The sequence below is a fragment of the Vanacampus margaritifer genome, chromosome 8 (assembly GCF_051991255.1).
Source record: "Vanacampus margaritifer isolate UIUO_Vmar chromosome 8, RoL_Vmar_1.0, whole genome shotgun sequence".
NCBI lineage: Eukaryota > Metazoa > Chordata > Actinopteri > Syngnathiformes > Syngnathidae > Vanacampus > Vanacampus margaritifer.
In genome coordinates this window covers 2,507,238-2,565,495 of record NC_135439.1, presented here as the reverse complement: position 1 = coordinate 2,565,495, position 58,258 = coordinate 2,507,238, and the positions used below count along the sequence as shown (strand labels likewise).

The following is a 58,258-nucleotide window of genomic DNA, read 5'->3' as shown; positions in this document are numbered from 1 at the left end:
CTGTATGTACTGACTCTTGTGCTTTCCTGTTTGCGTGTAGCACTGCAAAGCTAGCTGCATTGCAGCTCCAGCAATAATAATACGTGTTTAGGCCATCCGACATGATGGACGAGACCGTCCACCTCGTAGGATATTGCCATTTTTCCTCGGTGGCTCCCTCCGTGCTGCTGTCTCTCAGGCCGGCGCTTATAAACACTATAAACACGCTATAAACACAGAAGAGAGTGACACCCCCTTTAACGTTTGCTCAATTTGAACACTTGTCCTGTGACAGCAAATGGTGCTGCCCCCACCATTCCTCCTGCAAAGACTGCCATTTTTGCATTCCAGCTGCTTTTTAAGACAGGGACACATCCATCATGGGGGTAAAGTGGGGGGCGAAAAAAAATGCAACTCAGTGAGGAGGCGCGGTTATTTCAGCATTGTTTATTTTGCTTTGCTAGAGCGTACGCCATTTATTATTAGCAACATATTCTAGATGATCATTTTAAAGCACTGCACTAACTCTACTCTCAGTGCATGTGTGTGAAGTAACCTGGCAAATTGGCCTATGTTTAATTTTAGAAAGGTCAACAAGATGCCGCTAACATTAGCCACCACTTAGCTCGCTCCACACATGGCTCGGCTGGCAGCCTATGTTTCGCCATGACGGATGCTGGCTATTGAATTTCATGCGGATAGCAATTTGCGTGGTTCGATATCCATCATTTTCCAAAACAAATTGAAATTTGCACTCATCAGACCACAGCTCACTTTTCAACTTGTGTGTCAGTCCTCACAAAACTCAAGCCGAGCAAAGAATGAATGAATGAAGGAAGGAATGGTTCTTTAGCCGGCAGCTAGTGATGGACAAATGAAGCCTCATGAAGCACTTGTGATATTTTTGGGCTCCTCTAGAGGGCACTTTTGGTTTAAAGATGCAATGGAAATACAATCAATTTCTATTGCAAATTACAAATGAGAATATTAAAAATATATATATAAATAAGATGAACATTATATATCTAGTCTTTGTAGATTACAAATTTGATTTGAAATCATTTAATTGTTTTTATTTGCATCTTACAACCAACATAATTGGAATTAGGGTTTGAATTTTATATATATAAAATATTATGTAAAAAAAAAAAAGAGAAAGATTTCTGGGATTTTCCAATATTCACAAAATAATTACTCATTGACATTTTTGGTTTTATATAATTTTTAATTTTTTTTTAAGAACATGCAGTGGGCCATTTGACCCGTGAACTATTTCTGGTATAGCAAAGAAACAATCACAACGGAGGGGTATGCAACAGTACATTAAAAGCAACACAATTTACTGCAACACAGCAACACTTTTGTTTTACACACTTTATGTTAGCATGGAACATGTGGTTAAAACCTCTGCCACAGTCAAAAGCTTTTGTGTACGAATACACGTTGAAACATTTTTCGGGGGTCGCGAACACCATTCCCAAGTTTTGGATTTTCAGATTACAGTTTGACCCTTATTTGTTTTATTATATTAGCATAACCCTAAATTTGCAAATAGCCAAGGGTTCACCGACGCTTAGAATTTAAATAAAGACCACTCGATGGTAAAGTTAAACTGTATGGAAGCGGATTAGGGTCAGTGAAGAGGGAAAAAAAAAGGTTGGCAGGATTCTGACTTTAATCTCAGAATTCATAGATAGCTCTATGTCACAAAGTCCGAATTCTGAGAATAAAGTGAGAACTTTGACTTTAAAGTCCGAATTCTGACTTGTGAAAGTCCGAATTCTGAGAATCCTGCCAACCCGTGTTTTTTTTTTTTCATCCACTGGCCCTAATCCTCTTCCGTAGAACTGGAATGTAAATCTAGTCTAGGTTAAGATCTTCGAAGTTCAAGAGGTTGTTGGCTTCGGACCAAGCTGGGTGCTGAGCCCCGTCCATCACGGTCGCGACCGTATTTCCGCTGGCGAGCGTATGGTTGCCCCCGCCGATCATGGCGTCGCAATCGGTGCAGCGTCGGGCCTCCATAGCCCCGCCGCACTCAGTAATGACGTAGACGTGACGGTTGGGGCACTGAAACCAGTGGCCGGACCCGATCTTCATGGCTGAAACGATCATCTTTCTCTCCTCGTCGCTGATTCCCAAACCTTTGCTGGGCACCTTTCGCTTCATGGCCTCCAAAGCCTCGTTCCCTCTTTGCTCGTCGTCCTCGGTGAATTGACCGACCTTTCTCAACACCTCCTCCACAATTTCTTTCTTGGTTTCAATATCAATATCATTACTTTTTCCAAGTGTCTCCGCCGCCTTGGAAAGGATGATGAATTCCGCCCAGAGCGTGAGCCTCTGCAGCTCCCTTTGCAAATCAAATAGCTGCTGCTGGGTGAAATTCTGGTTATTGACCCACGATTGGAAGGTGTCCATCGTCTTCCTGAACTTGTTGACTTTAGCGAGTGTCGTGCCCTTAACGGCCGTACGTAGTTTGTCCATCCTTGTCAGGAAGTTGAGCCTATTTTCCAGGACCCATATATCATTGGCCGAGATGTGTTTGCTTGTCAGGATACGTGTCATATGCATGTATTGCACATCCTCAAGCACACCAACGGTTTTAAGTCTCTCCAACACAATCAAAAGCTCCTCACTGTGCATTTTCAGATCAACTTGATCCCCACAAATCTTTTCCTTCACCAACTCTATGGCTGCCAGACTTCTGTTGATGTGCGATCCGTAGCGTAGGTTCTTACGGATGGGAGTTCGACACTTTGGGCATTCTTTCAGTTTAATGGCCACCTGCCCTTCTTCGTTGGCCTGCCGCTCCTCATCCATGCTCATGTACGTATCCATCGACGTGTGTTCGATGATGTGGCCGCAGTCTTCCAGCTGGATGAAGCGAGCTTCGGGGTCATCCTCCATGCCAAAGAAAATTTCCGTGACCTCGTCTTCATGACAGATGCGACATTTACTCGGACATTTGTCCCCGCACAGGCCGATGCACGGGTGGCCGCAGCTCAGGGTGCCGGCGCAGGGCTGGCTGCACGCCGGCCGATCGCAAGGCTCATGGCACAGCTTGCTGCAGCTTTGGTGAGGGCACTGACTGGCGCAGGGCTCGTTGCATGGCGTGCAGGGTTTTCCGCACTCCTTCTTGCACTTGCTGTGGACGCAGCAGTTCTCGCAAGGTTTCTGGCAGGGGGGGCAGTCGCGGATGCAGGGAACGGCGCACTTGTGGGAACATATCAGTAGGCGGTCGCAACGATGAAAACAGGCAGAGTGGAAGCGACCGTTGTAACACTGGCCGCAAGTTCCGCGACAGGCGTGGCCGCATTGAAGCAGCTGCTCGCATCGGGTCGTGCACGGAGGTTCGTCGTAATCGCCGTCGTCATTTTCTTCTGTTTGGTAGAAACAAGCGCCCTCCTGGCTGTGGCCGCACCGTAGTTGGAGCATGACGTTGGCTTTGCACTTGCTGGTGCACGCTAACCCGCACCACGTGCTACAGCGATGACCACACTGGAGCGTTCTCTCGCAAGGCATTTTGCAGATGAGGGTGTCCGGGTCCTGGTGACACGGAACCATCTGTTTGTGCTGACACTTGGGTATGATCTTTTCAATCATGATCGGACAGTCTTGCGGACATTCGGCATGGCAGACGAGTGAGCACTTGTGTCCCAAATGGCATAGAATTTTTGTACAGTCCTTGACGCACTTGTAGTTTTTGTGCTCCATATCGTAGGGGTGGCAGACACTTGCGCACACGTGGCCGCAGTCCAAACGGAACTCACAGGGTTGGGTGCAGCCTCCCTCGGGGGCTTGCGTGAAATCGTTGGCACAAGACACTTGGACCTGCCGTTCCGGGTGATTCTGACAGCACAACGTCAGAGATTTCCCGATCTGACCCTTCTCGCTCAAGGTGCTGAAAATGTCGCTCCACAGCTTGACCCGGCCCAGCATCTCGCTGTTGCCGATGCAGTACAGACCTTTCTTGGCCCGAGACAAGGCCACGCAAACGCGATTGGAGATGTTCAAGAAGCCGACTTTACCCTGCATGTTGCTACGCACCAATGACAACAAGACAATGTCGTTCTCTTCTCCTTGGTATTTGTCCACGACATGGACTCTGACGCCTTTGAATTGGCTGGCCGGCATGAGTCGGCGCAAACATCGGAGCTGGGCCGTGTAGGTGGTTAGGATGGTTATCTGCTCGGGTTTGTACTCTTGGAGGAGAAGATAACGGCAAAGAGCGACTACAAACGTGGCCTCGTGTGGGTTCTGATGGCTTCTCCCCTCCTTGAATTGTTTTTCGAGTTGGTTGTGCGCCAAAAAGAACAAATTGGTTTTCAGGCCCTGTAAGAGAATTTAAATATAAATCAGTTATTGTGTGCTCAAAAGAGCACCAACATTTTTGAAAATATAGCCCAAATATAATATGGATGCAGATATAAAGTGTTAGATTAAGCCTCTTAATGATTAGACAGGTGACTTAAGTTTGGCCGTTATTTCGCTGTGAGCTGTCCTGGCTTAGCGTCTTCTTATCTATCTGTACTCTGGCGCACTTATCCAGTTGAAACCACTTAAGACCATTAGGTCACATTTTCATATGAACTAGCCTGAGCCGAGCACCCCCCCCCCCCCCCCACACACACACACACACACCCCGTGTGGCTGGGCGGCCATGACAGTATAAGAGTAAAGATCATATTGAATAGATTAGACCTGCTTCCGCATTCAGCAGAAAAGGCTCCACAGCTGTGTACTCGATCTTTCTGGCATCTATTTAATAGTTCAACTGAGAATATGCTGGCTGTTATAATTAGTATAGCGAGCATTCACGATAAACGAACCGGTGAAAGTTCCCATCTGAGCTTTACAACGGAAACACAATACAGACCTTAATGTTGTCAAAGTTCAAGACGGAGGGATGGTTTTCCAGCTCTTTGTAAATGTGTGGCGTCAGAAGGCAGGCAATTTCTGGCCTCATGCGATGCTGAAATGTGAGCAGGTAATAAATAAGCTCTCGCTTGAAATATAGCAATTTAGTTACACCATACAGCACGCTCGTTAAAATCAATTCCAACCTGTTGGTCGAGTCTGACAAAAGGAAGTCCCATGTTGACCAGCCTCTCAAACATGGACACCCCCATTTGGTAGTTCTTCTCCAGGTCATACTCTGTGGAGCTGGGGCGCAGCTGTGGAAATATTGAAACATGTTCAATATTATTGGAGGACATTTTAAGGGTTGCATAGTGACCTTGTCTTTAGCAGGTCTGCGTCGTGTAGTGAGCTGGGCCTTCCTCACACATTCCAAAAACATGAATGGTAGATCGATGTATGTGCCCTGTGATGGGTGTACACCTCTTCTCTCATCAAAATCAGCTGGGTAAGCCCCAGCATACTTTATGGAAAATAGATGGTTTGCAGATTGTTTCAGATAGGGACTATTTGATCTGCAAAAATTCAGATAGTCCATTGACTTAAAATTGAGTATGGGCACTCCAGTGACTGGTTGATTTTAAACCTTTTTTTTTTCTGGCTGATCGGCAAGCTAGTTGACATTGAATCACCAACGCCATCTTCTGGTTTCTGCACTCCATTACATTAATAAACAACATGCTTTTAAAAACCTACAATGAAAAAAAAGAGGATTTATTTGGATTTAAAATCATGTTTCCCTAACCAAGTCATCCAGTGCATTTTTTTCTTCTTTTTTACAAAAAAATTAAAAATAAAATAACACAATAAATAAATAATGTCCCTAGGCATGATTGTAAGTGTGAATGGTTGTTCGTCTATGTGTGCCCTGCAATTGGCTGGCAACCAGTTCAGGGTGTACCCCGCCTACTGCCAAAAAAGACAGCTCGGATAGGCACAAACACCCCTGCGACCCTGCGATGAGGAATAAGCAGTTCCGGAAAATGGTTGGATGGATGGAAATAAGTACAAGTAAAATAAAACGGATATAAAAAATATAAATAAATACCAAAAATAAAAATAAATAAATGGAAAACAAACTATACATGTAAATATATAAAATATATAAAAGTACAATTGAATGCCAAATAAAAAGCACAGGATTAAAAAAAAATAAAAAGATAAGACAAACTTAAGACCGCCTCCTCATTTGAATAACATTTCCTTGCACATTTGAAGCTGACATTGTCTGCAGCATGAAAAAAAAAATATATATATATATATATATATATATATATATATGAGAACAGAGAATTTTCATGTATTTGTATTTATTTCCAAATCTATTTTTAGATTTTTGTTGTTTTCATTTGCATTTATATAAAAAAAATGTATTTATTTGATATGATAATTTTTACATTTGTTTTTATTTCACTTTATTTATTCATCTATTTATTTATTTTTTGGCAGTTTTGGTCCTCCATAGACTTAATCATGTTTCCCCCCCCCACTGTCAACACCTTTCTCAAATGTGAAATTATTTACTTAATACATTTACTTTATAGTACAAAACCGAGCCCAACCATGAAAAAATAAAATAAAACAATAAAATAAAATTATTATAGTTGCCTAAATTAATGGCTCAAGCTACGAAAGTATCCCAAATGATAATTCTAACTTATTTTACAACAAACATTAAAAATAAATTTCTTACCTATTATTTCATTAAAAAATATATATTTTTATTTTGTTTTAATAAAACCATACTCTGTATAGTAACTAGTCAGTCTAAACTTGTTGGTCCCTCAGATGAAATGCATCACTTGAACATTGACTCAAATATACTTGTAGGGCTTTGGCGCACTCTTGTGCCATCGTTGGGCATTACAATACAACAAGAGCAAAAAAAAAAAAATTAATAAAATTAACCAATAGGCGCAGGTTGAATGTATTGACTGACTGTGAGGCCTCTTACCTGCTGGTGATCTCCAATGAGAATGAGGTGCTGACATGCTTGACTCAGAGTGGTAACAATGTGGGCCTCGAGAACCTCTGCCGCCTCTTCTACAATCACCAACTGCGGGCGCACCTCCTGCAGGACCTTACGGAACTTGGCCGCCCCTGTTGTTGTCATGCCGATGACCTGATGGCAGCAGCAAGGGGCAAACAAGATTGTTTGGATCAAAGATGTCAGGGACATTCGCTTAATATGTAGGACCAAAACAAATAAATAAATAAATTAATTAATTAATTAATAGAAGTAAAATAAAAAACGAATAAAAGGTTTGTGAACCTCTTGAGCAATTTGGATTTTATGAATGTTTCAACCTCATTTTGTTGTTCAATCTGAACCATTACATTTTATATGAAATAACAGGTGTAGGTTTAGCATTTCAGTGCATTGCTCTTTATATTATTTATTTTTAATTTCGGCAGTTTTGGTCCTCCGCTATTACGACATATATAGAAACATCTGTTTCAGGTGAAATCTACGACTGTTTTTGTTTTTATTTGTATTTTCTTAACGCACACGGTTGAATAAGCAAACAGCTGTTTTGTAGACGGTGCCTCAAAAGTAACGTTTGGCGTATTCCATTTCGAGAAGCCACTTGCTCAATGCTCATTTTGCGAGTCCTTCTCGTGTGTACCTTGGCCATCCGGAGGATGCAGAGAGTCTCGTCACGTTTGATTTCAGCGTATCGTTCCGCTGCCTGCTGGTATTCCTCTTCGTAGACAAGCGCTTTGGTACGGAGGTCAGCTCTGAAGCGTACCATCCACAACCTGCAGGTGCGCAAGAAGGCCATTCGTGAACACACAAGCATCACCCACGGCAGAATTCATTCGATACAAATGACGTGAAACCGTCATCCTTGGTGAGCAAAATTTGGGCATACATCCAGGAATGTTTTTTTTTTTTTTTTGCCCAAGCAGATCTGTACTGAAATAAAATGTCAGTCTCATCTGCTCACCTCCGTCAGAATCAACAGTGCTGACCAACATAACTTAAATGATTAGCAAATGACCAATGAGATTTAACGTTTGCCTCACAATAACTTTTCCCATCGTCTGATTGGTGGGTCATAGCAAAACTTGTTTGATAAGCAAAATAGGACTGTACACATGTAATACAGTTGATACTAAACATCTCTGTTGAGTTTGATTTGATTTTTTTCATGTTTTGTCATGTAACATTTAAAAGCACAGTGTGTAAAATTTAACACCGTCTAGTGGTCAACTAGTAATTTATTCATTTAAAAAAAAAAAAGACATTGATTTCAATAATATGCAAATAAATACTGTATAGCTTAAAAAATCTATACTAATCGTCAGTCCACACGCTGGGTGTTATTTTTACAAATTACTGAGCGATTTAAAGTGTTGATAATGACTTGTTCTCCTTGATGATGTAATATTAATTAATTTGCTTCCAAAAACGTATTTATACGTTTTTTATGCTAGAGCATACAGAAGGCTTCGATGCAGCTTCTGAACTGAAGAGAATGCTTGAAGCAATGGTCGTTATTACAAAAATGGTCAGCAGGTGGCAGCAGAGTATAAGAGGTCAACCAGGGTCATGTTCCAAAAAGCTCTTTCCCCACTGTTTTGTGAAGAAAATAAAACAGATTTGTGATTAATGATGAAACTTAGCTATATTTTAATGCTAATTGCTGCAAAGCGGAAACAGATAGAAATATACCTTTTTCCTGATAAAAGAAGGGACGTTTGGTAGTAGACTAATTGTGCTTTTGGTAGGCTCCATGTTTTTCTAGCAATAGAACACAATATTCTGTGGGCCTTGCAAAATCCGTCAAAATCCAGTAAAACAGCCGGGAGCAAAGGGGGTGGCTTCAGTGAAAATGGCTGGGAGTAATTGAGTTAATGGTTGGACAAATGTTTTGGGGGTCTCCTGAAAAGTGACCATTTTGGAAGTATATCACATCAATGTACATTTTTGGAAACATAAACAAAAGTCTAGAGCAACTGTATCAAATTACCAGTTTTACAAAAAGAATAATAATCAGATCTGAGTAGCTGTAGTTAGTAGTTGATCAAGAAAACTGCGACAAAAATATGCAGCTTAGGCAAATGATTAGAAAACGGTGCAGTTCTACAACTACAACCACCACGGCCAAGTGTGTGTGCGTGTGTGTGTGTGTGTGTATGAAGACTGACCGATAGAGTCTCCATCGGTCTTCCATGCTGAGGGCCCAAACATCCAGGATTCCTCGTTCCTCTGCTTCACTCATTGTTGTCTTCTTGGCCAGCTTCTTCTTGACTTTATACTTCATCTTCCTCTTCTGTTCCCGTTGAACCTGAAAAGAGAAAGTAGGCAGTGCACACAAATGTGAATCTTTAACGGTACTTATCACTCATCACTGGTTTTCAAGCGATTGGGAAAGAGAGTATACCTGCCATTGTTCCTGGGTCTGCTCAGTTTTTTGGGGGTCCTGATCCATGCCCATGGCCATCATAGATTTCTGCAGTATTTCGAGGGCCGCTGCCTCCCTGCGACGTTCTTCTTTGTCATCTTTGCCGCGTCGCGTGTCAACGTTGTCCTCGATGATGCGTTCGTCTTGGATCAGAGCGGCCTCCTCTGCCACTTCAATGAGGTCCTCCTCCTGTAACTCTGTTGCAGCCTCCGCTGCGGAATCGCAAATGGAATTTCCAACACATATTAAATAATTATAATGATAATACATTTATTTATATCTCACCTTTCAAGCAATAAATAAATAAAAATACATACACATAAAAGCATAGAAAAGATTCATATAAATATAAAATCAGTAAAAGCAAGCCTAAAAAATAAAAAAAATTAAAAAGAGTCTTTAAAAGCGACTTAAAAGATGTTAAAGACTCTGCATTGCCAAAAGGCCAAATGCGGAATGTTTGCCTTTTACGGATGCACTGAGATTGACTACATTTTGGATTTGTCAAGACTGATTATATACTCAACAAAATTATAAACAAAGGATGTCAAAATCATCGTGTTAATATCGCGTTAACGGCACAATTTTTTTTGAGCGCTCGTTTAACAACCGCCCCTTATTTGGAAAGCCTCTACTAAGGGAATTCCAGTCGCAACGCAGCAGAAACGTCCATGTGAAAATTACCCAATAGAAATGTAGTGGAGGAGCCATTTGGACTGTGTAGCACTTCCACCAGTTCCGTGCTTTGACAGAACGCATTCAGTTAGCCGTTAGCAACGAGCTAGGTTGCTCCAGCAAGAGGTGTCCGCGGCACTCTCAAACCCTGTGAGAGCCAAGAGCCGAATGGACGCCGTCATGTCAGTTGGAGTGACCCCAAGCCACTTGGTCTTTAGATGTGAGGCGTATTTTATTCAGCAACTCCAGAAAATAGCTCGTTAAGTGTAACACATAGTCAAAACAAAAACTAACAAAATAAAAGCTTTCAACGTCGTTCAAAGAAGTCACTTGAACACAATTTAGCAGTAATAAATTTAATAATAATGCATACATTTGCGGGGACTGGCTTCAAGTTATATTTTACAATTTTAAAAATGTGCAGAATTTCACAAGTTACTTCATGTTAAAAATTAGTCAGCTCTTAGTATGAAAATAAAAATGCACTGAGCTGTCACCATTGTCTTACAAATGCAATTGTGCCATGTAGTGACAGAAAAATGACCAACACAAATCAATGTCACGCTTGTTTTGTTTTTTTACAGTCCATGTTTTTATTTTAATTTATGAATTGTTATGAAATTACTGATTTAATGACTAAAAAATGCAACGACATTTCTATTAGGGTAACATTTCTTCCCACTTTAATGTTAACAAGAGAATGAAAAATTTGAAAAAAATATTGTACACTTTATTATAAATTTAGATATAAATTGAGATATACAATGTGCAATTAATCGTGAGTTAATTATTGAAGTCATGCGATTAACAAGATTAAAACATTTAATCAACTGAGACCTATACGCAACATTTTTTGTTTTTATTCTCATATTTATGAGATGAACTCAAAAGATCTAAAACTTCTTCCACATACACAATATCACCATTTCTCTCAAATATTGTTCACAAATCAGTCGAAATCTGCGATAGTGAGTGCAGTTTGGTTTTATTGGGGGGGAAGGGGGGGGGGGCAGAAATGAGGTCTGTTCTATGAAATCTAGGTTGTTTTCAATTTACTACACACCCATCTTTGTTACGATGCATTATTGAATAAGTATAAGTCAAGCCACTAGTGTGATGATATATTATTTTTAGCTATCTACGACCAAGCGGCATATCCATGTCTCATTATCACTCACCTTCATCCACATTTGTGGCGTCTGTCTCCATCAGCAGGATACCTAACCACTCCATTATTAAGCTGGAATTGACGTCCCATATACCGAGATCCTGCATGGCATACATTTTATTAACAAGTTCATCATCAGTGTGTGTGGAAAACACTTTATCCAAACATTTAACTTAAAAAAAAATAAAAAAAAATACTACTGTATGCCCTGGTGACCGTTAATTGCTCTTGGGGGCCCCAGGTGCAATAGTTCACTTGCACCTTGGGCCGGTTGTGTGCATACTGTACAAGACACAAATGTGTGTGTTTTTGCAATACACTCACAAGTGGTTGGTGCAGACTGCCCCAGTGCTGTTCCATCATGTAGTTTTCAAGGATGTTCTCACGTAGGATACTGGTTAGAGAACAATGACGTTTGCATTTGTAGTTTTCAATGCTATTCTCCAAATCATTCAACTCCGACATAATCTGTTCAAGACATACAGGAAAGGCATGAGTCATCTTCAGACTTTAAGATCGATTGAACTTGAACTTGATTTTGTAGAGAAACGTAACCGTCAACTTTAGTGAGTTGCGTGCTTCTAAAATACATTAGTTTTGGTGCCATTTTTTAGATATTTACAACCTGGAAGTATTTTTTATTGTATCATCATAATCATGACTTAATTACTGCGTAGGCTAGAGATAGACACGTACCGACTTATGGAGAAACAGAACTTAATAAAATTACAGACCCCCCCGTATTTAGTAGAACCTTCAAAGTTGAACAGCCCATAACATAGTAACATTTGGAGTTCTATTTAAATTTTCTAGGACAATGGACCTCACAAGACAACCACAAATTTGGAATTTCACACCATTAAAAGGGTGAGTGGCTATACTTTATTTTGGTTTGTTTTAGTTAGTTTTGTGATTAAATATATTTTTATTCCTCTGTATTTTTTCCTTCAACTACTTCTACATTCACTTCAACAGGTTCCAAAAATTCATGCTTCGCAGGTTATAATTTTTCCTCATTCCTAACTTTCCCCCACAATTCAATAATTTTCACCCTAAAAATCCCCATTTATTTTAAATGACACATTCAAAAATTCACTTCCATTTGAAATTCAAACTGTTCAGCTCATTCAATTCACCTCCATTCATTTAGATTGGTGGTAGGTAACCCTGGTTTTTGACAAGTCACTTAGCATAATTGCAATGGATACATTTGCAATGTACAGTCGGAGGTAGGATTTGAACCCGTGACCTCCTGGTTAATGGACAATGCATTCTACCAAGTACGCCACTGAGCAGTATCAGACAGCTTGTAATGATGATCAGTTGTGTGTATGGAAGTGGGCGTGAAAAGTGGGACTTTGAAAATGAATGGGGAAAAGTTGATGTTTAACGTTAAATTGTGCCAATACTGTAAGTAATGTGGAATGAGATGATAAATACCCCGGAAGGCGTGAATTTTGGAAGCAAGTTGAAATTTAAACGGTGTAAATCGGAAGTATTATGTGGGAGTCGTTTCTCGGCAAGAAATTGAGGAGAATAAAAATTCCAACAACATATGTAAAACAGATTCAAATAGTTCCCGCTTGAAATTTAAATCATTCTACTCATTTACTTCACCTTGTGAACATTTTTCAACATGCAAAGATTTTGCACATACCACAAAGTCCACATTTTTCACTCACATATTTGCACATTTTAACCAATATCATTTCACATAATTCCATAAAATTAAATATCATTCCACATCATTCAATGCAGGCATTTCACCACTACCATTCAAGACCATTCCGTTATCGATCAATATCAATTAATATCGGTTCAAATCATTCAATACCATTCTACATACCGTAATTCCTTTCTTTCAACATTCCACCTGATTCAATATGATTCCACGTTTCAGCGTTCTCAAGCAATTTCTCTGGAAATTGCTTCACCTAGTTTAATTATGTAATGATAGACTTCTCACTATACTGTTCATGCATAACAGCTAAAAATGTGGTAAAGAGCTCATGAGAACCATTGAAAACGAAACATCAACACGCTGACAATCTCACCTCATGGAATGCGTTGCGTAAGTAAGATGGCTGTTTCTGTCTGAACACTTTTGAAGCCGCCAGCTCTCTCAGATTGAGAGGCTCCAGGACCTTACTGTTGCTGCGGCCCCCCACTCGCACGATGCCCTTGGGCATGAACTTATAGATTCCTTTCATGGACAAGTAAATAGAAGTAAGTATGTTATTGTTGATATGGAATTTTATTTCATTTCATTTTTTCATGTTGCAGTAGAAATTTTAATTGGACCATATGCCGAGAATATAAACATTAATAAGGAAGTGAAATAATGTATACACAGTTGTGTGTTACAGATCAAAACACAAGGTGGGCAAAGGCCCATTTTTAATTTTTGCTACTCAATGAATGATTGAATGTTTCGGCTGTGCATTCGGTCGTTGAGCATTAAAGCTTGACCCTCACATCTTACCCTCAAGGAACTGATCCAACGCATGATTAGTGTAACACACGACCAGCATTGGAGAATTTCTCTCTGGATACTCCCAAAGATTATGATTATTCAGAAGAGCCTGAGCGATCTTTAATCCCACGTAGGTTTTTCCTAAAGAAAATCAAACAAGGGAATGAAATTTTCATCTTTGTAACTCCCAAACATTTATGAATTGAAAAATGTCGATGAAAGGAATATATCTGACCGGTGCCGGGGGGTCCCTGTATGATGGCCAGCTCCTTGGTGAGAGCCAGTCGGAGAGCTCTCATCTGAGACTCATCCAAGCTCAGCATCTCCTTCTTGGGCCAACCATTTTCATTCAGGCTGTGAAAGGGTTTGATGCACTTCTTGTCCTTCGCTTCAGCAATGGATGACAGGTCATACATGTCATTTCCTGGAAGATATGCTGGCGGGTACATATCTGTGCTACACTCCACTATATACCTGGAAGTGTGAGAGACATGACATCATTTACCAGTTCTGCGGATAAAGTACAGCTAGCTACTAGGGATGGGTAGCGAAAACGGCACTTTTTGTGGTATGTACGTGAAAATCAAACGGTGCCATGTTTCGGTTCTGAAGCACGTCTTTCGAAGTTGTGCGGGAGTGGAAGAGTTGACGATTTTCCATGGCGCACCTGAACGCAACATTATACGTGCACCAGCGTACCGACGTGACCCGCTCACGCAGGACTTCACGCGCTAAAATACATTTCCAGGCTTTGGAAACAAGCAAGGTTTTTGAGGCCCCAAACCAAAGAAATATCGTTTGTGAAATATGCCGGGTGCAGGCTGACAATGTACGCCTGAGAGGGAGGTGTCGGCGGCGTCCTCGCTGTATGAGGAACCCGCGCACGTCTTTCCCCACCGATCCAATCATGCGCTGGAAGGCACACGGCTTCACCATCGTTAAGGTATATAGACATTGTATTTTGGATATACTACTGGTGACCATATTTAAAATAGCAAAAGATTGTGGCCAAAATGTAGCGACCATTACAGACCACATCGGGTACATTCAAATGATTAATTTGAACCCAATTATTCTCTTTGTTCATGTTCTCTTCCAGCTTTTTTTTAATATTTGAGTTCAATGTGGGTTCAAACTTCGAGCTCATAGCGCAGCAGGCTTTATGTTCTTGAAAAACAACTGCACAAGGAACCAACATAACATCAATTATTATTAATTAATAATTATTAATTAATTTTTTTAAATAATTTATGTTTATTAATTATACTTCAGTAATTGTAAAATGTTAAATCTTTATTTTTACTATTCCTCTCTGGCTCATTTCAATGAAATTGTATTTTATTTTTTATTTGACAAGTTATACATACTGAAAGGTAATTGTTAATTTATTTATTTATTTTTTAAGATTTTACTATTCAACAATGATGAACATTTGCTATCGGCAAAATTAATAAATAAAATTTAACAAATGAAAAAAAAAGCGAGAGAAAAGTAAAGCTTTGTATAAAACACACACTTTTGTATGGTTGCCTACCTCTGAAAGGGCATGTCATCCTCGTCTTGTTCTTGCAGGCCTTCTAGAACATACCGATAGGCCTCAAAGTAGGCGGGGGTCTCAACCATCAAAAAGTCCTGCTCTTGCTGAAGGATTAAAAATAATTAGTCTCACCAGACATCACTTGCCTGCTGGATACTAGTCAACACTGCATATTGCACTCCTAGTAATTACTGTACTTTGTGTTGGTGCTGGTGTTATCATTTACAAAACCAGTGTTCCCCTACCTCCATTCTGGCCAGCTTGAGTTTGCTGTCGTCCTTAAACGTAAGGGTGATCTTTCCCTTAATAAGCTGCTTGGGGTCTCGATCTGCCACTGTGGCATACAGGAAGCTCTCGAAATTATCACAAGAGAGGCAGACCAAGGAACCATAGAGCAATCTCTTGGAGTTCTCCCAGGGTACAAACTGAAAAAGGACAATTGAGGGGAGGGAGGGTGATTATTGATTAATCAGTGATATTTCAAATGTCCTTCTCATTTCAAGTTAACGTCTCACAAAAAGTTAGGGATATTTGGGCTTTGGGGTTTGATGCACGGTAGCTTTTTATAGCTGAACCAAATTTGTCCTCTAAACTTTAGAATGCAAATGTCCAACTCTTCAATATCTCAGTACTTTTTGCAAAAGCTAGCTGCTTTCCAACAAGCAGATGTTTGATCCACCAACCAATAAATTTCCAAGGACTCTTCCAGTTCCTTTGTATTTCTGTTGCAATCTACTGATGACACTCTGACACTCGAAACCATACGTCTCAAACTCCGGTCCTCAAGGGCCACAGTCGAGCATGTTTTAGAGGTTTCCCTCCTCCAACACAAGTGATTCAAAGGATCAGCTCATCAGCAAGCTCTGCAGAAACCAGAAGTTTAAGTTCACCTGTAAAGGTTATAGTGAATTTTAGGTGTCTCCTGAAATTTCAAACAAAAGCCCAATATGCCAAACATTTTGTGAGTAAGTAGGGCATGTCCAAGCTAACCTTGAGTGGCTGGACATCAAACTGGACAACATAGGCAAGACTACTGCGCATGCACTTGGGCTCCCCCAGTTTCACATCAAAATACACAAGGATGTCGTCAAGGTGTTTTGTCTTCAGCTCCGTATTGTTTTCCTCCATTTGCATCTGACGCAACTGCTGGATCCCTTCACGGAGTCGCCGCACCAAGTCCTCCCTCATCAGCCTGAAGTGTGTGTCCAGGTAGATGAAGGAGTTTGTGTATCGCTGTGAAGTGATGTTTGGTCTAAGGAAGGGTCTGTGGTCCTCTGCAAACTCCTCGGGAGTAGGGTAGATGGACATGGTCCTGAAAACTGGGTGCTCGTGCTCTTCACCTGGGTTCGGAGCAGAGGAACTTGTAAGTCGTTTTCATAACTAGCAAAACCTCGAAGACTAGGTGCCCAAACTGTAGAGACATCACATTCAGAACCAAACAAACGGTTATGCTCAGTAAATGTTGTTTAGTTATTAGTCATTAGCGGTTAGCTTCATGCTCAGTGAATGTGTAGCTGTGTATTGCTGCTTCAAGTTGTGCCTCAGAGCGTTTACTACAACGGTGCTCATTTGCAACCCAATAAGGTCAAGACTCACAGAGGAGCACATTGACATCCTTGTCTATATTGTAAAAAATCTTTCAACAGCAAAGAAAATTCAGACCAGTGATACGACAAGCTTAGACAGTCATCATAGAATAAAGTACAATTTCTAAACCCTTGTATGCCTTAATAGATATTTTACATTTTAAATTTTAGAATTTAAAAATGTAGCTGAGTGAGAAGAGAATGCAGCATTTGATGTTAATTTTTACTGATTTTTTTTTTTTTTTTTTTGTATATTTACTACCTCAAAATATAGTTGTCTTAGGCTACGTTCACACTACAGGCAAATGCGACCCAGATTTTTTGGGCCAAATGCGACTTGTATCTGACTTTTTTATGTCAGTCTGAACGGCTCAATTCCGATTTTTTCATATGCGACCTGGGTCACTTTTAGATGTGGTCCTAGGTCGGATACGTATCCGAATTTTTGCAATGCGGCCGCAGTCTGAACGTCCAGGTCGCATATATCCCACCTTGACGTCATCAAAAGTCCAATATGCGCTTCGCGCGGGCGGGGGCGTTAAGCCGGATTTATGCTTGACGCATCCGCGAGGTCCGCACGGCTCGGCAGACGTCACGTACGTGAATCGTATTTGACTTTAATTTAATACCACTTGAAACTTGAAGGATAAAGATGACATTTGTGGTGGTAATATTAGTAATTTAGCCACGCAGACGGCTCATTTATTACGTGCGGCAATGACGTGACGTCATCGTCAGGGGAGAAAAAATAAAGAGGTCTCCATGTGATGATGAGCTCATTTTCGCAAAATATTATTTCTACCTCCTCTCGCATCACTCCACTGTAGATATGAGATGGGAAAAATATGAGCCCCGACGACGGACTTATAAAAGTCCGTGGCCCTGACACGCTGGACCATACGTATTTACTTCCGCAAACACAGCGTTGTGAGGGACGTATCTTCTTCTGCGCATGCGGGTCACTTTGAGGACGCATTACGTCCACACAGCAGACAGACTGAGGTCACAGTTAATAGGTAATGTGAACGCTTACTACCCCAAAAAAAATCTGATTTCACAAAAAAAAAATCGCAATTGAGCATTAAGACATGCAGTGTAAACGTAGCCTTAGTACTTGTCAGAGGTGTCAGTACCATGGACTGGATTAAGAGCAGCATCTCCATTACCTGACATGTCAAGCTGAAGGAGGCCATAGGTGTCCCTGCTTGGGTGGAGAGTTCCTTCCCTAGACTTCTCCTGGAGGTGCTTGACTAGACCCTCAAGCCGTGCCAACTTCTCCACCACCTCAGCTGGTACGTCAACTCCTGCTGTCCTCAGTCTGTCCATGGAGGGTGGGAGCAGCGTCAGTAGCAAGCAGACACCTTCGACAGAGCTAGCGGGGAAGTTGGTGAGGACCTAATGATCAAGTGTGGAAAACGGTTCGTCAGTGAGGATATTTCAGTTGGTTAGCAGAATGAGCTGAAAACGACAGACTTGTCAAGCAAGTTTGCGGAGGGAGAAGTCAAGGTCAAGGTGTCGATCGATGAAGCTATTTGGGCCAGAACGCTGCACCCCAGAATCAAAACAACATTCTGTCCATCTCTAGTATTTTGGGTCATTCTTCATCAACCAGCAAGTAGCAAGTGCACTGACAAACAGGAGATCCACTATCATTATTTCAGAGCTCTGTGCACGATTAATTTCTATTCTCTTAGTTTTTCCATAACAACAAACATATCATATATGACAATAAGATTGTAAATACAGGAAACTCCTTACCTGCATAAGAATCAGCACAATGTTTTCCAGGTGACGCGGAAATTGTTCTCTGCGGCCTGGCTTGCACTCTAAGCTCATGCCTGCCAGGTAGTGGGGCAGAGTGGTGCGAAAGAAGACGGAGTCTTTTAAGATGCTAGCCAGGCGCTGCAGGGTGACTCGGTTTGAGCGAGACTTGAAGGCTTTGCTGAGCACCAGGCAGAGGAGCTCCACAAGGTCCCGCCTCATGTCGGTCTCCAGCAGCACATCCGGCAGGGCTGGGTGCGAGCAGAGCGTGAAGGCGATGGCAGACGGCTCCTTTTCGGAAAGCTCCAGGAGGGATTTGAAGCCCAGCCGGGGACCCTGCGGTGCAGCGTCTCTGCTTGCTGAGTTTCTTCCGCCCTGACTCTGAGTATCACCGGTGCCATTTCTTCTTCCATCACCCCATGGACGACGTCCTTGCCTTTCTCTGCCCCCTTGACGTCCTCTCCCGTCAGTACTTTGAGAAACGTGCGGCGAACTGTCTCTGCTCGTGGAACTCTTTCTGTTACGACTATGACTATTACCTGTGCCATCTCTTCTTACATCTCCCCACATATGTGGTCCTGTCCAGCTGGCACCTTGAAACTCCTGTGGCGTGGAACCCAATCTCCCTCTGTCACAATTCTGACTGTCACCAGTGTCATCTCTTCCTCTTCCGGCACCCCTACGACATCCTTGCCTCTCGCTACCCCTTTGACGTCCTCTCTCAGCTCCTCTGTCCCTCAAATTAAATCTGCCCCTCCCGCCGAGCTCTGCTGTTTCCCATAGCCACAGATCCCCTTCTTTCTTCTCCGCCTCACTTTGTTTAAGTGCTGCACTGAGTCCTCCTCTCCCCTCTGCCTTATCTCGTTGACCGACACTGATCCCACGATTCATACTGCTCCTGTCCTGTGCACTTCCGTGTTCATTCCCTCGTCTTCCACCAAGACGTTGTCCAATACCTGCATGTGTCGGGGGAATACCACATGTGAGAAAACCTTTAAAGTAAAAGGAGAGTATTTATAGTGAGGCATTGATTTGTCCCTCCCCTTTAAAAACAAAAATATTTCTTACTTCTGTACATGTGGCTTTTTTGTCCTCTAAAAGTTGTCAAGGTCCAAGTTGCTGAGTTGTGGATTGCTACAAATGGGAAAGAAAAAACACATTTGAGCAGGGCTGGGCATGCATTTTAGAGACAGTCGCTTGAAGTAAGAAGGGAAAACAGGAGACGATGTGAACATTATGAGTCTCTTTGGTGTTGCTTGCTCTTTTTTGTGTGTGTGTGTGTGTCTCAGGGGCCGGCTCATAAGTTGTCTCTCTCCCCCACGTTCTCCAGCAACGTGCAGTGTTAATGACGTATAAGTGGACAAAATGTGACAACAACACACAAACTCGGAACAACAGGCGGCTTCAGTGCTGACATTTGTTATAGCTTTTGGTTTTAAAGACATCGCGGTCAGGGACTTGGAACCTCAAGTCTTGGACTTGACTTGGACTTGTGCGTCAAAGACTTGAAACTTGACTTAGATTTGGCCTTAGCGAGTGTGCACATGAAATGTAATGTGATAATGTGCGGAAAAAAAGAGTGTTATGGTGTGTGTTCAAATACCGTAATATTCAATGCACCACATCAAACCATTTTTTAGTGAAGCTGTTGTTGACCAACATTGAATTTATGTGTTTGTGTATTTATTTATTTAGAGGACTCATGTTATGGCAATGCCATGAATTACGGTACAAGGGAAAGGTTTGCAGACAAATTTGTCATTCAGTAGCACCAGAGGCGATTCTAAAATCAGAGGTTTAGGGATGATGCGATTAAGACGTTTAGGGGGGCTTTGTTGCTACAAAGAGCGTGGTTGGGGGAGGGGGGAATTAGATGCGGTTTTGGGGTACTTCCTGCTCCAAAAATGACTTGGAAAGTCAGTAAGTAAACTAAATCTAATCAACGTTATGCACGTTATGGGCTGTAATAGTAAAATATAAACACATCCTAACTCTAATTTATGGGGAAGGGTACTCTTTTTGATACAACAGCTCCTCTACATAGGCACTGGCAGTATGCATGTTCCTGGAGTAAATGCTCCCCATAGTTTACAGTGAGAACAAAAATAAATCTTGGACTTGTTTTGTTTTCTGACTAATTATTGCATGTCTGTACTATGTTCTAAAAATAATATATACATTAACATACACATAAAACAAAAAAAAAAAAAAAAAGAAATGCGCTTGAATCTGCAAAATAATATTTATTGCATGTACAAGTCTGTGTATGGGTGAAGTGCAGACGCTGTTGACGATGGTTTCCATCCCTCCCGAGCCAACACAGCTGAGGATCGTTATCAGGCTTCATGCAGAGCTTGCTGATTAGCTAATCGTTAAGGTTTGAAACACCTGTGTTGCTTGTGAGAGACATGGACAACAGGCTGTATAGGGTTACTCGAGGACCTCGGTTGAGAACCACTGATATAAAAACATTTTAACAAAACAAATTGATTTTAGCACTGTTTGTCTCTCCCTTTTTCATCTTGTCTTTAATACAAATATATAAATAAAAATACACCTCAAGATGGAGCTTTTGTTTGCTAAAAAACAATCTTATGTCCATGAGGCGACTTTTTTTGGGGGGGTCCAGATACACACATGCAAGCACGCCACACACGTTAGCAGCACAATTGAGACATTAATATTAACACTTGTTTCCCTCATTCCACTCAAAAATGGGGATAAGCCTTCAGTCTGACCACCTGCTAGCTTTGGGGGAAACGTCAGCTAACGACCTACCCTACCAAGTAGCATGACTACAACAGCAAAGGAAAAAACAAAACAAAACGGCAGACTAGTAATGAAAATAATGTGTTTGGTATTGAGTGGTAAACCTTTCACATATCCTGGTGAAAGTGAGGAACTTACAATTTCACTCGAGGGAGGTACCTGGAGGAAGATTAGCACTCTGCTTGTACGCAACGTCGCAACAGCGGGAGGTGCGTGGTAGTGATGGCAAAATCGAAAGTGCGTTTTGGTACGTACCGGAACCAAGGCAGAACTTGTGATTCGAATCGCGTTCCTAAATCAGTCTCAAAATTAAATTAATTAAAAATTAAAAACAAGTCAAGTATCAGCAACTAAAAGCTAATTTGTACTTATATACTTATTTTGACGGAGTGGGGGTTATTCAGTTTTTGTTTCTCATGATATTATTTATCTCTCTTGTGGCGTCCATTACAGTTATAGCCCGATTGCCAGTTGTGTAAATTAGGTGATGACAGACAGCCAATAGTTAGTTCCCTTACTGGGGAGCTGGCAACATTGATCGACTGTTTGATTGTAATGTTTTACACTTGGCCACCAGATGTCGCTGTGGGAAGATGTTTCGAACGTTCCAAAAGAGCGATTCTTTTTGTGAATCAATCGTTTCGTATAAATTGAGAGCAAGTCATAGTTTTCTTTCTGATAAAAATAAATAAATCTGATGTTGTTTTTAATGTTATCTAAAAATAAAAATAAACGGACATATAATTCCATAAATGTAAAGATGTTCCTATAATGTTTTTACTGCTTTGCATCAACACAAAGAGAAAACACCACTTTATTGTTCATTCATTCATTCTCCAAACCGCTTACCCTGAATTCATATTAAATATGCTATGATTTTAATGGTCTGGCCCACTTGACATCTACATATGAACTACACTGACTTTGTATTGTATTACGCCTGATATGCTGTGGAATAATTTCTAGCTTTCCTGCAGTTTCACTTTCGATTAGCACTCGTGCGCCCTCTGCAGGCTGAAAGCGATATCAGTTTCTGTTCTTCAGAAAGCGGATGGGCGGATGAAAAATTGAAAACAACTATTTTATTAGGAAAACACTTCTGTTTCTCATCGACTCATTCAACAACACAATTATTTACACGTATAATCCGATTCAACCCTTTCTACTCCACCGTGACATACATTTAGTGTGAATTCAGTGCTGTATACAGGCAACACGAATTTAACCTGTTAACCGTCATTAACGTAATTTTATAGCCCAGAAATGGCCGATAAATGTAAAGCTACAATTATTTTGCAAGCATCACTGCCATGTAGGTCTTTGAGCCACTTACTGCGCAGTCAACTAAGTCAAGTGTGTATTAATGGGAAGGAAAAAAAATGAAATACATACATGGGATGAGATCCGTCCGCCTGGTAGCTCTGCGGCGCGAAACTGTGAACCCTCGCTCGCCTCCGTGCGAAATTTATAAGCGAGCTGAGTTGCGTTTCCGCTTGACTTTCGTTTTCCCAACATCAGAAGATCTCACGCACGCACGCACACGCACTTTTTGTTAAAGAGTCAACGTCCGCTTGCATGCAATTCTATTGGAGAGTAAGGTCATTTCGAAAATGGTGAATGATAACATTTCGTTTGAATACAACTAAAACGAAACTTGTAACAGTGCCCCAAGTTTTGTGGGTTATAATAAATCAATACCAAATGGGGGAAAAAATGATATTATGCGTCTTTTTCTGACATGACAAAGTTGAGTTGTCTTGGGTGAACTCAACAGCTGCAAACATGAAAAAAAAATATGTATGAAAAATAGAAGAGAGGACTTACCCATAGTAAGAACAATTACTGTACCTCAAAGTCATTTCTGCTGAGTCATGTCACTATAGTTTGCAAAACCAGGTTTAGTGACAGGGCTGCGTGCGTATATATGTTGAGAGACACAATTTCAAGCGGGAGCTTCTTCTATATGTGAAACGGTTGGCTAGAAACAAGGTAACATGAACTTTTTTTGTGCCAGGCTTCAAAAAGCTGCTGTACAGGCAATGTTTTAGTCTTGCCTGCCATAAAAGTAAAAAGCAAAGTTAACCAAATTATTGAATAAAATTAAATTAAAGTAACATTTCTTGTCATTCACGTATTAATGGAAAGGAACTGGGCAAGATATGCAGAGCGCAACATCACAGAATTTACAGTACATTCACTTAAATTTAGAATGATATTAATAGACTACATAATATGTTTAAGGAACATTTTTCAAGGCAGGAGATTCTCTACATGTGGCAGATTTTATTGAAACTCCCAGAGAGCAGCATAGACTGAAAACTATCTTAGAAATATTATATAGGGCAACTTTGTAATCTTTTAATTTGTGGATGTAAGCTATTTTTGTAGGGCATGCCAAAGAAACGTTGACTTTCTGTGTAATTAATGTAATGTCACGTTATATGAGTCAGAAATAATAGTTATTTTCACACCTAGTAACAATAATTGCTTATCCTTGGAAGATCACGTTATTATGAAAACAAAAACGTGTACCCAAACACACTTCTTAGTTTAATTTATTTCACTACAAAACTTCCTAACCGCACTTAAAAATATAAATAAATTTACATTTATAAAGTAGTTGATGGTACCACACGCCTGAAATTTATTTTGAATTAAATATTTAAAAAATATTTGCCTTGTATTTTTTTCTGTACTACAATTTGACTTCTGACACCTCACAATAGGTGTGGCTGTTTTTAGGTGACTCAGCCACAAGATACGCAGCCTGGTACGATTCTGCTCACCAATGTTGTTAGTCACACTCTCGTCTCGACTCGCACCTTTTTATATGCTGTCCAATTGTACTTCTATATGAAACTCACCCATTGTAAGGAGACAGAATGAGACATAAAAGATACAAATGTTCCGGAGTGATTCAATAGGTAAGCTCTCCAAAATGCTGATTTGAGTCGGGAAAGTTTTAAATTAAGTAAAAATACTTTGTTTCTGCACTTAAATAGAGGTTGTTGTTGTTGTTGTTTTTAATAATCTCTATACTTTCCTTGAGTATTTATTTTTCTGACATTTAACTCCCTACCTACATTTGAGTACAAATAAATACAGGAAGGAAAATCAACCGTTCCGTTCCGTCTTCAATTCCGCTTATCCGGGGTCGGGTCACGGGGGCAGCAGCTTTAGCAGGGAAGCCCAGACTTCCCCTTCCCCAGCCACTTCAGACAGCTCCTCTGACGGGATCCCAAGGCGTTCCCAGGACAGCCGTGAGACGTAGTCTCTCCAGCGTGTCCTGGGTCGTCCCCGGGGCCTCCCGCCGGTAGGACATGCCCGGAACACCTCCCCAGGAAGGCGTCCAGGAGGCATCCGAACCAGATGCCCGAGCCACCTCAACTGGTTCCTCTCAATGTGGAGGAGTAGCGGCTCGACAGCACTGACATAAAGAAATGTTAACCAAGGAGCATTAACGATAACGCAATTGATGATGAAATACATTCAGAGAAGCAAGATATTCCCCATCCATGGCCTTGGAGAATTGTTTGATTCCAGCATTCAAAATTCTCTGTCTATTCTGGGGGGGAGGAAACACACACACACACATAAAGACAAGAAACACACTTAAAGACAAGGTGTATTTTTTCCACTTGTTATCATTAACAAATACAAATAAAAAAATCATATATATATATATATATATATATATATATATATATATACACATATATATAATTAGTATTGCATTGAAAGAAAGAGAAAAAAAAACAATGTTCACCTTTGTAATTAAGTACATTTCCGAGTAAGATAAGACACACCTTTATTGGAGAAATTCACAGCGTTACCAGCAGCACTACACATCACAAATCATATATAAATATGTATCACAAAAAAATACTTATACTGTATACTATTTGAACATAATCATTTGTTCTACTACTTCTACCAGACAGTCTTGTTGGTCCATTATTGTTTAAATAAGGTTGTTTTGTTTTTAACGCCGCCTAACTGCGCATGCGCGAAGCTAGCTTTTCATTGTGACGTATCAATCCGCCGCCGGTCCCCCTCGCCCCCAAAACAAACATGTAACGTCACCGGTTTTAGCACGCAACTAACCGCTCAACTGTCCGACTATGATGGCCACGTTGGGAGTGACGTTCACGTCGGAGGCGCCGCGGCGAAGCGTAGGGTAGCGTAGCGGAGTGGCTAACGACGACCCGGGGCGGGCCGTGCTAGCCTAATAGGCTTGCCCTGCTAACAGATCTGATGGGAACCGCGGAAGATTAAGTTCAGCACTTGGCCTCTAAAGTCAACGTGGACAGATATGTCAGTCTGAAGGGGGGAAAAAGGTGGGGAACACTTACAACAAGCGGAGCTAACATGAAGACATCCAGAATTGGCACCGCGTCGTCACTGCTAAATGGGAACCAAAATGACGGTAAAGACCCTGTGCCCATTAGGTGATGTTCATCGTGGGCAACGCTGTTTTCTTTTTCATTGGTAACGTCAAAGGCTCAAGGTAGTACCTGGTTGCTAACTGCGCATGTGCGAGGGGAGACAAGCTGCTCATTTTTATTGCTCCGATCACGATCAAGTGACTGTGTATGTGACGTGCGTGACGTCATCATCGTGCGCTGTCACACAGAAAGCACAAGATAACAATGGAAATAGAAAGGCAATCACCCCCAGCATTTACAGTCTCACCTATTTGCATTTATATCCTAAAAATTTTGCTGATTGCAATTGTTTTTGTTCTTTTTCAAACGCGCCGCTAAAGCCCTGTCAAAGGATCGTAGTACATTATTTAAGGAAGTGTGTACGTATATCTGACTGAGAGACGCACGTAAAGATGACATGCCTCACTTTTATGACTTTCACCGAGCATCTGCTATTGGAGGTCGCTGTGTTGAAATGAGCAGCCTGGACAGAGGCACATGTGGCCATGAGTTCATTTTTTGTCTTCATGCTTATCATCATACTTCTCCTTGTTGTCATCACTCTTCTGTGGTTATGTTACAGAAACAAAAGACAAAGAAAAAGCCAAACAGGCATGATGGCAGTTGGGCCTCAGATTACATTCCTAATCCAAAGTGTTTTTGCTGAAAAGAAAACCGTGTCCGTGTAGGTAATTTTATGCCGTGTTTTATCAGATCGGCGGCAGAGGAAGATGGCCGACATCGCTCAGGCCCTGCAGACGAGTCCGGCAGACGTGGCGGCCCTCAGGAGGATGGCCATCAGCGAGGGTGGCCTGCTAACGGATGAGATTCGCTGTCAGGTGTGGCCGCGGCTCCTCAACGTCCCACCCAATATCTTGGAGCAGGAGCCAGGTAATGTCCTCCATTACACTACAGAGCTCCGGACATCAAGTGAACAACCAATCACGGCTCCGCTTCAGAAAACGGGAGCTACGTTGGGTTGTTTCCTGAGCACTGAGCAGCTGTGATGTCATTTTCAGTTGACAGCAAGTAGCAAAATGGCTGCCACCTGAAATGGCCCAGCTGGATTTGACTGCTTAATTTATATTCCGCAAGCGCCGTATTCAATAATCAATAATAATAATAATCAATACTGTGTTTAGACTAATGGAGCTGCATGTAACATTTTAATTACATTTTTTTTGTGAAGAGTGGGAAAAAAAACTTGGCGGTGTCGCTGTATCGGGAGGAGTCTTGCTGTATGTTTAACATAGTAGATACTACTATCCTGTTGCTGACGCACGTAGGGCCACCATCTTACGTGTGTCAGGCGCCAATAAATTCATTAGAGCTCTTTCATTTATTTAGCCATTTTGACGCGGATTGTTTTGTCACAAACATAACACATGTAGCGATGCTAAACCCTAAGAAGCATCTTAGTTAGTAGTGGTGAATGCCGTTTGAAGTCCGTCAGCAATAAGTGTCCGTGCGGAAACACAAAATATTGGTTCCGGCCCTTAGGCAACTTCAAGGTGCAAATAGGTTTTTAAAAATTATTAAAATAGCTTTGACGCATGCATTTTTGCGGCGGACCCAACCAACTTGGTTGACTTTTTTTCCCAGCTCTAAATAATATGTTCTATGCAGCCCCACTAGTCTAAATATGGCATTCTGGTTCATGTTACGTTAGTGGAATATGAGTTATGAAACAAAATCCAGCCGTTTTTAACTATCGAAGGGGGCGGCCATTTTGCGACTTGCTGTCGACTGAAGATGACGTCAATGTTGCTCAGGTCTCAGGTGACAACCAATTACAGTGCAGCTTCAGAAAACAGGTGAGCTGTGATTGGTTGATGCCTCAGCCCTGAGTGACTGTGACGTCATCTTCAGTCGACAGCAAGTGGCAAAATGGCTGGATTTTGCTTCATAACTCATATTCCACACATGTAATATCAATCGGAATCCCATGTTTAGACTGGTGAGGTCACATATAACATATTATTGTCAAGAAATGGTTGACTTCCACTTTAATAGTGGGAACTTTAGTCACAGTCATCACTCACTTATTCCGTGCAGAGACGGTGGAGCGAGACAACAACAAAGATTATAACCAGGTGCTACTGGATGTTCAACGCTCACTCCGAAGGTTCCCTCCTGGCGAGTACACCCCAAACACAAATCACTTAGTGATGATCGCAAGGTTAACCGGGATGGCGGTTGGCTTCGTGTCCAGGTATGCCGGATGAGCAACGGGAGGGTCTCCAGGAGGAGCTGATTGACATCATCCTGCGCGTGCTGAAGCGTAATCCTCAGTTGCACTACTACCAAGGTTACCACGATATTGTCGTCACCTTCCTCCTGGTCGTGGGAGAGCGCTTGGCGACGGCCCTCGTGGAAAAGCTCTCCACGCATCACCTCAGGTGCGGCGTCAACAAATCATTTCGACAACTGTTTCTCTCTTTTTTTTTTTTTTTAAGGCGCTCTGCTTTGTGTTCTTGTCCAGGGACTTCATGGATCCCACCATGGACAACACCAAACACATCCTCAACTACCTGATGCCCATCATCGAGAGGGTCAACCCCGAGGTGCATGATTTCATGCAACAGTAAGGGAAGCCTCATACTTTGCAATGTTTCAACCACCCAAATTGTCCACACGGTAGCGGTGTGAGTCAGGACATTTGCGTTTGGTGGTAAGCCCGCCACATACACTCAAGTGTGTTTTTTAAATGCATTATTGACTGAAAATTGAAAGAAAAAGTTCAACTCCACCAGTAGTTATTCAACATTCTTCTTCCTCGACGTAGCAACGACATTTACATAACAAACATTCAACCTCTCACTTAGTAGTCCTTTTTTTTTTTTTTTCCTCCCCAGGAGAGCTCAGTATTGTTCATTCGATTTGACATCATCATTGCTCTCCTTTTTTAAAAAAAAAACAAATAAATTAAAAAAATTTAATAAATGTTTTTTTTTATTATTATTATTTTTTTAAAATATATATACATATATATACATATACACACATATATATATATATATATATTTTTTTTTTTTGTATGTGGGTGAGTATGTGTATGTGCGTGTGTGTGTATTCATCAGTTCACCTAAAGCCCATTAAAAAAAATCCCATACTAATAATATAATATAATAATAAATTGCCAAATGCAGAAACATCAATGTAAGTTATCACGATGTAGTGGCTCTCGCTAACAGACAGAATTAAGTAACCAGAATTGGGTTAAAAAATTCTATATACGTAGACCATGTTTCTATAAATTTTGATATTTGGTTTTTATTTGAGGCAGATATTTTTTCCATTAAAATGTGATTTATGAGGAGGTTAGACCCTTGGTCGATATTCAGAGTTTGTTTATTTTTCCAGTTAACAAGAATTGTTTTTTTAGCGATAGTAAGGGCTACAAGTGTAGATTGAAATTGTTTATGTGGTAAGTCAGTTGTTGTTAGGTCACCTAGCAAACACAAGTTTGGAGATAAAGGTATCCTACAGTCCAAAATAGCGGAAAGTTTTTCTAAGACTTTAGTCCAGAAATACATAACCGGAGTACATAACCATAACTCACTTAGTAGTCCTAAAGTAGAGGTCCCCAACCCTGGTCCCCAGGGACGGGTATCCAGCCTGTTTTTCATGTCTCCCACAGCCAACACAGGTGGAGATCATTATCAGCCTTCTCCAGAGATTTCTGATTAGCTGATGATATGAATCACCTGTGTTGGCTGTGGGAGGCATGGAAAACAGGCTGGATAGCGGTCCCTGAGGACCAGGCTTGGGGACCTCTGTCCTAAAGGACACTTGAAGGACGCATATTGTTGCGATTGCCAGGGCGGAGGTGGGCACCGTCTTCGCTCTCAGCTGGCTGATCACCTGGTTCGGCCACGTCCTGTCAGATTTCCGCCACGTGGTTCGGTTGTATGACTTCTTCCTCGCCTGCCATCCGTTGATGCCCATCTACTTTGCAGCCGTGGTGAGTTTTGCCGCCATTTCCTCTTCAACTCCAACCAGTACTTCTTCAAACCTGCATTGAGAGAGTTGGGAATTTCAAACGTATATTTGTATCTGTTTCCGTTTTGCAGCAATTAGCATTAGAATATAGCTAAATTTCATCATTATTCACAAATTTGTTGAAAACGGTGGAGGAAAGAGGTTGTTGCAACATGACCTTGGTTGATCTCTTAAACTCTGCTGCCACCTGCTGGCCGTTTTTGTAATAACTACCATTGCTTCAAGCATTCTTTTCAGTTCAGAGACTGCATCAAAGCCTTCTGTATGCTCTAGCATAAAAAAAAAACATTAGAAGCGTATAAATACGTCTTTGGGAGCATGGTAATATTTACAATTTGACGTATTCATACGTTTTGGGGAGTAAATAAGTTTTAAAAAAGTGATTACTCGATTATTAAAATAGTTGTCGATTACTTTGATGATCGATTAATCAATTAATGTTTACAGCTCTAGTATCATTACAGTACAATCTAAGGAGAGCCAAACTATTAATGTTTAAAATATTACAAAAAATATCTCATAACAGGAAAAATATTGGATAAAAACATAACAGAATAAAATCTAAAGTAAAAATACAAACAATTGAAGGAATGCTGATTATTAGACAAAAGCTATGAGAACAGAATACCAACTAAATATTAGCTAAAAAAAAAAAAAATCCAATCCAAAAAGGATCTTGTTATCTCGGGTTCTTGGTTATGTCAGGAATGGCATTCATCGTTGCTAACATGCGAGTTTGTGCTGCAGATCGTACTTCACAGGGAAGAGGAGGTGCTGGAGTGCGAGTGTGACATGGCGATGGTCCATCACCTGCTGTCTCAGATTCCTCAGGATCTGCCCTACGAGACCCTCATCAGCCGAGCGGGAGACTTATTTGTCCAGTTCCCTCCGTCCGAACTGGCCAGAGAGGCCGCCTCGCACGATTGGTACGTCGCCGTCGGCCATTTTTTGAAGGCAAAGAAGTCAAATGTTTACGCAATAGGTATCCAGACCTCAGGCTGTAAAGGATTTGTATTAAAAAGTGCGACATGATAAATGAATCCAATTTTCTCCCTCTCAACTCTCAAGCATGGCGACCACCACCTTTAAGGACTTTGACTTGGCCTCGACGCAACAGCGGCCCGACTCGGTGCTCCATCGCCGGCGGAGGCAACTACAGCAGCAGCAGCAGCAGCAGCAGGAGGCGCTGGAGCGCTCGGCGGTGGCACGGCCGTCCGTGACGCGCCGCTTCGTTCGCCTGGCGGTGATGGGCCTGACGGTGGCTTTAGGGGCGGCGGCGCTCGCTGTGGTCAACACCGCCTTGGAGTGGGCCCCCAAGTTGGACCTTTTTCCATGAACTCCAGGGAGTCACCAGAGGACCACTCTCCTCTGAACCTCCCACCCACAAATGAAGGAGAACATTACAGTACCCCCCCCCCATGTTGGAGGGGGATCGGGACCGAGTCCTTTCAACATTTGTGAGTCGTTGGTAACCCCCTTAAAAAGGTTTCTAATGGCGTTTCTATGCCACAAGATGGCGGCACAGCACTGTTTGTGGATATGAAACTCCTTCTCTTCAACACACTCTAAAAACAGTTGGGTCAAAAAAGTAACCCAATTATGGATCGGAAATGGACCGATCCACTGTATGAGTCCATTTGACCAACTTTCTGGGTTGTTTTAAACAAAATGACCCCATTTTTTTTTGCCCCAAGTAAAGGATTTGAACAATATTTATGAGTTGTTTTACACTGAAAGACACATTTCTTGACTCAAAGTTGGGTCCAAGTAGAGGATCGGTCCATTAACCCATAGTTGGGCTATTTATATATATATATATATATATATATATATATATATATATATATATATATATACCCAACTGTTTTTAGAGTGCATGGTTGGCAAAGCATTACATTTGTCAAAATGAAACTGGACCTCTTTGTCGCCATTTTGTGGCCACTTAAGAGTTTTCAGCAAGAACACAAAAAAAAAAACATGTCTAGGTTAGGTTTCAGGTGATAGGTTCCACAGAAAAGTTTTGTTTTCTGTGGTACATTTAAGTACATTGAAAATAGGTTCATTTGTGAATTGTTAAGCACAAATATGCGAGGGATTACTGTACACCAGAAGTGACAATTTCTTACTCTACTTATTGTGGGTTAGGATGAATGAGTTATTCTAACAGAAATGTATAATTGTTCCTATAATTAACATTTATAAGGTATTTGATACAAGGACAAAGACCAAATGAAGAATTGTTAGAATCACCAATTTCTCATAATAGGCTGTAAAGAAATGGCAATCAGATGTATCATTTCACTCAAATTTCCACTACTTCACCGTCCGCCGCTTCCTTACAGCTCTACTTTTTACATTCCTGCAGCTCTCGGTGACTAGCTCATTTGCTTTTAATTAGCCGAGATAGTTTTGGTCAAAGCTGAATAAGTTACCAAGCTACCGGCAACATCTAACGAACGCAGCGCCTCAAAGAAGAAAAGACTGACTTAATCCAGCATTTAAAATGCAATCGCAGTATTGGCTAAATCTCCACGGTGAAATTTCAAGGAAGTACCATTAAAAGAAAATGATTTGTAGGACATCTGGTGTTTCAGCATTCAAATGTTTTTTATTTTGTTTATAAAAAAAAAAGCACTTTTGTCACCACTGATGGAAGGAACGCACGTTATTAGCCGAAAAGTAAACTGGTGCTGACCTTCACTAGTTTTGCACGTCAAGTGCAAAGTTGTACTGTACTTTGTTGTCATCATAAGTGAGTAGCTCGTGGGAATCGTTTCCACAGTTTTCTTTTTCAACACTGGACAGCCCGGCAGCCGACTCACTGAAAACGAAGGGAGGAATTATTTGTCATGATGTTCTTTCCCAGGTTGCTCTGAGGTGTTTGCTGTCTTCTTTGACGTTGCACTAGGTTTTGTTCTTGTTGCTGTTTTTCATTTGAGCAAATATATCCTACTAATGTAAAGTTTTACTGTACAAAAGAATGTTAATAAACCATTAAAAGAGGCAAAGTAAGCATTTTCTTCACAATTCACAGTTCCTAGATAAAGCAAAAAAGCAAAATAACCAAAGGTTCAAGAATAATAGCACAATGCCAACAATTATAATGCAAGTAACAGTACATAAGACGCCAAGTGCAAAATGTTCGGCTCAGACCATTTCAGAAATTGACAGATAAGACAGATGCAAAAGCAAATGTGTGAACTTGCTGACAGGGTGGACATTATTGGCTGATCACATTTTATGAGCAGTTAGCAGTTAGCAAACGGCCTGTAGTGTTTTAACACATTTATTCTGAATCCATGAAATGTTTTAACATCAATTGACATCCCATGACAGAGTGGACATTTTAAGCTTGACAAGACAGGATGAAAATTATAAATGTAAATAATCTGCAACTATCCACTGTTTCAATAGCTGTTGTAGAAAGACAAAATGCTGTTTGATATGTCACTAAAAACATCAGAAGGGGAGTTAGTGATTTATGAAAGTGATTTTGATCCTAATAATAGGCCTATATAACATTCACTTTTCTTTTTTACATCTAAAAAGTAGTGATGATTTTCATAAGAATCGCGATTCTCATTTAATACTATTCAGAACAAATTTTAAATGTCCCCAAATCGATTTTATTTAAGTTATTTTATACTGTCTTGCCCTTGTTTGTGTGTGCCTTTATTGGGGCGCTGATCTCATTGTACAAGATTTGGCCACTTAGGGGCAGTGTGGTTTCACAGTGTGGTTATGAATTCTGATACACTGTTAAGTTGTAGCCACATTAGAGAGTAGAAGAAAAAAGTCACGGTCAAGTTAGGCCAGTAAAAGTTGCTGTTTTTTGCAGTGTAGGTAGAGATGCTTCTCTGTATACATTCCTGAAGCGTTTTGTAAGAATAGCCGTTCATTTGAGTGATAAAAGTGCCGCGAGTAGCACGCTAATTAACATTAGCGAGTCAGACTGGAGTAGATCATGACGATTCTTTGTTCATCTACAAATTGAAGCAGAAATCATTGTCAATCAAATCATTTTGAATCAAAAATCGTTCCGATTCGAAAATCGATTCTGAATTGAATCGCAGACCCCAAAATCGGAATCGAATCGCGAGACAGATTCCCACCCTCTACTTAGAAGGCACTATTGGTTTAAAGATGATCTTTTAATAAAGAACACCATCTATAGGAGTTTAAAAATAATAATCTCAAGTACTTCATGAAGCTTAATTTTCCTATCACTACTAATAAGTACGCTGACACTGACAGCTAAAAGCTAAGCTAAAATAATTTGAATCCAGACTCAGATCCAAAATGGCAACAGCAGAGTGCTTCACTTCCCTCCAACGTTCCCAAAGTTCATCAGACCCGTTGCGATGTCTCGGATGGACTCGCTTCATATCGCGCTGCCAAGGACAGGACACCTCATCGTTGCTCAAGTTCACAAACCCCCACCAAACATTCCCTGAAAGAGATGACGCCAACGTTGGAAAGGGGTGACGGGATGCTTTGCAGAGGCTCCGTCCTCGGTCTGACCTGCATAAGGTGTGCAGGCACACCCTGAGCTCCAAACCCTCGCCAGGCTCCAGGTGAGACAAGCAAACGGGACACATGGCCTCTGATGTAGAAGGAACGATGCTCAGGTTGTCGATCTGCAGCAAATTTAAATTGTTGATCTGTTGCTCCGCCTGCTGAGCCTTAAAAAAAAAAAGAAGAGGATATCAACCAAAAAATTAGCAACATCTGGAACGGGCCAAATTGACCCTAAAAAGGCGGCTTCAAACCAAAATGGCCTCTTGAGATGTTTTTGTTGCAAAGTGAAACTGGCTGCGGATTGCACGCGGCTCACCTGTTGGAAAAGCAACGTGGCCAACTTTTCCCGCTTAATCCGCCAAGCCTCGTCTCCGACCGGTTTATAACCTTCAGGGACCCGGTAATCCTTTGGCCTCTCCTGATCGCACATCTCACACCCGGGACGAGTTGGTTGGTTGTTGAATGTACATTTAGGGCACGCCCAGCCCGGCTGAGAAAGGCAACAACGCACGTGCTCAATTTTGTGCGTCCAAGAGTTGCTCATGTGTGGGACGAAATGCTGACCTCAGGCCTACGACGTGAAAGTCTGGGAGGAGGAGGAGGAGGGATTGTTGCTATTGGCTTGTTCATGCCTGAGAAGAGATTGCAATCACTTGTAGGGCTGGCCCTCGTAACATCATTTTTTTTTTTACAAAACATACGTGAAATGAACCCTAATTTGGCCCACTATTGGAAGTTTGATAGCCAAGTCATTTCTGAATATTTTCTCAAAAAACTCTCCACTCAAAATGTTCAGTGGCATTAGACCTATCCATACATATATAGTTTTTATTCGTTTAAATTTTAAACTGTTCAGCTCATTTACATTTTTTTAAGGACAGTAAGATACTTTTAGTTTATGTTGATTATGGTTAACTTCCACATTTCTTGACCGATTCCAGTCATTTAAATTTTAAACTGTTCAGCTCATTTACATTTTTTTAAAATAAATTTTCAAAAAAAACACATTATTATAATTATTTTTATTTTTTTATTTTTGTATTAAATGGAATGGACTATTATTTAAATACTGCTTTTTTACAAGTGCTACTACTATACTACTACTACTATTGTTGTTGCGTCTTTCCACCTTGCAAGAGTCAGCAGTCCCATTCAAAATTTCCGCGGGAATTTTTCTAGTTTATTTTGTTTTTGATGCCCTCTATGAACAATAAAAGCAATATCGTCCTAAGAGCATCATCTGTATATATATATATAAAAAAAAAACAACACACACATTCAAACCTGGACCTGAATTTGCATATTTCCATATTTGTGACTTATTTCCACATACGGTCTTATGCTCTTATGATATCCGCAATACTCGCCTTCAAGTGGATTCTGCTGTTTGTTACGATGAGCGGCGTGTGCAGACATGATAAACAGGAAGGCCCTGTCGCCGTCGGCGCGAATGCCGTGACTGTAGAGCGTCTCGTGGTCACGTGCCAGACGCTTCCCGATCACCCAGCGCTGAAGCGCCGGAGGAAAGTCAAAATTCTGGTTGATCTGGTACGCACAATAAATCACATGATGACACATTCAGTATCACAACAAGTATTTGTGTCTTGCTATGTGAGGAGAAGTTTTAAGCAGAATAAGTTATGATGAAGTCCTTGTTTTTGTTGCTACCTGCAGCAGGCCGAGATCCCTTGATTACTGTACCTCATTTTTAAGTTGGGCGATGGTCATTCCGCACGAAACCTGAACAGTCAATTGCGTGGCACCGTCAGACTGTGCGTGCTCCACACCCACGACTAACCTGCAAAACACAGTAAGAGGGGTTAGTCAGAGTTGGAGAATTCAGGTCCAGAAAGTCAAGCGCTTGTACTCAACCGAGTTTTGAGTTTTTGCTTTCTGGACCTGAATTCTCCCCTCTGACAATCTGTTCAAAGAAAACGAATACATTTAGTCGCACTTAATGGAGTCGTGAGGGTAGGCCAGCCTGCCGACGGTGACGGACACTGGCAGGGAGAGTCGGCTCAAGGTCCGGCTCAGTGTGACGGCCTCTTCTTCATTCCCAAAGCTCAGAGCGTCGGTCAGACGTCTCGCCAGCTCCTCCGCTGCAAGCACAAATATCAAGTGGGGAGAATTAACATGGCAAAGGACATTCAGTGGTGCAAGCGACCCGTGCTTGTGGCGGCAGGGAATGCAAAAGTAGTTATTGTTTTGTTTACAACTAGCATAGGCCTATTGCGAAATCAAGTAGCATAAAAGTGCACCATATAGCAAGTTGAGCACTCCTGAAATCCATATAGGCTATTTGAACCCCCCCACCCCCCAACCCCATTTTTTTTAAACTACTATTCTGTAGTCACCCTGTAAAAGAAAAGTTAATTTTATCATATTAAAAATCAGTGTCTAAAAAAAATGTTGATACCAAATTAAAGCCAGGTTAAAATCGAAATAAATAAAAACTACAAACCCGTTCGTAAAGCAGCATTCGATGTTCCTTTAGCAGCCATTGTTGCATCCAAAACACACACACAAAACTTTGATGCGTTCAGGGGTCAAGTCGAGTAATTAAAAAAAAAAAAGAACACAATTCAAAACAACAAGGTAATAATTAAGCAATCGAACCGATTAGATGTCTTCCACTGACGCATTTAGCCATGTCTCAAGAAACAAATGAAAATGAAAGTGGTTTGACTCCCGGAAGAGAAGACGTAATGTTGCATGTTCTAAAATTAGCTGGCCAATGATGGGGCATTGTGATTTCAATTGAAAATGTAAACACTGGAGAAAAACACTATAGTAGCTGTACTCCTGTTTTAGTCCACCAGGTGGCCATGTTCGCCAAACGTTGTCACACGGGGTTTCAAAGCGTCAGTGAACGCATCGCTAAGGGAAGCGAGCTGTCCTTTCTATAATTGTATACAGCCTGGTCGTTGCGAATACTTTTATTCAGTTTCAGCTAGGCCGAATGCACAACCGAAATCACCCTGGTCTGCATCACTATCCCATTGTGATAGTTTAAGGTCCAAATGGATCAATTTTATCGCGGTGAGCATACAACCTGTTGTTTTTCCAATGGTCTCACAAAATAAATGCAAAGCGTAGTTTGTAGCTCGAGTATCGGCAGAAATTAGCTTGACAGTTATAAATTAGCTTGACAGTCATTTGTCAACTACTATTTGGGTTGTTTGCATGGCTGGGCTTACTGGATTGCCCATTTTACGTACTGTCATTGAATCCATCGTTGCCCTCAGCCTTTTAATTCTTATTTACATTTTTTTAAATTCATATTTATCGTAGGTTATCATAATTATAGTTTATACCATTCTTTTTATTTTATTTTATTTTTTACAAAATATAAAATACATGCATTTAAAATGCTAAATGCAAATATTTTGCTCCCAACTCAAACCAGCCAATCGTAGCGTCTCCAGCAGGGGCCGCTTGCCTTTAAAAGTTGCATCTCACTGGCACACCTGACACAAAACCTCCCAGCATCGCCCGCATCCGCAGCCTCCAGATAACGCGGAGATTCTTCCTTTACAGAGCAAAGCATGTTGGCGTGCACGGAGATGATCACCATGTGTCTGCAGTCGGCCAAGCGCAAACATGTTCGGGCTCAACACCTGCAGCAGAATCAGCAGCACAGCAGCGGACGAGGGCTCGGCATCCTTCATGATGTGAGTGCTGCATCGATCACATTTCTTACTTTTTATGGTCGTTTTGGGTGGAAGACAAGATGATTGCTTATGTTGTATTTGTGTGGCGGTAGACGCGTTGCTGTGGTAGATTTGCTTTTCTCATATGCAGTAAAAGGTGATGGAGGACAGTTTGTGTGTGTGTGTGTGTGTGCTGTCACTGTTGTGCGGTGTATGTGTGTTGTGCTTTGGCACTCGAGAATAGGTGAGCGACTGACACTCAAGAGTTATCGATCTGTTTTTGATTGTGTGTACAATGTTCCCTCGCTATCACGCGGTTCACGTTTCGCGGCCTCACTGTTAAGCAAATTTTTGTGTGTGAGCAATTTTGCATGCATTCTTTTTACAGTAATGGAACTATTTTATACAATTTATGAAGGTTTGAACAGTGAGAATGTTTAGACAAGAGAGAAATGTGAGAAAATGTAAACGCCTCGATGAGAAAAGTGTATAAACAGTGGTGAGCGGTTTTATAATAAATGTAAAACATAAAGCCAACTACTTTGCAGATTTCATTTATTGCGGGTTATTATTTGGAACCCAACCCCAGCGGAAAACAAGGGATTGCTTTACTTTTGTCTTGTATTTGTGTAAAACTGCAATAGATAGCTGTTTGTAATACATTTTGTCCCTCTTTTGTAGTAAATAAGCCAAAGAGAAAATTCCGTGAACCTCTGCCTATATTCCAATGCCCTTTTCTCAAATTCACTAAATAACTCGGCTTTTCACGTTTTTGTGCTCTCTCTATTATGCACTGAAATGCCACAAGATGGCACCAAAGCCCTTCTGAAATAGGAAAGTAGTACATTGTTACCAAGGAAGTACTTTGAAGTGATACGTTTTGACTGACAAACTAACAGTCGAGATGTATTTACTACTTTTCCATTAGAAAGTTCTTTGTTGCCATCTTGTCACATCTCAATGCTGTCGGTGTATTCATGGAGAGTGAAGCGAGGGTTTTTAATCAAGGCGTGCGGTGTCCATAGCAACTGAATGCTGAAACAAAACCTTTCCATATAAATGTTTTTACATGTCAAACACATCCATGCTACGCACCCGCTGACTTGACATCTGCCGCCATGACACGAGAGGGCATGCAGCACTCTGGGATGCAGCGCTGACCTTTTCGCATCCTGCTGTAAAACGCTGCATTCTAATCCTCAGACACAGGCGGCCATGAGCCCAATGTGCTTTCTCTTCCTGCATCGGCTGAAAAGGAGAGAAAAAGGTAGATTCTCGGTACTGCGCAGCCTCAAAAGGAGAGTTTCACTGGTGACGTCACCTGGCTTGTGAGCAAAGTTGTCCAAAATCACCTTGGCAAGACGACGAGAGTGCAAAAGTGTCAACCTTGACATTGTTGACACAGAAAATGAAAGCAACATCCTGTGTTGTTAATTTGCTGATGGCCCTGACATCTCCCAAAGAGACGAAACCGACGTTTTGAATCGGAATGAGTCACGTTGCCTTCCAAGGCTCGTTTGTGTCCGTGCAAGTCTGTAGTTGAAAGAAAATCATTTTGATTTTTAGGATTATTTAAAAATAAAATGAAATAAAAAGGGCTTTGACGTGCACAACCGGAATAATATTATAATATTGACTGATATATTCGGATTTGTTATGTCCTCTATTTCCCACTTGGTCACACAAAATGTTCTCCTACGCTGATAGTTTTGGTTATTCACAAAAAAAAAAAAAACTACTTTAGTTGAATAAAGTGTTAATTGATGTAGTAATTCTTGTATTTTTCATTATTTTGCCCCTGTCAAAGTTCAGAGTTGTGCACTTGTTGAGAAGAACTTAGCAAAATGTCATTTGTGTAAGTAACACATGACACAGCATGTTTGCTGAGAAGGGAATTTAAAAAGCTAAACTGCTTATATATGCGGACAGAGAAACAATAAATATCCTATAACTTATAAGGTATCAATTATTGCCTAAAAGCTTGAGGCTCAGAAGAAGAACAGATTGTGTGAATGTCACACACGTGACAGAACGGCCAATAAATAGTAACAATGATTCATAGCAATCTAATGAGATGGATACTTTAATAGTAGTTCATTAGATATGGTTTTGGAAAGCTGGTTTTACTTCGACTTCTTATAACATTCCTCATCAGTACTCTCCAAAAAAGAACAAAATGATCAAGGACCGTTATACGCTAAAGAGCTAGTCTTAGCCTTACCAAACACAAATAGTTGGCTCTCTGGTGTGAAATGGCCGAGCGAGTGTAATGAGATGAGATGTTTACTTTGGTTTCAGTTTCTCGCCAGCAAGTCATTAAAAGCTCTGCAGCTAATTTAAAACCCTCCGAGTACTGCATAGAACGAGGGCGAAAAGAAATCAGACTTCTCCAGGCCCCTGTAGTTTGTCACCGAGGGACTCGCATGAAGAGTTTTGTTGACAAATGGATAGAAAATCATTGTCAATGAATTGCAGGAAGGTTGTACCTACAAATGCTGTATTTCAGAAAGTGTTGTTGCTATGTTAATGCTAATCTGTGCTATGTATGCTATGTAAATGTTGCTAAAAGATGTTACCATTTTATGCTAGCTAGCTGACCTGAATTTTGCTAACTACGCTAACTGTGTCTATTTCTTCATATTTTGGGACTGGTGTATGCTAATGTAGCTACAAAACAATGTTAAACATTTTCAACATTGTAATGTACTGTATTTCTATTCTTGTTTATTCCAATTTTCCGAGCTGTATAGAACAGTCACACATCTAGTGAGGACAGAGCAAACCGCCGTTTAAAAAATGATCAATGTATCTGCATTTGTTGTTTGCACCAAAAATTCAGGCAGCTTAATTGACTCTAATGTTCATCTTATGTTTAATATTGGTGGCCATTTATTGGTTGAGTTAAAATTGAAGTTGAATCTTGCAACCTCCAAGTGGGTCATTTCATATTTCCCAGCAGTCTCAAATGCAATACGAGCGTCCAATCTGATGACTCTGATGTCATCTGTGCCAGCAGCCCTTGAATGGAGCCGATCATGTTGCTATGATGTGTTATCGTTCATTATCAATTCAACCATTCGACTTTTACAAGCATGCAAAATGTGATTTGGTGGGGAGTGCGAGTACGCGTTTGAGTAGGAGTCACTGAAAGCAACAATATTTATTTTCATATGAGTCACTGCTGTACGTCGAGGTCAAAGATTTTTTTTCCCTTCAAAAAGCCTGAAACTGATCAGACCTTTCTCATGAAGACATTCTCCTCTTTTTCTTCCCTTTCTCCGGAGAAAAGTAACATTTCATCACTGCTCACAACCAACAAATGCATGCATTTGTCATTTAGTAATGTCATGCAACCATCGATTTGAAAAACAAAAACAAAGAACAGTTTTTTATTCTTTACAATAACATGCATCAATTGAATGGTTTGCTGATGTTTTGTTTTGATTAATTCGGTCTTCTCTCTCGCTTTTAGATTTTCCGTCGGGCGGACAAAAATGGTGAGTGAACATTTGTTGAATGATGAACATTTTGTCCTGACAATTGTGTGTCCTTCACACACATCCCTGCTTTATTATTATGATTTTAAACTTCTGAGGGTGAAAAATAAAGTGAGCTTCTTTGTGCTCTGTTCTGCGAGTTTTAATACCCACTCTCACCGGTTGCAATTCACTTTTTAAACTCCGTGTAAAGTGAAAATAAATAAAGTATGTCTTGTAAATTTAACACACCACTGAGAAGTGTGTTGTTTACAAAATTTCTACAGTATAAAACAAGTATTCAGAATTGTGATAACACAGCTACAGTAAATTGTCACTGCCCTCTTTCCATGTCGTGACCAGAGGTGCTAGCCACCAGCTAGCTTACGCGCTAACAGACTTGGGTTTCGTGATAATAGTTCATCGCGAGAGGTGTCCTTGCTGGTCCATAAATTTAACAAACCACTGAAGAAGGTGTTGCTTACTTGTTGCTGGGTGAAGTTCATAGGGCTCCATCGTAACTTCCACATAGCTCAATGAAAGAAACTGACAAACTCTCTTCTAAAGTACTCAAACAGTGAGGCTAATTCCTTTGTTTGCTGTTCATCAAAAGAGGAACCGTTATAGTGTTTTTATTCTGTTATTTATGGCTTTTGATTTCCTCGGTCTACCGTTTGGACATCTGTTACTTGTACATCAGTGGTTTATTTGTGTTTAAGTGTCATTCAAAATGGCTGCTTTGGCTATTTTATTTATAAAGCACTTTAAGATAACCATCACTGCATACAAAGTGTTGTACATACAGTAAAACACAATCAAGCAATAAAAGACCGGAAAACAAAATACCGCAAAATGAATGAATAAATATAAGTAGGTAAATAAATAAAAAATACCACGAGAAATAGGTAAGAAATAAAGTAAATATCAGTAAACAAAGAGTGGCCTCATTGAGGACATAAATCATCTTTATAGCAGTTTTCTTAAGATGAAACCCAGGGCCAGCAAATACAATGAAAACAGCAAGGGCCCTAAAACAGAACCTTGTGGAACAGCGGGGCAGTGGGGGATTCAATTCTAACACGGGAAGTTCTGTCAGCCATAGATAAGAGGATCGAAACCACTCAAGAGAACCACCACTAATGCTCACCTGGTGCTGCGAAGGAGCTAACAGAATATAAAAAAATTAATATTATTTATTGTGAAAGGAAAAGAAGAAGAAGTTTGAAGCGTGTTTCAATTTAACTTGGTAGTGCTAGAATACCTTTGGATGGTAGAGTTAGAGTTTACCAGAGACCTCATCTTCAAGGGAATTATTTATTTGAATGAAAAACAGCATTGTGAGGATTGTAATTAATTTTGCATTTGAGTTTATTGCTCAGTTTAAAAAATATATAAAATACATACAATAGTGGACAAAAAAACTGCTGCTGGATCTTGGGGAGTAAATAATTAAATGAGATTCTGCATGTATAATTAAATGATATGAACGACATCCACAAGGCTGCCAACAACCCAGTTTAGTGTCACCCTCATCCATAACATAGTGTCCAAAATAATCCTCCAGAAATGTAATAACCGGAAAAGACCTGCTTTCCTCTGCCTCTTGCGCCGGCTGCACACGCCCCGCTCTATTTATTTTCTGTCTGGCTGAAATAAGGTGCCAAAACAAATCAAGATGCAGCAGGCGTCGACAGGGACATTGTTACATTTACAGGCCATGTCGTCGGTGTGCTTCAAAAAGTGCAAATACTGCCACCGTGAGTCGAAGGAATCGTTAGGAGGGAGAGTTTCCGGTCGATTGTGCATTCGTGAAGATGTTTTTATTATAATGAAGTCGGCTGGGTGGACTGTCACGACAACCTCTGATGGATTATGGTATATGGAAAAGGCGTATTCGAACCATAACAGCAATCTTTATTCATGTGTTGTATAGCGATAGAGCAATTAAATGTTAAATGCTCTTCAGCAGGTTGACAGAAGTTGTAATTCACCGCTCGCGGCCTCCCTGGCTACTGGCTCTGAAACCAAAAAAAAAAGCCACTCTATCTCTAATATATGTAAATATACACACAAACACATTTTGTGACACATTTGTTTGGTAATGGGGGGGGGGTCATTTATTACTAATGAGAACAATTTGGCACAATACGGCTTGGAAAACAAAAGTTGTGGTAAAAGACGGAAGTGCAGGAAAGTAGGCATAATCTCAAATAATTTCCCAAAAGAACAGAAAGACAAACGAGGTGTATAGAATTATATAAATACTAAATGAACTGAGCCAACCGAGTCAATCCACCCCTCCTCCCCCCTCCTCTCAATCACGACTCTTGTTTGTATTGATCCCTTGCAAACTTTGTGAACTTTTTCCTTTTAGCGTAATGGAGAAGAAGAAGAAGAGTTATGGCGCTGCCTTCATCCAGTCAGCGCAGGCGCTTTTCTCATGCATGATTCATTTTCAGACTTGGAATAGATTACAGGCAATAGCAAAGAGAACGTTGCCTTTTTGGGGGGCATTTGCTGTTGGTGTTGTTTTTCTTTTTCTTTTTTCGGATTACCACTGGGATGGTTGGCACCAAATCCTCTCTCAGCATTCTGAGCGAGCTCGAGCCATTTGTCTTGCTGAAATGAAAGCCATAATGAGCACTGCAGAGCTGTGAAATGAAATAGATAAACATTGCATCAAATTTAGCATCTCGCTGTCCCTCACCAAGAAAGCCTCTGAAAATCCCGCAAACAAACGCACGCGTTGACGCAGCGTTGAAGTGCGCGTCAGCCGCTAACAAACAAGCTAATCCTCCACCTGCCGATGCATCTGAATTTCGCCTCTGCTTGCTTTGCCGTCTTTTGATACCATCTGGCCGAGTCCGTCAGAAGATCCGGTGGGATTAAGCGCGTCCTTTGCTGCATAAAAAACGTGTTATTAATTCCAATGTTGCATCGAATGCAGCGGTTCTTAACCTTGTTGGAGGGCCTACGCGCATCCGCGGAACGCTTCTTTTTTGAAAAATCAAATGTGATTATTATTATTATTTTTTTTTAATTCAAATTCATAGACAACTCAACTCTATATTTATAGAGCACTTTAAAACAACTGCCGCTGTTTTCTTAACTCATTCCCTCCCAGCCATTTTCACTGAAGAAACCCCCTTCGCTCCTGGCTGTTTTACTGGATTTTGACTGATTTTGCAAGGCCCACAGAACATTGTGTTCTATTGCTATGAAAACATGGAACCCACTAAAAACTAAAAAAAATGGATTTCTATCTGTTTACGTTTTGCAGCAATTAGCATTAGAATATAGCTCAGTTTCATCCGTATTCACAAATATACTCTGTTGCTGTTTTTTGTAATAACTACCATTGGTTTAAGTGTCCTCTTCATGTCAGAGGCTGCATCTAAGCCTTTTGTGTGCTCTAGCATAAAAAACAAAACATATAAATATATTTTTGGGACCATGGCAATATTTAAAATAGAACGTTTTTATACGTTTTTGGATGAAAATGAGTTAAGATGGAACCCAACGGCAGCAGATACAATGAAAACAACAGAGGGCCCAGAATTGAACCCTGTGGAACACCATGCGTTGTGAATCCATATTGCACGGCTAGGCCAAGCAATGTGCGTGATCACCGTGGCAGCCAACGATGGCCAAGCGGGGCGTGTCATCACCAATCATATAAGTCGGGTGTGTGTCTTGACTCTTGACCTCAGCCGAATACCTGGGGTTTGATCGAACCCAGGTTAAGAATCACTGGTGTACAGTATTTGTTCATATGTTTAAATTGCCCTGTTTTTACTTTCACATTTAGTTTGGATGCATTTTATGCCTTTCATAGAACACCTTGCATTTCCTTGTGTCCAAATTGTGCTACAAATAAAAATGTCTTGCCTCTTTTTTTCCCACTGTCAGACTTTTGCAATATCAGCTTCTTTTGTTTGCATGAATTTTTTTTCACTTTCAACTCTGACAATGTTTTGGCATGCAGGAGAGGTGCAAAGGTGGGAACGATTTCTGCTTGCTCACCTCCACTCTAACCCGCTGGCGATGACATTGTGGCCTCTCGCGTGTTTGCATTTATTCATTCGTATTAGTGTGTTAATTTGCAGACCGTAATCAATTACGCCACATTTTTATGCAAATTAGAAGTTAAGGGTAAAGCCATCATCGATGAAAATGGCACTTGCTTCTATAATGTATTGCCATGAGCTCCATTTGAATCCTCTTTCCACACAGTGGTGCATTTATTTGAAAATGAATAAATCATGACGATTGATTGAGTGCCATAAAAACTTTATTAGGTATACAGGCAATGAAATAAGACACATTTTAACATTCCTAACTGCCATACAAGTATAAAAGTACACCACTGTATAATAAAAGTATATAATAAGTAATAAGTCAAGTCAAACTATTAGCCCTTTTATTAATGGTGTAGAACGTACAGAACAAATCAGTTTCATCACATTTTTTTGTCTTTGTGATAGGCAGAGGTGGCAAATCCAGGTCCAGAAAGTAAAAACCCTGCCACAGTTTGGCTTTAGCCTCTCCTGCTAGCTAACTACCTCCCTAGCATGTAAACAAGCACCCTAGGAGCTAGCTAGCTAGCGAGCTAGCACCTGGGGCTAAAGCCAAACTATGGCAGGGTTTTTACTTTCTGGACCTCGATTTGCTCTCATTCTCTCTATCTCTGCTGATAGGACAGTTGTTTGCATCCAATGCTAATGCTAACGTTTCAGTGTGCTACTGTAGTTAGCAGAACAGTTGACTTCCACCATCTGCTTGGTGCTTGAAGTCTTGTTACTCTTTTAGAAGGAGGAGGATAAGGGTGAGGAGGCACTAAAGATACGTAACAACGGCCTGATTTAGAGGAACTAAAGGGCCAAAGCGGCACGTCAGGGCATCGCCTGCGGGCCGAGGTAATTACAAGCGTTGTCGGTGCGTTTTCAGCTGAACAGATGGCGCCCTTGAGCCCCGCTGAATCAGCCGAGTGGAAATTCTTGACAGGATGGTTATTGGGGCTGACGTCTCGTTGAGTCGGGAGGAGAAAGTGCTGCAAAGCAAAATGAAAACAAGCAATGATGCACCTGGCTGCATTCCGTTTGCTTCTGCAGTCTGCGTCTGTGCTAACACTCGTGCTCATTTATTTTGATCATATCACTTTATCCAAAGTAAACGACTGACCAGCTTCCTCAAATTGCTTTAAAATGACAACATGTAGCCATCGTTTCATCTGAGACAGATTGTTGGTGGGCAAGGAAGGCTTCTTTGCAGATGACAAGCCGGCTATTTATCTGTCGACTGCTGAAACATTGGCTCATTTTCTGTCACAGCAAGCTGGATCCTCGCGAGTGGGTAATTGGGAGCTTTCCTGTCCAGAATTTGCCAACAGCAGGCAAAACAACACCAGCCTGTCAATCATTGGCAAAATATTGGACTCACAGGGCTGATGGTGGACAGAAAAGCAATGATACGGCATTGTGTCATCGTCAAAAGATAATGAATGCTTCATACTCGTTTCCATGCGAGGATCACCAATTCTTCAACCAGCTGCAAGTGGGCATAAATTCAAAGTAGTGAATTGCCATGAAATGCTGTGACGGCCATTTCTATAAATGTGACAGGAGCTGTCTTCCCGTGTGATACCCCCCCCCCCCTTCCCCCTTCTTTGCTGGGCTAGACGACGGCAAGCTGTCATTTGAAGAGTTCAACGCTTACTTTGCTGACGGCGTTCTGACAACAGAGCAGTTGCAGGAGCTTTTCTACTCCATCGACGGGCGGCAGAATAAGTGAGTTCAATTTGACGCATTGCAACAAGAATCACCCTAACAAATAGTAGGGATGTTCAAAAATTGCTGGAAAATGTTAAATGTCTAATTCCAGATCGTAAAATAGTTTTACGTAGTGAGTACCGATACCTTGAAATAAGGCTGATATCAGCACCGATTCCAATACCTTATATCAGTTTTCCGTACTCCGTAATCATAAGGTGTGCACGGAGTGCAATACGATTCAAAGATGGTACGTTTTCAAATGGAATGATTCGATTCAGTGGCATTACGATTTAATTCGATATGGTACGGCCGTAGCTGTATTATTAAATATGTAAATAAAATATTCTAGTTCATTCAATTCAAAGAAAAAACGGTTTATACCGTTTTATTCCTGGTCTGTATCTCTTTTAAAAGATGACTTGATACGGAACTTTATACATAGGGTGTGATACGATTCAAGGGCGCTATATTAATTTAAAATATAACAATTCCATTTGGTTAAATCAAAACGGATTTTCTCATTCAAATTGGTTTCCATTACACCCCTAATACACATACATATATACTGTAAAGCTTGATTTGTTTTGTTTGTTTGTTTGTAATTGATCTGCTTTTCTGCTCTGCCCTGTGCAGCAATCCAGACACTGACAAGCTATCAGGTTGGTCCTGATTTTCTCACTTCGCCAGCCGCTGCACATCTTTTGGCCTATTTGTTGGCAATATTCTGTGTGTGTGTGTGTAAGGGGGGGTGGCCTGGATAAAGCCTGATAAGTAGGACGGAGGCTTGTAAGTATTGGTAGCACCCAGAGTAAAACTGCTGAATGGCAACGATACTGTTGTATATCTGCGTCAAATACGTTTTTCAATGGGTAGACTTGGAAGAGGGCCTCGGCCAAGCATGTCTGTGAATTTTGTCGTTTCTAAATGACTGTAATGATATAGTTACAAGTATCACAAAAGCAAATATATGAGAGTCTTGTTTTCACTTCTTTTTGGTCAGAAACCAAACCATGTTCTACCGAACAGACGGTGATTAGTAAATAATGGAAAAAGCTTGACTTTTTATTTTATTTTATTTTTTAAAGTAGAGATTCAACTTTTGTTTTGGTTGGTTTGCTGCCTAAATTGTCACAGAACACAATTTCCTGTGGGTCTTGAAAGATCTGTCAAAATGTTACGAAACGACTGGTACAGGGAGAGTTCAATGAGTTAATACCGGACTCTCAGGCCACAACATTAGGTACGCCTGCTGATGAGTCCCAATGCCAAGAACATGTTGTGACAATTGTTTCCTGCGTGTAGATTATTTCTCTCATCACATCGGGGAGTACCTGAACGTCCTCTCAGCTCTGGAGAAGCTCAATGTGGCCATTTTAAAAGCCATGTATAAAACGAAAGAGGTAAGATTTCATTCAGAGTCGGGGATGAGTGGGAGTTTTTTTATTGATTGATTTGGTCACTGTAAAATCAATATTATTGAGCCAATTATGTTATTAGGCTGACTATATGATTTCATACTTTCCTCAAGGGGCCCACATGTTGACATCAGCATAGTTTGAGCCGTGAACCTTAAGTCAAGTGTGCTCATTACAGGAGACAAGCGAGAGAGAGAATGTGTGCCGCATAATTACGCAAGCCCTTTTAATGAGCTCACCTTCCTCCTGTTTAAAAGCCGCACCAGTTGTAAGAAAATCCTCCGAGGGTTCGCCGCCGACCGCTCGGTGCGTGTCGAGCGTTTGCTTTGACAAGCCGCTGCTACGCTGCTGCACAAAGTGTCAGCGGGATTTCTTAAGCGAGCTTGCGACGGCGTTTGCGTTGAGGGACACGAGCAGCAATTATCAGGACTATTAAAAGCCCGTCGGAATACCATCACGTCATTTGTGTGACAATATGTGGGGGGAAAAAAAGTAAAGAAAAAAGTTATGGAGGACCAAAACTGACATACATATTTTTGTATATATATATATATATATATATATATATATATATATACAAAAATAAATATATAAATAGAATTAAATATAAATCAATAAATAAAAACGCTCTGCTCTCACATTTATTTATTTCATGCTGCAGGACGAGAGGTCATTCAAATGAGGGGGCGGTCCTTAGGTGTGTTGGGTTGAGCTATTATTGACTATTTCTTTTATTTATTTATTTTTATATTTATTTTTATTATTTTTTAATCTTTTTTTTTTTTTTTTATTTGTACTTTGCGTGTTCCGCTGGACTTATTACAATTGATAGTTTGGTATATAGACAGAAAGTAGTCTACATTTCAGACCGGGTGAAACCAGGTCTAATTTGTGGCGCAGGTGGTGTAAGGCGATTTTGGTGGGTTTGATTCACAGATTTGCACTTCGCTATGTGTGGTGGATATCGTCATTTTTCATTCATGAATAGGACATCGGCATGCGTCAAACCCTTGCAAGTACGCGTTGAACGTATTTGCTAGTCCAAAATGTAGCAAGTCCGTTCAAAGGTATTTACAAGGTTGCATGAATGTATTTGCAAATAACGTATACTTACAGTGTAGAGATCTTCAAATAGGGAACAAAACTACAAAGTCGTCAGAAAAATAAATGCTTAATAAGTATAATGACAAAGTATTTGTAATTTGTTACATCTCATTTTCGTGCCAGAACGAATGATGTGGCTTAATGTGTACGAATATTTTCAGGAGTACCAGGACTCCAGCGTCCTGGGTCAATTTGTGACCCGCTTCCTACTGCGAGAGACGTCCGCTCAGCTGCTGTCCCTGCAGAGGTCGTTGCAATGCGCCATGGAGGGCGTGGATGAGGAGAGCGCCCCCTCTCTGTCAGTACCAACACTAACACTTCCATCCATTATTATTATTTAAACAGGAACCAAAATTCCCCATCCACATTGTTCCTGGCGAAAGCTTAACAGGAAGTCCCCCATTTTGAATTGCCGTACTTTGGAATTTGCCGCCATTTTGTTGGGGCCTTTTATAGAGGTCATATTTTAACTAAGAATTTATGCGATCGTCTTCAAACTTGCCGTGTTTCATCTTAAAAGATGAAACGTTATTAAAAGATGTATTCGTTTGTTGCACGTTGTTGCCGCGGCGACTGTTTACAAAGACAAATGATGATGTTTTTGAGGGTCGAAACATCAGACCCTTCATGTACATGATGATTTTAGAGATTTCTTGTGCAATTTTTGCACCTTTTTTTTTAACGAAGCATTTCCTATTGTATGTTTCACCTTGAGTTGTGAAAATTGGGAGGCACATCAAACAGCCTCAGACCTACAAAAAAAGTATTTTGTAGCCATATGCTAAGCCTAACAGGAAGTCTGCCATTTTGAATTTATTTTGGAAATTGCGCACCATTTTTGGCCTTTTTCAGTCATATTTGAATGATTACTCATGAAACTTTGCAAACAAATAAGGCCTGGCGGAAAACATTTTTATTTGAGAGGTTTCTTATGTACCCCAACGTGGCATGGTTTGCGAGGGCCGTTTATAGCTGCTTGCAGCTCTAGTTATTATTATTATTTATAGCACCTGTCAAGCTTAGTGACACCGAAAGGGTGCAAAACTACGATGGAGGGTCATGAAAAGTCTTGCTGAACTTTTTGAAGCTTTACAAAACAGTCGTAAAAAATCATATAGAGTTTAAAAAACAAAACAATTCCTATTCACAGACCTGCAAAAAACAAGAATTGATATTAACAATCCTTTTTTATAGAATACTTTCCTATTCTAAAAATGTATATTAGTTAGTAATGTGCTTATAGGTCGGTCTGGGCCGAGTAGCGATACCAGGTATAACTTCACCGACCAGCTTCAATCTGACGTCACTCATCAACGGCGACTCCATGAACGGCAAAATATAATTTACACGAATATAAACATATTTAGCTTTTTATTTATTATAAAATTAATTGACTTATTCAAAATAAGTAACTTTACGTGAACTGACTGATTTTAGCAGAGCAATTGCTCGGAATCAGCCATCTTTCGCCTCGAACGCTTTTGAGGTGCGAACTGGGACAATTTGAGCGCCACAAATTTGACTTCCTGTCTTCTTTGAATGCAGCAGAAGTATCGGACGATACGTATACTGTTGGTCATGGTGCATAGTTATCGAGCCAGTTAGTTAGTTATAGTTAAAGTGACACAGCATCTTTTTCTTGTGTGCCTAATTGCTGTTACAGGATGAATAATGAACACGCTGAAGGAAATAAATGAGTATACAATACAAAAGATTACTAACTGTATTTATTGTGCCAAATGCAAAACAAAAGGAGCCTGCTCTTGCTATTACCAAGACGTCAGCGAAGACGACGTTGGTAGCAAGCGGCGAGAAGCCTGACAGCTTTTCTTTCAATTAACTTATATCAAGTTTGAATTCCAGTTCAAACTTTAATAGGATTTGTGTGCGTTCGTGTGTGCGTGCGCGTATGAGTACAACTCATTTCTGCAACTTTTTTAATTGGAACGGCTCTTTAAAAAAAAAAGCTCCGCACACTAATGATTCATCGAGGCCATTATGATCTTATGGATGTAAAAAAAAAAGTTATTAACACATTGTGACCAAGTTCAAATGCAGGATGTTAGTTTCTGTCAGGTTGGGGCGTGTGATTGAGGACCCAAAATGCAGGGAGCAAAAGCAGCCAGGCAAGCATGCAGTCAAGAAGGGGATTGAATTAAGAAAAAGGCAAACAAAATCAACAATGTCCAAAAAACACAAGTCAAGGGAGCAAACCAAAAAAGGAAATGATGACGACAGAACATGGCATGGGTGTGACAATGACAATGACTCGACAAGAACTGAAGAAAGCAGGGAACTAAATACACGTAGTAACGAGACAACGAGAGACACCTGGACAAGACACACCTGGCTCGGAGGAGCTGATTGGCCAACACTCGGGATCGGGATAACAAGAACAGGAGGACATGATAAAGCTTGACGAGACATTGACAAAGGAAAACATGATCCATAAACAAAACCAAAACACAGACCATGAACTTTACATTTTTTTAATACATTTATGGACATTTTTCGATAAATTGCTGTCGGACATTTAGATGGGGAATTTTGCAAATTTTACAAATTGGAAACTTTCTGTGGGAATTATCGCAAAGTCACTTTTTCTAGTGATTGTTTCATCAACATATTTCACGATTTGGCAAATTTCATATTTCTTCGATTCTATTGGTCAGTCCACGTGTGGGTGTTGTTTTGATAAACAATTGATCAATTTAACTCATTCACTGCCATTGTCGGCTATAGACGTCAAAAAGTCATTTTTACTATTTCTATTAGTTTAACATTTGTTTCCACTTTTGCTAACAAGAGTATGAAAACCTAGAATTTTTTTATTGTAAATTTAGAACAGATATAAAATGTTTGATTAATCGTTAGTTAACTAGTGAAGTCATGTGATTAATTACAATTTTAAAAAAATATCGCCTGCTGTCCCTAATAAAAAAATAAAATAAAAATAAGGGGCGTCAGATGATTAAAATTTTTAATCGTAATTAATCGCATGACTTCAATAGTTGACTCACGATTAATCACAAATTTTATGTCATAAATGTACAATATTTTTTTTCTAGGTTTTCATAAAAATTTTAATGAAATGAAAAAATGTTAAACTAATAGAAATAGTTCACATAAATTTTTTTTCGTTTATAGTCGTCAATGGCAGTGAATGAGTTGAAAAGCGTTGAAAATGGCTTCTTCTCTTTGATGATGTAATGCTAATGGTTGGACAAACTTCCCGTTTTTGGGCTCTCATGAAAAGTTTCCTGAAAATTTGGGAAACACAAGGTTCCAGCCCAACATCAGCGATATTCTGGTTTCGTATCACTCGATCGATATTTCTCTCATCGCCGTCTTATCATGTTGAGTTAACGACCTCTTTTTTCGTTTTTTTGTGACAGAGGAAAGGTGGAGACAAGTGATGGAAGCTGTGGTCACACGGTCCCGAACGCCCTCCCGAAAAACATCCCGCCAAGCTCCCAAAATTCGGGTGAGCTCAATATGAAAGTCATCCTTCAAAAATGCACATCATTCCTGGTCATGAATGTGTAACGATTTGTAGTCGCTGTGATTGTTGAAGATGCCGAGTGGAACTCTCAGATGGCCAGACTCCAGCAGCTGCTTGACAAACTGGAGTGTCAGGTACGAAAGGCTCATATTGCGTCCTCGTCGCCAGACTTGACATCCAACAATCTTGACCCGTCCTCACTTGCCGATGCAACTCCACACCACCTTTTCACGCCCGTTTCATTACCTCAGCAGGGATCCAAAATGCAATATGGCAATTCATAAGATGTGCGCACACACCTCAAAACACACACACACACACATACTGTCTACCTGCATCTTGCACACTATGTTGCTGAATCTGGTGTTGCAGCTGGTAAGAATCTGAAGATCTGTTTCTTTTTCTTCTTTTTTTTTACTCACAACTGTCACTCATTTACTGGAACTACTAAATGCATTGTTATATGTTATTATATATGGTTATTCTCTTTTCTCAGAGTCCGAAGCTGGAGCCACTGAAGTGGGACGCACCCGCGTCCGCAGCCGTAAGTCAACAGTTAACGTAGGAAGTCATCGATGCGGCATGTGTGCGTTTGTTTTCTTTGCTTGTGTGAAGCCTTTTTATTTATTTGTTTTTTATATTTTTTTATATATTTTGTATTTTATATTTTTTATATATTTTGTATTTTATATTTTTTATATATTTTGTATTTTATATTTTTATATTTTATTTTGTTTTGTTTTTTAAGAGAGTTTTCTTTGTTTGTGTGAAGCCTTTTTATTTATTTGTTTTTTATATTTTTTATATATTTTGTTTTTTGTATTTTTTATATATTTTGTATTTTATATTTTTATATTTTATTTATTTATTTTTTATTTTGTTTTGTTTTTTAAGAGAGTTTTCTTTGCTTGTGTGAAGCCTTTTTATTTATTTGTTTTTTATATTTTTTATATATTTTGTATTTTATATTTTTATATTTTATTTATTTATTTTTATTTATGTTTTGTTTTTTAAGAGAGAGTTTTCTTTGCTTGTGTGAAGCCTTTTTTTATTTATTAAATTTAAATTTTGAAATTTAAAATTTGAAATTTGAAATTTGAAATTTTTTAAGAGAGAATTTTCTTTACAATTTGACTTGTCATTGGGGCCGCAGTCTGCTGGAGAAGTCAAAAAAAAAAAAGAAGACATTTAAACAGTCACACTGATATGTGAATTAATTGTCAGCAGTAACCATGGTGACGGTTACTTTCAACTAATTGCAACAGGAATGCGCAAGTGGATGTTTTCCCGTGTTTCTGTGCCGACTGGAATGTTAAAAATGCTCCCAACGCAGGCGTCAGTCTGACTCACCGCGTAGAAAGAAGGATGACATTGAAGGCCCTGCAATGTTTTCAAGCGTGGCCTCGTTACCAACAGAACATTCTGCTGGTCCAGAGGAAAGTGACTGTGAACGACAACGACGTGGACGACTTCCGCAAAGTTCTCAAGAGCTACGTCGACGCCACGTCGGCACACTCAGACAACCTGCAGTCAGTATCTTTATTTATTTATTTATTTGAATCCTGGTTTTAACATATTCTCGAAAATTGGATGCAGGAACGATGATAACATAAATCACAATGAATGCGTACTTGTTTGTGTGTTGCTCAAATGTCCAACTCGGTTTACAAAAATGTCATGTTGCGTAACTATTGATGTTCTCTCTTGACATCAGCGTGTCGGTTCCGAAGAATCCGGAAAAGTCCTCTTACGTGATTTATGAGTTCTGGCGAGACCGCCTCTCCTGGATGAGGTCAGTTTTGGCACTCGATGTGTTTGTGGACGAGTAACTCTCTGGGATGTTATTTATAAATATACATTTCATTTCAAGCATTTTCAAATGTCATGTCTCAAAACTATACGGGTGTCAAATTTTGTGCTTTAATTTTGAGTTAATTTTAAAGTTCCTCCAACGGCACAGTTTTTTTTTTAAGGCCCAATTATAGAAAAAGCCTGTACTGGTGGAATTCCGGTCGCAACGTAGCAAACACGTCCTCGTCAAAATTTTGCAGTAATAAATGTAATAATAATGCATATATTTGTAGAGAATGGGGTCAAGTAGTATTTTAGAATTTTAAAAATGTGCATAATTTCAAAAGTTACTTCATGTTAAAGATTAGATAGCTCTTAATATGAAAAGAAAAATGAACTGAGCTGTCACCAATGTCTTACAAATGCAATTATGCCATCTAGTGGCAGAAAAATGACCTCAACACAAATCAATATCACATCTTTTTAATTTTAACCCAACTTTATGAATTATTATGAAATTACTGTATCAATGACTAAGCCATATTTCTATTAGTTTAACATTTTGTTTCACTTTTATGTTAACAAGAGTACGAAACTTATTATTGTACATTTAGAACAGATATAAAATGTGTGATTAATCGTGAGTGAACTATTGAAGTCATGCAATTAATTAGGTTTAAAAATGGTAATCGCCTGACACCACTACTCAAAAAATGCATCATTAATTACCCAAGATATTTTTAAACTTTTTTTCTCTTCCCTTTTCAGCTACCTTCAGTCCAACAGCTGCAAAGACTTTCAGCGTTGCATAATCAACATGCTGGAGGACACTGAGATGGTAGCCACCATGTTGCTCCCAGGTGTGTCCATCTGTGGGCGTGGCTATGTCAGGATCAATCATTATTCAAATTTGGTAACAAACAAAATCTATAGGATGTACAACTGGAAATAGCAAAAATGACCCTTAAATAGCCGCTTCAAAACAGACTTTCTTTTTCGGCATCGATTCTGCAGAGGCTGAATTTTCCAAATATTGTGGGGCGACCAAGCCAAACTTTGAAACTGTGTTACGCTACACATGCAAGGACAGAAAAATCCAAATGTATTGTCCTTTAGCGTCACCCATCTGTCCAGTATGTTTTTGAAACTGGATAAAACTATAGCACAACTTAGCTTTTGAAGGACCCCATTTTGAAACATGTCACATGACCCTTAAGTGACAAAAAGAAAATGGCGAACTTGCTGTCTTTTCAGGCAGAGATTCTTGAGACTTTTTATTTTTGGGGGAGGCTACTCCTTCCCAGTTATATATCCAAAAATGGGAAAATACTCAAAATGGTGATTTAAGTGACCTCGGAATAGCAACAATGAAGAAATGAAGCAATTTATTGTGAGAGTGAGTGTTTTTTTTGTTTGTTTCTGTTTTGGTCATTGCAGCTGCCTGGTGGATTATGACTAACAAGTGAGAGTGTCACATCCACTGCCTACGACGCTGTCATAAGGACGCCGGCGCATCAAAACCCACTCAGCCGCATGATCACACACGCACACACAGACACAGACAGGAGGAGAATTCCAAATCCGTGTGTTTGAAGGCCGTGTCGCCATCCTGCCTGCCCTGTGAGCTTCTTGTCATCTCACCTGCTCATTATTTCGCTATGAGATGCTACACAATACACTGTACAGACTGTATCATTATGTTTAGCTTCCAAACATGCATGATAATACTATTAATAATGACTGTGTTTTCATAGAAGATGCTGTACTTTGTGCACAATATAGCGGCATTAGCAGGGGTTCAGATTGATGTAACTGATTTTCGCTTGACTTTGACTTGGAATCAGACTGGACAGGACTTGTAGACTTCAACGCTGCATGCCTTGACAAGTCTTTTCGTGTACTAACACTAACTTCACAGCTAAGCTAACTGATAGCTGGTAAAAAAAAAAAAAAGAAAGTTAAAAACCATGCCGCAGTTTGGCTTTAGCCCCAGGTGCTAGCTAGCTAGCTAGCTCCATAGCTAGCTGCCATGGTGCTCGTTTACCTGCTAGGGATCTAGCTAGCTAGCTAGCATCAATGGCTAAAGACAAACTGTGGTAAGGTTTTTACTTTCTGGACCTGGATTTGCCACCTCTGATGGAGAGACTGGTTTTCTGACAATTAAAAATAAATACACGATTTGTGAATATATTAGTGTAAGTGTTGCGACTGAACAAAATTGTCTGATTTGACCGACAATTTGCTAATCCCAAATAATGATAATAATAATAATGCATCAGATTTGTATCTGACTTGAGTTGCCTCGCTTGAAATTTACTGAAGGACTGGACTGGATTTTTGTCACTGAAACTTGAGATTTGCTGAAACTTGAGTGTTAAGTAAAAGTAGCTTTACAAATTCCCCCTCAATATTTTTGTATTTGTATGTACAAAACACCTACATAGGGGATGGTTGCTCTAAAATAACATCTGTGTTTCTCATGTATAATTGTTTCATCGTCATATCCACTGTATGGATAGAAATGCATAGATAATTTATGTACGGTACTTATTTTTAGCACACGTCACACAGACACAAAAGTTAGATGTGAATGGTACCGTTGTGTTTTGCAGTTCATAAATGGGCCAGAGTTTATGCAAGCTAAGAAGTCTGTTGAATAAAAATCATTCAAATGTGTTTGTGGACATTTTGGACTTTTAAAGGCGACAAGCGCCATTCATTTGCAGTCTGGATGTGGATGACTCATCATCTGCTCTGGTGGGAGTGTCATACACAGAAGTCTCCAGTAACACAAAACAAAGTCAGTAGATTTGTTGCATTTAGAAAAAACATTTTTTTGTGTGTGTGTGGTGGTAGTGAAGGGTTGTTTAAAAGGGTCATTAAAGTTGTTAGTGAAGTTGCAAAAGTTGACAAAAACTGTAAGTATTGTGAGTAACTCCCATTTTGTTGCATCCCCGAGCTCTGCCCTGGTCGTCATGGTAACGAAATCCATACTCGGCCTTTGCATTAGACAGATTGTGCTATTGTGGTCCAAACATAATTTATGATGTAAATAGTGAATGGAGTGTACTTGCCTCTCTAAAAAAGGCACTTCTTTTGAGACAATGCTTTAAAAAAGAAAATAAAAAAAAAATATATATATATATATGGATACAGATAAACATTTTTCTCCCTCTGTAAAATTTCCATTAAAAAAAAAATCTCTCTCTTGTTTCGGTGTTAAGCAATGGAAAGTAGCAACGATCCAAGGTGCGACAGCGCCACCTGGAGGACAAGATGTGATTATAAACACCCACGACTATGAAGTATAAATTGCCACAGCTGCCCTATATGC

The 58,258-nt window shown here is 40.3% G+C and overlaps 3 protein-coding genes and 1 pseudogene across 13 annotated transcripts; 2 read left to right on the top strand and 2 right to left on the bottom strand.

Annotated features, from left to right (window-relative positions):
- Nucleotides 1-1,190: 1,190 nt before the first annotated feature.
- znfx1 (zinc finger, NFX1-type containing 1) lies at nucleotides 1,191-25,800 on the bottom strand. Of its 8 annotated transcripts, none has more exons than XM_077572531.1 (19): nucleotides 25,624-25,800; nucleotides 19,571-19,636; nucleotides 18,500-19,494; nucleotides 17,908-18,136; nucleotides 16,146-16,495; nucleotides 15,401-15,580; nucleotides 15,153-15,259; nucleotides 13,854-14,092; nucleotides 13,628-13,759; nucleotides 13,200-13,348; nucleotides 11,470-11,613; nucleotides 11,156-11,246; nucleotides 9,282-9,514; nucleotides 9,046-9,185; nucleotides 7,521-7,653; nucleotides 6,848-7,015; nucleotides 5,040-5,150; nucleotides 4,853-4,948; nucleotides 1,191-4,308 (listed from the first exon to the last, which is right to left on the bottom strand). In XM_077572531.1, exons 2-19 carry the CDS (start codon nucleotides 19,578-19,580, stop codon nucleotides 1,840-1,842), a joined length of 5,976 nt encoding a protein of 1,991 aa, XP_077428657.1. In that variant the 5' UTR covers nucleotides 19,581-19,636; nucleotides 25,624-25,800; the 3' UTR covers nucleotides 1,191-1,839. The 8 variants fall into 8 exon arrangements, with proteins under 8 accessions (XP_077428657.1, XP_077428661.1, XP_077428660.1 ...); XM_077572535.1 differs by having other exon boundaries at nucleotides 18,500-19,458; XM_077572534.1 differs by lacking the exon at nucleotides 25,624-25,800 and adding an exon at nucleotides 22,664-22,856 and having other exon boundaries at nucleotides 18,500-19,458.
- On the top strand, nucleotides 25,282-32,705 carry tbc1d20 (TBC1 domain family, member 20). Of its 2 annotated transcripts, none has more exons than XM_077572539.1 (8): nucleotides 25,282-25,697; nucleotides 26,410-26,586; nucleotides 27,751-27,831; nucleotides 27,908-28,094; nucleotides 28,178-28,279; nucleotides 29,518-29,659; nucleotides 30,445-30,623; nucleotides 30,766-32,705. In XM_077572539.1, exons 1-8 carry the CDS (start codon nucleotides 25,640-25,642, stop codon nucleotides 31,031-31,033), a joined length of 1,194 nt encoding a protein of 397 aa, XP_077428665.1. In that variant the 5' UTR covers nucleotides 25,282-25,639; the 3' UTR covers nucleotides 31,034-32,705. The 2 variants fall into 2 exon arrangements, with proteins under 2 accessions (XP_077428665.1, XP_077428664.1); XM_077572538.1 differs by lacking the exon at nucleotides 25,282-25,697 and adding an exon at nucleotides 25,857-26,307.
- Nucleotides 32,706-32,967: 262 nt separating this feature from the next.
- LOC144056108 (ranBP-type and C3HC4-type zinc finger-containing protein 1-like) lies at nucleotides 32,968-36,880 on the bottom strand (annotated as a pseudogene). Its single transcript, XR_013294999.1, has 8 exons — nucleotides 36,677-36,880; nucleotides 36,170-36,314; nucleotides 35,917-36,013; nucleotides 35,583-35,760; nucleotides 34,780-34,847; nucleotides 34,532-34,705; nucleotides 34,219-34,379; nucleotides 32,968-34,147 (listed from the first exon to the last, which is right to left on the bottom strand). The product of XR_013294999.1 is annotated as a ranBP-type and C3HC4-type zinc finger-containing protein 1-like (transcript).
- Nucleotides 36,881-37,119: 239 nt separating this feature from the next.
- LOC144057075 (N-terminal EF-hand calcium-binding protein 1-like) lies at nucleotides 37,120-57,600 on the top strand. Of its 2 annotated transcripts, none has more exons than XM_077574317.1 (14): nucleotides 37,120-37,254; nucleotides 37,753-37,886; nucleotides 41,338-41,362; nucleotides 47,019-47,127; nucleotides 47,746-47,771; nucleotides 48,415-48,512; nucleotides 49,793-49,929; nucleotides 53,027-53,115; nucleotides 53,206-53,267; nucleotides 53,630-53,677; nucleotides 54,550-54,662; nucleotides 54,848-54,925; nucleotides 55,693-55,784; nucleotides 56,362-57,600. In XM_077574317.1, the coding sequence occupies exons 1-14, from the start codon at nucleotides 37,236-37,238 to the stop codon at nucleotides 56,388-56,390; spliced, it is 1,059 nt and encodes a 352-aa protein (XP_077430443.1). In that variant the 5' UTR covers nucleotides 37,120-37,235; the 3' UTR covers nucleotides 56,391-57,600. The 2 variants fall into 2 exon arrangements, with proteins under 2 accessions (XP_077430443.1, XP_077430442.1); XM_077574316.1 differs by having other exon boundaries at nucleotides 53,188-53,267.
- Nucleotides 57,601-58,258: the final 658 nt, after the last annotated feature.

Coding starts and splice junctions, on each gene's coding strand:
- znfx1 (XM_077572531.1), bottom strand. Junction 11,614..13,199: donor TACGCAACGCATTCCATGAG/GTGAGATTGTCA, acceptor TGTCTTGAACAG/ATTATGTCGGAGTTGAATGA. Junction 7,654..9,045: donor GACCGATGGAGACTCTATCG/GTCAGTCTTCAT, acceptor GCGCACCTGCAG/GTTGTGGATGGTACGCTTCA.
- tbc1d20 (XM_077572538.1), top strand. CDS start 26,202: ATGAGTTCATTTTTTGTCTTCATGCTTATCATCATACTTCTCCTTGTT. Junction 26,587..27,750: donor TATCTTGGAGCAGGAGCCAG/GTAATGTCCTCC, acceptor TATTCCGTGCAG/AGACGGTGGAGCGAGACAAC. Junction 27,832..27,907: donor ACTCCGAAGGTTCCCTCCTG/GCGAGTACACCC, acceptor CTTCGTGTCCAG/GTATGCCGGATGAGCAACGG.
- LOC144057075 (XM_077574316.1), top strand. Junction 53,678..54,549: donor ACGCACCCGCGTCCGCAGCC/GTAAGTCAACAG, acceptor CGTTACCAACAG/AACATTCTGCTGGTCCAGAG. Junction 54,663..54,847: donor GCACACTCAGACAACCTGCA/GTCAGTATCTTT, acceptor TCTTGACATCAG/CGTGTCGGTTCCGAAGAATC.